The 72,089-nt window shown below is 40.8% G+C and overlaps 1 protein-coding gene and 1 long non-coding RNA gene across 6 annotated transcripts; one reads left to right on the top strand and one right to left on the bottom strand.

Moving 5' to 3' along the window:
- Nucleotides 1-33,751: 33,751 nt before the first annotated feature.
- LOC128870203 (uncharacterized) lies at nucleotides 33,752-34,549 on the bottom strand. Its single transcript, XM_054112798.1, has one exon. It carries the CDS (start codon nucleotides 34,547-34,549, stop codon nucleotides 33,752-33,754), a length of 798 nt encoding a protein of 265 aa, XP_053968773.1.
- A 3,410-nt stretch (nucleotides 34,550-37,959) lies between these two features.
- On the top strand, nucleotides 37,960-46,523 carry LOC128869425 (uncharacterized). 5 transcript variants are annotated; one of them, XR_008455271.1, is made up of 3 exons: nucleotides 37,960-38,396; nucleotides 42,737-44,640; nucleotides 45,849-46,523. It is a non-coding gene; the product is annotated as an uncharacterized LOC128869425 (long non-coding RNA). The 5 variants fall into 5 exon arrangements; XR_008455273.1 differs by lacking the exon at nucleotides 45,849-46,523 and having other exon boundaries at nucleotides 37,960-38,098; nucleotides 38,306-38,396; nucleotides 42,737-44,733; XR_008455272.1 differs by lacking the exon at nucleotides 45,849-46,523 and having other exon boundaries at nucleotides 42,737-43,240; nucleotides 43,309-44,733.
- Nucleotides 46,524-72,089: the final 25,566 nt, after the last annotated feature.

Raw genomic sequence — 72,089 nt, 5'->3', positions numbered from 1 at the left:
AGAGTATTTCCATCCGCTCCGTGACTAGGGTCTCGAGATAGAGACCAAAACGTGGACCCTAGAATGTGTTTGTACAATATGGATATCAAATGAAAGCTGTTGATAAGTGCTTTAATACGGGGTTATTTTCATACCTATTGATGACTAGGGTCTCGAAATATATGCCAAAACGTGGACCCGCCGTGTCTTTGAACCGAATTAAACCAAACTTACACACATTGTTAAGTAGGTATTGAAGATGATTTCCGTATAGTTTGAATACCTATTGGTAGATAGGGTCTCAAGATATAGGTCAAAACGTGGACCCGGGTAACCTTCGGACGTGTATGTACAATATGGGTATCAAATGAAAGCTGTTGGTGGATGCTGATAAGTGCTTTAATACGGGGTAATTTTCATACCTATTGATGACTAGGGTCTCGAAATATATGCCAAAACGTGGACCCGCCGTGTCTTTGAACCGAATTAAACCAAACTTACACACATTGTTAAGTAGGTATTGAAGATGATTTCCGTATAGTTTGAATACCTATTGGTAGATAGGGTCTGAAGATATAGGTCAAAACGTGGACCCGGGTAACCTTCGGACGTGTATGTACCATATGGGTATCAAATGAAAGCTGTTGGTAAATGCTTTAGTACAGAGTATTTTTCATGCCGCTCCGTGACTGGGGTCTCGAGATATAGGTCAAAACGTGGACCCGGGTAACCTTTGGTTGTGTATGTACAATATGGGTATCAAATGAAAGCTGTTGATAAGTGCTTTAATACGGGGTAATTTGTTATGTTATGTTATGTTATGTAATGTTATGTTATGTTATGTTATGTTATGTTATGTTATGTTATGTTATGTTATGTTATGTTATGTTATGTTATGTTATGTTATGTTATGTTATGTTATGTTATGTTATGTTATGTTATGTTATGTTATGTTATGTTATGTTATGTTATGTTATGTTATGTTATGTTATGTTATGTTAAATTATATTATGTTATGTTAATGTTAACTCATTCTCTATATCCATACAAAATATCTATCAAACAAATAAAATTAAAATTTTCTTTTGAAAAATGCAACCATTCAATCAGTATTTTCTTATGACGTTATCACGTTAAACTATCGTCAGTAAACCGACTTTACAGACAACCTCTTTTTTAAAAAGGGTCGGAGATAATGCACCGCTTTATTGGATTCCAGATTCAGACTAAAAGTTTATTTTCACAATTCTATTAATTATAATAAGTTTTACAATCTTAATGCAAGTATTGCATTTTTATTCTTTGGATAAATTTACAATCTTAATGCAAGTATTGCATTTTTTATTCTTTGGAAAGAATTGCTCAATTAGTGCCTGCAGGTCATTGTTCTGTTATTTGCATTTCCGGCACGACTTGTTTGTGTTATTAAATTAACAATTAAGTAAAAGTAGCAAAAGCAAAGGAAAAAGAGAAAATAAATGTAGCGCGTGTTAACTCCTCCGCATTTAAAAACGAACGTCCTCGTGCGTCTGAGTAGGATAATCTTGAGGATATAGTTCGGGTTGTTGGAAATTTTTAACTGTTACCTCTTGTAATGGGGCCCTTTCGAAACATTCGGAGACGTATTTGGCCCCTCGCTTTGGGCCTTTCGTTGAAGTTAGTTTTAGTACCCCGATTGCCATTAGAGTTAAAGTTATACCAGATATCCCAAAATTAACTATTGATGTTGTTAACCCTTTATTTTTTAAACTCTCGATATAGTTTATGTTTTTTAGGTGAAGTTCTTTCATCATTTCCAGGCTTAGCAATTCTTCTTCGGCCGTAAGTGTTGCATTTGGTTGTAGAACTGCAGGAAGGGGTTTTCCGCTAAAGATTTCTTTAGACAGAAATGTTTGGTTGTTTATTATAATGGTGGAGTTATGGTACTGGATTGCGAATGATCCAGTTAAGTTAATCTTCTTTTTGTCGATGTGAACGGTGTCGTTAAATCGATTTAAAAGTATTATTCCTGGGAGGACTTCTAGGACTGTGGGAATGTGTTGGTTGTTAATTGTAATGCAGTTAGGCGATCGGCTTTTGAGTAGATGAGGAATGCATGTGGAGTTACTGATGTTTACAATATTTTCCTTTGTACAAATTTTAATTTGATTATGTTCTTTACAGTTGCTTTTCTTTCCTTAGATTTTATTTTGACATCTTATAATTTTTTCAAATGGTATTTTATATAATCTATTACCTTTCTTTATTGCTTTTATTAATAGGGATTCGCATAAATTGTTGTCAGTTATTGGGATTTCAATTAAGTACACAATCTTAGAATTACTAGAGGCTATCTTAACGTTACTGAATTCAAATGCCTCTTCTATATTAGTGAAGGGAATATTATTTTTCTCAATAATTTCTTTTATTAGTTTCATTTCAACGTTAGAAAATATATATGAATTTACAATGCCAACTTTGGCCCAATGTATTGCATAATTGATATTTATGATTTCATCTTTTATTAATTGTAGCTTAAATTTAATGTTTACGGCCATATCATGCTGAACATCTTTCTTATCTTTTAATATTTTAAATATTTTATTTGACACTTCCGTTATATTATTTATTCTTCCGCTCATTGCTCTATTTATTATTAATTGGTTATTGTTATTTTCAAGTAAGTTGTTTATATGATTTTCTAATAGGACTATGAATAAGTTCGTGCGGTTTTTTTCGAAATTTGAAACTTTATTGACGTAAAATGGTTACAAATTTAATATTCAAAATATTGTCCATCGCTTACTACTACTTTTTCCCATCTTTCTGGCAATTCACGGATTCCCTTTGTGAAAAATTCGGTCGGTTTTGCCGCAATCCACGAATCGATCCATTTTTTGACTTCATCGTAATTACGGAAGTGCTGGTCAGCCAGGCCATGTTGCATCGATCGGAAGAGATAGTAATCGGATGGCGCAAGGTCTGGACTATACGGCGGGTGGGGTAGGACATCCCATTTGAGCGTTTCTAAGTATGTTTTGACCACTTGTGCAACATGTGGCCGAGCATTGTCATGTTGCAAAATAACTTTGTCGTGTCTATCGGCGTATTGCGGCCGTTTTTCTCGCAGTGCTCGGCTCAAACGCATCAATTGTCGTCGGTAGACATCCCCCGTAATCGTTTCATTCGGTTTCAGTAGCTCATAATACACAACACCCAGCTGGTCCCACCAGATACACAGCATAACCTTCAGGCCATGAATATTCTGCGCCGACGTCGATGTTGAAGCATGGCCAGGGTATCCATACGTTGCCCGACGTTTTGGATTGTCGTAATGGACCCACTTTTCATCGCCAGTCACAATTCGATGCAAAAAACCCTTTCTTTTGTGCCGTTGAAGCAGTTGTTCGCATGCCATAAAACGGCGTTCAACGTCTCTTGGCTTCAATTCATACGGCACCCAATGGCCTACCTTTCGGATCATTCCCATGGCTTTTAAACGTTTGGAAATGGTTGATTGATCAACTCCCAAAGTTTTTGCAACCTCTTCTTGCGTTTGAGCCGGATCTTGATCGAGCAATTCCTCCAATTCGGTATCCATGAACTTTGGCGGCGCACCCTCGCGTTCTTCGTCTTCCAAGCCAAAATCACCACTTTTAAAGCGTGCAAACCACTTCTGGCACGTTCGCTCAGATAGAGCATGCTCACCATAAACTTCCACCAAGATACGATGACTTTCGGCTGCTTTTTTCTTCATATTAAAATAATGAAGAAGAATTCCCCGCAAAAACACATTATTTGGCACGAAATTCGACATTTTCAAGTGTGGTAAAAATATTGTTGTTTACGCTTCAAATAAAAAACTTATACTGACGTTTGTGCCTTACGACAGTAGCTCTCCAATGAATGTTTGGAAATGTGGATCGATGGAATAATAATCAAGTTACGCCATCTGTTGTAAAACCGCACGAACTTATTCATAGTCCTATTAGCATAACGAGATCTTCGTGATCCGGCTCCCTGTGAGCCATTTCCAGGCGGTACCAATTGCGTTTATGGATCTCTTGTTTACCTTTGGCTTTAGTCTACTTAGGAAACTTTGTATTTCGGACATTTCATGGAGCAAGAAGGGGAGTAAGGAATTGTCGGAAGTTATTTTGTGTCTTATCGTGGAGTTGAGTTCGTTCAAAGTCCTTTGGTATTCGTCTGTGTCTATTGTATGTATAACTTTGTAGGTCCCATTTTGGATTTTGGTCCATCCTGTATTAAAGGTTGCTAGTTGTGAATTTGTATAATCGAGGATATGGAACTCGCCTGTGGCGAGTGGTATTATTAATCTGAAAGCAAAAGATGAGTTAAGTTCTAATATTACTCTTGTGTACGGTTCGGTCTTTTTCTGTTATAACTACACTAGATTTGTCTTCCTTTACTATTTCCTTTTTGTATCTGTTAGTAAGTTTTGAGCCTAGTCTTTTATTTATTCGCACGTAAATAATGTCACCTGGCAAATATGTTTTCATTGGGGTCCTCTTCCGATTGTGCACTTCTAAGTCCTTTGCTTGTTTTTTCCTAAGTGGTTCGATATTTTCCTGCCGGGCCTTCTCGTACTGGTCAGGATTTGTAGAGACCCTGCGTCCAAAAAATATTTCTATCGCTTTCTTCCCTGTTGTCGAGTGGACTGTGCAATTCTACTCGTATACCGATCTGTCCAAAATTTCTAGGAATGTTCTATGGATTCGTTCCGCCTTTAAGCAGCGCGCAATTTCTGAGAGGGTTGAGTGGAATCGTTCCACCTGCCCGTTTACTGTGCTTGCGTAAGGAGGTCTCTTGTAGATTTGTATTCCAAGTTGATCCTCCAACATAAAACATAAGGAGGCTGAGTTTTATGCTTTTTCGTTGTCTACTACTATCATTTTTGGTACGCCGAATGCAAAAATTATCTGTCTCAGAGGTTCCCTAATATCTTCCGAAGCTCTGCTTTTTATTACTCTAGCTTGGGCATATTTGGAAAATTTGTCGACTGCAGTAAGAACTAGATTTTTCTCTGTGTTATAAATGTCAATATGCACTATTTCACCGGGATATTTCGGAATGGGAGTTCCAAGCAGCTGTGGCTTATTTGGATGCCGGTCATATTTAATCTCCTTGCAAAATTTTGCATTGTCTGACTAGAATTCCTATTTTAGCACTCATTTTTAGAAAGTAAAATTTTTGTAATAGTTGGGATTTATTTTCCTGTGCATTCCTATGGGCGCGTCTGTGTTCTTCTAGAATTTCTAGTTCCGGTCTGGCTTCGTCTGTAAGGTCCTCGACTTTGGTTTGGGTAAAACGTATTCTGAATTTAGAAAAATGAAGGGGGTATAATCGTTGGATTCTTCCCATGATTGGCTCTGAGGTAAAAAGTCCGTTTATTACTGGGAGATTTAAATAACGTTTAAGTATTGAAATAAGATTTTGTTCATCGTAATCTTGTCGATTAAAAATGTGTCTATGGTATGTGGGGAAGGGTATTTTGAATTGGTAACTATTTTCATCGCCATTTAGGGGCCAAATTTGGTTCCTGAATGCATTTATAGGTCCTTCTTCTGCTGGGATAAGATTGTGCGCCGAACTTTCGTCACTATGTTGCGTTCCTGTCAATGAATTGATTTGTGATACTTGTGGCGGTCTTGAGAGTGCGTCGGCCACAATATTGGTTTTCCTGGTTTATAGATTAGCTCGTAGTCATACTCTTCTAATGTAGCCTTCCAACTTTTCATCTTACTGTTGTGGTTTCTGTTGCTTAGGGCGAAAGTGAGTGGCTGATGGTCCGTAACGATTTTAACCTTCGCGGAACCGTAAAGGTAGTTTCTCGGGGAATTCAGCGCCCATACTATCGCTAGCATTTCTCTTTAGTTTGCTGCGTAATGCTCTTCGGCTTTAGAAAGAGCTCTCGAGATGAAAGTTATTGGCTTGTCGTTTTGCGATATTACGGCTCCAATTGCGTAATTGGATTCATCTGTTGTTAACACAAATTCTTTAGAGTAGTCGGGGGTATGCAAGCATTATGTCTTTACCAATGAGCGATCGTTTAAGTTTCTCGAAGGAATCTAAGGCGTCTTTGTTCAAGATTACCATGACTTTCTTTGATTGATTATTGGACACTCGTCCGCCTTCCCCCTTAAGAGGACTGTAAGGGGTTTCGAGAGCTTCGCGTAGTCTTTGATGAAGCGGCGATAATACCCTGAAAATCCTAGAAATGATCGGAGTTCTTTTAGAGTTTTAGGTATTGGAAACTTTGCTATTGCGTCAGTATTTTGTGGATTTGTTTTGAAGCCTTTTTTGGATATTATAAAACCTAAAAATTCCACTTCTGTTTTTAGGAATTGACATTTGTCAAGTTGTACTTTTAGATTTGCTTTTTCTAACATATCGAAGATTTGTTGGATGTCATTAAAGTGGGTTTGCTGATCTTTACTAAATATTATTGTATGATGTCGTCCATGTAGACGTAACATCTCTTTCCTATGTGGTTCCTTAAGATGTCGTCACGAGCTCTTTGAAAAATTGAAGGAGCGTTCTTTAGACCGAAAGGTAGCCGGGTAAACTCGTATTTTCCGTGATTTACCGAAAAAGCTGTCTTCTCTATATCCGATTTCCTTAGAGAAATCTGCGGAAGCCGCTCTTTAAATCGAATACTGAGAAGTATTTATTTCTTCCTAGGTGTGCTAGTACTCCATTTATTTCGGGTATAGGATATCTGTCCGATATGGTTACTAGGTTCAATTTCCGATAGTCAATTACCATGCGATATTTCTTCTCTCCTGATGTGTCTGGTTTTTTTGGTACTATCCATACAGGTGAATTGTATGGAGACCTTGAAGGTCTTATTATATCATTTTGTAGCAAGTAGACATTTGTTTCTCTACTTCCACTTTCAGTGACATAGGGTACGGATAAAATTTGGTGTATATTGGTGTGTCCGTGGACGTCCTTATGCTTCCTTGTACTTTCGTAGTGTATGTCAGTCTTTCTTCGGGTTCGGTAAAAAGTTTGGGAAAATTCTTCGCAATTGCGTTAAGTGTGGTCTTCTGTCTGTCATTTAGGTGGTCAGTCCGTATGTCTATTGTGTTAATCGATTGTATGGTTTGCTGTTTTATTTTAATCCTGACTCTATCTTGTATTGTCATATAATTGTATTTTGTGTGGATTACTCCCGAAAGTTGCTTGAGGCTGTCATTGCCTAAGATGCCGTGGAATGACTTTAAGGAGGGTAACAAAAAAAATTTAATTTTTAGATCGTTTTTTCCGAATAAACTAACGTTGGTGTGGTGCGTAATTTTTATTTTTCCAGCTATAGTGTTAGCAAAAAAGGGTTGGTCATTTGGGAGAGAATTGGGTACAATAGAGGGTTGCATATAATTGTTGTTTGAGCCCGTATCGATCAATATTTTTAAAATTCCTCCTTCCTTCGTTTTACATTCAAAATATGGAAGTGAGGAGTTTGCTAATCTAAAAAATAGATGTCCGAAAAATCCTCTGCAGCATTGTCGTCTGTACTGTACTGTTCGAGAGATTCTCGCTCGTTGTAATTGTCTTGTCTAATTTCGTCGTGTTGGTTTGTATATTCCAAATCTTGTCGGTATGCGACACTATTGCATTGATCCGCTTCTATGTTAAAGTTTCGTTGTCTTTTTTCCATATCTTGCTGGGGAGGTGGCGGTCTTTTCCCGTGAAATGCCAGGTTTTGTGGTGGCCTATTAATGTAATTGACCCTTCTCGCCTGCATGCTCTGGTCGATAGCCATTGGTTCAGGTCTTGGCATAGGCTTTGGGGCAAAAGGTCTAGGTGGAGGCGGGTGTCGAGGTTGAGAATTGAAGGTTTGTTGTTGTGGAAAAAATTCTGGGGTCTTTGCCAGTGCCCTTGTTGTTGAGGTGGGATATAGGAGGGTAGGAGTGGTTGTCTCTGCATTGGTTGATTCCAATGAGTAAGGTGTGGGTAAAACGGTTTCGGTACGGCGTGGGGCTGTGGGGGGAAATTCCTTCGTAGATTTACAGGTGGTTTCCTATTGGCGATATTTGCTCGGTAGGTTTGATTCTCCAATTTGAGGCATAATTGCAGAGCCTCTGGAAGGTCTGTTGGTTCTCTTATCCCTAGGAGTCTCGGAAGGTCACCATTGAGACCTCTAACGTAGGTATCCAACGCTTTGTTTCTATACGTGTCTACAAGAAGTTTCCGAGGTTCTGATCCGGCTTCTAAACAAGACATTTTGTTCAGGATCAGAGAGAGGTTTGAATAAACCTTCTGATAATATTCGTGTATGGTTAGATTTCCCTGAGTCAGTGAGGCCATTTGGGACTCTAAAGTACCTAGGTCTCGTTTGTCGCCGTAATGCGTTGTGAGACAACGTGAAATCGCGGTCCAATTTAAGGGTGTGTTGTAGGATTCCAGCACAATGTCTGCTTGGTCTGTAATTTTGTTTCGTATGATGTTTAAGATACCAAAGTATTTGTCAGCCTCGCATTGGCTATTACAGTTGTAGAACTCTATCTACACTTTTCTTCCAGGATCTGAATTCACCTATGTCCCCTGCAAATTCTCGCAAAGAACGCACAACATCAGGAATTTTGTCGAGTTCACTGATACCTTGGGGTCCTATGTTAACAGGTTCGTCTACCGCGATAACGTTCCTAACTGCTAACCTGTCGTCTAATATTCTATTGACCACTTCTGTTATTTGCCTAACTATGCCCCTATTTTCTTCATTTTGGAGATTTGCATTCGGAAGGGATTTGACCTAGAACCGGTGGTCTTATTAGATTACTTAGATTACTCATCTTCGCAACTGGACGCGATTATTTACGCCTTATAATTCGGGATAATTTAGATAACGGAAATGTCAAAATTATTTTTCTCAAATTTGTTCAAATTTATTTTTCCTCAAATTATTTCCGATTATTTTCGGTTTAAGACTTGGATTTAAATTTTGCCTTGATCCAGAATTTGATTTCTTTATCTTATTCCTAATTTTTTCAAATTATTTTTAATACACTTTATTTTTGTTGATTATATATTTTCTCTTATTCTTGGTTTGAACCTTATCTAATTTACAAATTAGAACTTTGGTTTTGTCTTAATGTGACTTATTTACACGTTTTTCGTACCTATGCGAATTTCCGTGTTTCAAAAATTAGTTAAAGTATTTTGGATACATAACTCACTTCTTATTTAATTTCTCTAGTTATTAATTTTATTATTTTAATTTACTTAAAAAGGTTTAATGTCACTTAATGTACTTAGGTAATTACGATGACTTACAATAAGAGTAGCATTGAACTACTCTTCCCTCGCTGGCTGCACGGATGAGTTCCTTTTTGGTCGGCTAAACCTACTGCGGCTCCTGCTGCAACACTTCAATGCGAGGTGGTCTCCGGACGGACACTAGAGAGCCTGAGTCTTCTTGGAATCCTGTATGACCAGTCGGTAAATAGGATCGGTGCCGTTGGGAAAACAATTTTAGTTTCTTCCTTTCACAGACACTGTTTTGTGATAGCGCGAATCGCTGACACTACGTTGGGGAATTTTTCCCTTTTCACTTTATCACGACTGGTCCCTGCTCGGGCGCCAGTTTTTAATTCGAAAATCGAATTTTGTTTTTTGAAAAGGGTTGGAGCTAATGCACCGCTTTATTGGATTCCAGATTAAGACTAAAAGTTTATTTTCACAATTCTATTAATTATAATAAGTTTTACAATCTTAATGCAAGTACTGCATTTTTATTCTTTGGATAAATTTACAATCTTAATGCAAGTATTGCATTTTTTATTCTTTGGAAAAATTTACAATCTTAATGCAAGTATTGCATTTTTTATTCTTTGGAAAGAATTGCTCAATTAGTGCCTGCAGGTCATTGTTCTGTTATTTGCATTTCCGGCACGCTTTAGAAATAAATTGCTTACCTAATGTCTACGACTTGTTTGTGTTATTAAATTAACAATTAAGTAAAAGTAGCAAAAGCAAAGGAAAAAGAGAAAATAAATTAACTTATATAAATAATATACATATGCCCTATGCCAATACATATAAACATGCATATATAAAATGTCGCGCAATTTGCAAACAAAAAGAACAAATCTATGTATATGTAAAGATGCATACAAGTCATATGGACATATCAAATGTACGAATCTATTCCGTACGCAAGCAAATGTAAGCTAATGTACATTGATTGAACTGCAAGCGAGAACGCGGAACGAACGACAAAGAGCACAATCGGCCCCCGCGTTCGGCAACGTTCGACATCTGGCGTTCTCCTACTTGAGTGAGCATACATAAATATGTATGTATATGCGCATATGTATATAAATTCACATATTTGTATTTGCATATGCCTTCTTCCTGTGTGCATGGTAATGAACCATTTCTCTGTTGAGAATAGGATGATGATAGGAAAAATAGGAAATGAAAGGGAGTGTTTCGAATGTAATGCGTCTTGAAAAAGATAAATCGATGATGGTGCCTCTTAGTGTTGTTGACTTATTAACGTCTGATGCACAATCTTTAATGAATTTGATAAATGTTTCGTCATTTTTCAAGTTTGTGTAAATGTAACTTGACCTATTCCATTGCGATTCCATTTACCTCCTTCTCTATATCCATACAAAATATCTATCAAACAAATAAAATTAAAATTTTGTTTGGAAAATTGCAACCATTACATCAGTATTTTCTTATCACGTTGTCTCGTTAAACTATCGTCAGTAAACCGACTTTACAGACAACCTCTTTTTTATAATAATAGAAGTAATAAAAGTTTTGTTTTCGAATACTTTTGTTGAGAAAAATACTTTTCACGAGATTTAAAAACATTAAGTAGCCGAAGCCGAATATTAGTGCGTGGCTACTATTCGGAATCCAAAGATAACGTAGGTTCGAATCTCATTAAAACACCAAAATTAAGAAAAAAAGTTTTCTAATAGCGGTCGCCTCTCGGCAGGCAATGGCGAACCCCCAAGTGTATTTCTGCCATGAAAAAGCTTCTCATAAAAATATCTGCTGTTCGGAGTCGGCTTGAAACTGTAGGTCCCTCCATTTGTAGAACAACATCAATACGCACGCCACAAATAGGAGGAGCTCAGCCAAACACCCAAAAAGGGTGTAAGCGCCAATTATATAGGGCCCGTCATCTATCGTTACGGATTTGAACTAGGTATTATTTGAAGAATGGTAACACTTAGCTGTCATCTGATTGAACAGAAAATTAGTTTTATTCTTCCGCTGAACGAAAATGGTTGTGTATACGCTCAAAGAAAGCTGGGAAATATTGCGACATTACTTTGAAAATCATGGTAATGTTGCAGAATGTGTACGAAAATTACGTACGGCAATGGGAAGAAGAAAAGCACCGAATGAAGCGTATGTGCGTTACTTTGCGAAAAAAGTAAGAGAAACTGGGTTGCTTATTGACAAACCAACGCGTGACCGACCAAAAACCGTGCGTACACCCGACCAGTGTTATGCCAACAAACCAGCAACAATTGATGCACTGAAGACCAACATACGCGATGTCATAGCTGAAATACAGCCGCATACAATCGAAAAAGTGTTGAAAAATTAGACCGATCGTATGGGATGGTGCATAGCTAGCCGAGGCAGCCATATGAATGAAGTTGTGTTCCATCATTAACCGGAAGAATTGTACTTCAAAATAAAAAAAAAACAGTTTGGAAAAATGTTGGGTAGTTTCCTTTTTATAGCATTTTTCATTCCGTAAAGTTATATGGCGGACCCTATATAAGTAATAAATTTTAATTTAATTGCAAATACAAAATGACCGTACATCTCAAATGAACGGGATTCCTCCCGAAATTGGTGTTTAGTGACCAATTTTTAAAGTTATTAATCAATTAAGTTGACTAAGTACTATCTTAACTTACCATTAATATCTTAATTTATACATTTTACTATGAAAAAATTGAGTGTTTATAACTTATTATAAACAAAACATCATCATAATTATTTATTTCTTTCGAAATGAGGAGCTGCCTATACGTTGTTGCGAGCACTATCGATTCACGCATAGTGGATTTTTGTTTCCAAGAATTAATCAGCTAAACATCAACCGCCTTTGATTCCAACAAGATGGCGAAACTTTCCATACAATACGCTTAATAATCGATTTATTGTACTAATCGAATGAACCATATAGTTCATATCCTTGTCATGTCGGTCTCCTTGCCGCGGGGATGAGGCTTAAGTGGCGAGTTAACCCCATTCTATGGAGATTAACTTACCACGAACTAAGAGGGCAGCTCCATATAGGAATTGGGTATCCACTCAACCGCGGAACGGCGGAATTGGTGGCCACCCAAGTACTATGTGGAGAGTACCGTACCGACAACCTGGCAGGAGGTATAAAATGCATTTCCTTACAATGTGGAGGCTCAACAAGGATCTTTCTGCACGAGGTAACCCACTTCTGGGAAATCCTCCCGTCGAGCAATCGACGGCTCGGGCATCGGATGTGCAGGCCCGAACCTCACACTCCCCTATGACCGGAACTGACACCCAGGGTTCCGGAGGAAGCGAACTACTAGTGGTGAAACATGGCACATTGGCTATGCCAATGGAGAGCCGAGTGAGTGTGAGTGATACACCGCCGTCGAAACGATCTGAAGCAACTGAACAAGTTGTGGAGGATGTGGAGATGGCGGACAATCTCTCAGTAGACTCAGACGGATCTCTGGTACCGAGTAAGTCTTTGACAACGGTTAAACCTGGTGCGAATCAGGTAAGTACCGGTAAAAAGACCGAAGTTATTGGAGATTCGAACGCAGGTGTTGGTCTAACCGCAAGGCAGATCAAACGAAGGAGACAGAAGGCGAGGCAAGCCGAAGCACTAGCTAAGGCAAGGACTCAAGCTCCGTCAACTTCGACACCTGTAACGGAAACGGGAAAGCGTGGCAGAACAGAGGATTCCTCTGTAGCGCTGCGCTCTTCCGGAAACGAAACGGGGTCTGTGCCAACGACCGGGAAGAGGAGAAAGGCAAAGAAGAGGAAAGTCGAGAGACGGAATTCGGAAATGCCTGCATCCTCGACCCAATCCAAGGCAGACAAACCTTTGCCTGACAAGGCAGAGGCTAAGGGACCTCAAATGTCGAATGACACTCTTCCGTCAACGTCTGGCGAATCATTCGCGAGAATGGCAGCAAAGGCAATGACGGTGGAGATACATACCGACAAACAAGATGGTCTACTGTCCAAAGGGCAACAAGACTATCTTGACAGCTATCTTTGGAAAGCTATCGGTGAGTCGAAAGACGCGCCGACGTTCGAGGGGAAAAGCGTGGTAGACGGCATCGTAAAGGTGCACTGTTCCAATGCTTTTTCCCGAGAATGGCTAGAAAAAGTTATAGCAAAGATTCCAGCCTGCGAAAACAGCAAGTTTATTCTTGTTGAGAGTAGCAAAGAAAGGCTGGTACGAGCGAGTGTCTGGATTCCGGGTCCTTCCTGTAATTCAGCAGAACTCCTCAAACGCATCCGTGTTCAGAATAAGGATCTTGACACGACTCTCTGGAGAGTATACTCGTGCACCAGGCAGAAATCCGCTACCACTTCGGAGGCGGGTTCCCACCTGGTACTGGGTATCGATCTTGGGTCCCTCAAGGTGCTTAAGTCGAAGTACGGTTGCCGTCCTCACCTACATCTGGGGCGGATCCAGTTCCGCGTCCAGGATAAGGTGGAGGACAAAGCGTAAATATACTCAGTCTCATGACCGAAGTAATATTTACACAGATTAATCTGCAGCATAGCAAAGCGTCTACGGCTCTCTTGTGCCGTAGGCATGCAAAACTGCAAACAAACCCACACATAATACTTATACAAGAACCATGGGTATGTCACAAGCGTATCTGTGGTCTAAGTGCTATGTCGTGGGGACAAATACTTCATTGTGAAGGGAATGTGAGACCGCGAGCATGTATTATCATGCCGAGGTTGATCGAACACACGATGTTAAAAGAGCTATGCTCTGGAGATATCGTTTCTGCAAAAATAAAGTACTGGAAAAGTGGGAACAGTGTCGAAGCTATCATAGTTTCGGCCTACCTACCCTATGACTCTGTACAGCCACCTCCTTCGAGGGAGCTAAGAGAAGTGGTCAAGTACGCAGAATCCAATAATCTGGGGCTAATAGTGGGCTGTGACGCAAATTCACAGAACATTGTGTGGGGAAGCAGCAAATGCAACCCCAGAGGTCTCAAGTTACTGGATTTTATCCTGTCATCCGATTTGGTCATCCAAAACACTGGTAACAAACCAACTTTTGTGACCAGAAGGAGACAAGAGGTGATTAATTTAACACTTACCAATAGGTCAGTTGGAAATCAAATCAACCGATGGCGAGTTTTGGAAGAGGACTCTCTTTCTGATCATCGTCTTATCGAATTCCGACTGGGAATTGACACAATATCAATACCTTCCGGTAGGAATCCTCGAAATGTGGACTGGGACAGGTATGGTGAGCTTGTAACAGAGCGATTACCAAACCTGAAAAAACTCAAATCAGCAGAAATGATTGAAGATGCTACTAAGAAATTAGAAGGTACTTTAATCAACTGCTTTGAGGAACTGTGTCCACTCAGGCAAAGCAGACAGGGGAAAGCGGTTCCTTGGTGGAACCCTGAACTGTCGAAGCTTCGTGTACGGTCCAGGAAACTTCTCAATAAGGCCTTGAAGACCAAAACAGAAGAGGACTGGGCCAATCATCGACTTACACAGAGAGAATATAAGAAAAAAGTACGGCAAGCCAAACTTGAATCCTATAGAAATTTCTGCAGTAACGTCGAAGAAATGAGGGAAACAGCGAGACTTTGTAAGGTCCTTCATTTAGACCGCTCAGTAAGGCTGGATTCCATTCGAAAACCTGATGGTTCATACACCATTTCCAAATCGGAAACGTTTAATGCTCTACTCGAAACCCATTTTCCGGGTAGTAGAACTCTCTCTGAAGCTGAGAGTGGCATGAACAATGACGGTGGCAACGGTGGAACCTCTAGGTATAGCTGGTATATTGCTAGTCGGATAGTGACAAGGGAATCGATAAGGTTTTCCTTATCTTCCTTTGACAACTTTAAGTCCCCTGGACCTGACGGAATATATCCAGTAATGCTTAAAAAAGGAGGAGACAGGCTGATTGAGGCCCTGAAAAGGATCTTCACAGCCTGTCTTGCATTTGGTTATATACCATCCCAATGGCGACGCGTAAGAGTAGTATTTATTCCAAAACCAGGAAAAGATGACTATTCCCTAGCAAAAAGTTTCAGACCAATCAGTTTGACATCGTTCATGTTGAAAAGTCTGGAACGAGTGGTGGAGAAACATATTCGAGTGGGGGTATTGCCGAGAAGTCCACTTAGTAGAAATCAACACGCTTACCAGAGTGGAAAATCATGTGAATCAGCCTTACACGATCTTGTTAGCAAGATTGAAGCTGGGCTGGAAGCTGACGAATACACAATGGGCGTGTTCGTGGACATTGAGGGGGCTTTTGATAATGCCACTTTCGGCTCGATATGTTCTTCTGCCGAACGACACGGAGTTAATCAAGCCATTATAAAATGGATATACTCCATGCTCTCTGAGAGGCTGTTAACCGCTGGTGGGAGCGACGACGAGCAAATCACAGTCAGGGCCAAGCAAGGATGTCCCCAAGGGGGTGTTCTTTCTCCGCTGCTGTGGTGCTTCGTCGTAGACTCCCTATTAGCGGAGATGCAGGAACTCGGCTTTCACGTCCAAGCATATGCGGACGACGTCTGTGCGCTAACATCGGATAAATCCTTAAGGAGGCTTTGCACGAAAGTGCAGAGTATCCTTGACAAAATCGATGATTGGTGCATGAGACAAGGTCTTTCCGTTAATCCGAACAAAACAACCATAGTCTTGTTTACGAGAAAACGGAAATTGGATGGACTCAGTCTTCCAACACTGAAAGGTGTGACACTTGGTCTTTCCAACGAAGTTAAATATCTAGGAGTAATCTTGGATAAGAAGCTGACCTGGGAGACACACGTTTCACTGAAGGTGAATCGTGCATTGAAGATTTTTCAGCAATGCCGTAGAGCCTTTGGCAAAACTTGGGGTCTGAAACCTGCTGTGGTCCTATGGATATACACGGCACTTATCAGACCAATCATCACTTACGCTTCTGTGGTCTGGTGGCGACGGAGCATGGTTAAGTCCACAATCCGGGAACTATACAGGCTGCAAAGAAGTGTATGTTTATGCATCACGGGTGCCATGAGTACAACCTCTGGTGATGCCCTAAATGCTATGCTTAATTTGCTCCCCCTGGATCTTAAGATACAACAGGAAGCAATAAAAGCAATGTGTAGACTCCATAAATATGGTTTCTGGCACGAAGATGGAACTTCGGGACACAGAGAAATCTTTAAGTTGCTGTCGGAGCAGTATCCACTGTTTTTGGCACCTAAAGATGACCTGATACCCACAGTTTCGTTCGGAAGGAAATTTGATGTCAGATTTCCATTGCGTGAGCAATGGAGCAATCCAGAATGCATGCAGGGAGGTTTGACGGATATTTTCTTTACCGATGGGTCCAAGACTGAAATAGGGTCTGGAGCCGGATGGTACTTAAACGATAGTAATAAGTATCACTATGCTATGGGGGGAATGGCAACTGTTTTTCAAACAGAAGTTTTTGCCATCCTAAAAGTAGCCGAATGGATAATCGAGAGGAGATGGAGCGGGAAACAGATTGGAGTCTTCAGTGACAGTCAGGCTGCATTGAAGGCCCTGGAGAACGCGAAGCAAACCTCGAAGATTGTTCAAGAATGTAAGAAGAAGCTTAATTCTGTCGCAAGACAAAACAGGCTTGTACTTATATGGGTTCCGGGACACTCCGGTGTTCAAGGAAACGAAATTGCCGACGAATTGGCCAACCGTGGATCAGCGGTGCCCCCACAGGGGCCAGAGCCAATAATCGGAATCAGTCCCGCAGGAATCAAGAATTGGATCAACGATTATGTAGGCAATCTACATAAAGAGCGATGGTCCGGTCTAGAACGCTGCAGAACTGCAAAGTGTTTTGTGACAAGTCCGAACAGAAAACTGTCAAACTTTCTACTAAAACTTAGAAGGAAAGACATTCGGTTGATGGTCGGCATCATTACAGGACACAACCCATGGGGTCAGCATATGACCACCATTGGAATCATCGAGGACCCGGTATGCCTGTCCTGCTTGGAGGAGGCGGATAGCACTGAGCACTTTCTCTGTGAGTGTCCTGCCTTTGCTAGAGCGCGACTACGGGTATTGGGTTCCGATGTCATGGGAATGAGTAATATTCGTTCTCTAAAACTGGAGGATATTTACAGATTCGCCAAAGAATCTGGAAAATTCTCACAGGACTAACTATCTCTATCTCTGTCTCTATTCTTTCCTATCTCTTTCTCTGATACTTTTCTCCCTCCCTCCTTAACTATCTACCCCCTTTCCAGAGCTTTAAATACAATGGGCTTTTTAGCCTGAGTGTTTTAGGAGCCACCAAATCTCATGGTGCTCCTTGGCTCGACCTCTTCAAATTCAATTCAATTCATATCCGCGGCGAAATATGCCGGATATAATATTCAAAAAAATAAATATCATGAAATTATCTACCAGATTGGGGTGTAAGGCAGATCGCCTCCGCGTGGTGTACCCTGGGTAGTGGTAAATGATCTGCGGCCTCAATGTCCCTCCTTCTTAGGAAACCTGAACGGTGACGATCGTAAAAGGAATAGGAGTTATACCTACACATATACATACACGTACTTTCTTGCCACGGCGTCTTCCGCATAAAAACGCAAATAAACTGCATTTGGAAACTTTATATTAATTTGTGCTTTCTCAATTTAACACCGAAGTGCCGTGTGTTTGTTAGTTTTTAGTTTAAATCTCACAAATCACAAAACTACCAAGCCATTCATGGAATTTTCACAAACACGAAATTTTTCCTACTTTTATTTATTTTGTCGTTTGTTGGGTATCGCGAACTGAGCAAAAAAAAAACAATTGAGTACACCAAATCAAAGGAGCAACTGCCAAAATACTGTAAATGTGTAGAAGCACACCCTGCTAACTACAGAGGTTGCATAATAGCTAAAGAATTATAAAAAATTCGCGACAAGAAAATCCGATAGCGGAAATTTAATACTGCAGCTTAGAGCGCAACTAAAGGAATAAAAAAGTCCACCCGCACTATGCGCACATATTTTAAGTGAAAATTCTTAATTTCTGGATTAAATTTAAATATTTTAATGAGGATTGAAATGATTTTTTTATAAAATTACATACAATAATAGTGGATAATATTATTATTCAGTTATTTCTGAAATTTGTACATTAATCGGTGCTTCAATAGCCAGTACATTTTGTATTGATGGTGCAATAGCAGCAGTGGATACAAACGGTTTGTGGTAACTGAAATAGGATATATGTATATGTTCTTGACTCAATTATGTCGATGTAGCGAGAAAATACGGCATCTATCGTTGTTCTTGATTTGGTTGTTGAAATATAGCGGTCATTACTTATTTGTAAATTCAGGTGATGTTCTAAAAATTCTATTGATTTAATGGAAGAGTACGATGCAAAATTTACATTGAAATCTCCAGTTAATATGAGAGGTTTCAGATCGTCGCGTTTAGGAAGAAGTTTACAACCATTACGAGTGTATCTTAATAACACACACCCACAACACCTATAATTACTATGTTTTGTCCATTTATCGCACGGCACACAGAAATACAAATATCACCGACATCTTCTGCTATAGGTGCATTTAATGTTGACTTTACAGCGGATGCTTTCCATTTCAATTCAACCGGGCTATTCGGGTCATGTTCTTCGATTTCGATGTAACTTAAATATGTTGCTCTCTGGTCAAAATAATGAGACACGTATTTTTTTGTTCGCCCGAAAAAAATTTTTTTCAAGAGTTATCGGCAATTTTGTTTTTCGCCTCAAACTCGATTTTTTTTAATTATATAAGAAAAAATTTTTTTTAAATGCCCATAACTTAGTCAAAAATGAACCGATTTTAATAATTCTGGGTTCAAAATGATCGTAATTACTTGCACAAGCGACTTCATGTAGAAACAATTGCAAAAAAGTAGTTGAAAATTTTTTATTTAGCAAAAAAGAAAAAAAATTTAAATTTTTTCAAAATTCAATATTTCAAAAAGTGTATTTTTTTTTTTTTTATAACTTTTTCCAAATCAAAAAAACATCTCAAACTTTAATTGAGCTGCATGCCTAGTAGCTAAAATGAGTTGTTTTTGAGTAATGAATTTTTGAGTAACCACCCTGTTTCGCACTTTTTGTTTTTTGCAAAATAAAAAATTTTCAACTACCTTTTTGCAACTATTTCAACATGAAATCACTTGTGTAGGTAATGACGATCATTTTGAACCCAAAATTATTAAAATCGGTTAATTTTTGACTAAGTTATGGGCATTTAAAAAAAATTGTTTCTTATATAATTAAAAAAAATCGAGTTTGAGGCGAAAAACAAAATTGCCGATAACTCTTGAAAAAAATTTTTTTCGGGCGAACAAAAAAATACGTGTCTCATTATTTTGACCAGAGAGCAACATATTTGAGTTACATCGAAATCGAAGAACATGTCCCGAATAGCCCTTTTGAATTGAAATGGAAAGAATCTATATAAGAAAATTTTTTTTAATTGCTCATAACTTAGTCAAAAATAAGCCGATTTGAATGATTCTGGGTTCAAAATAATCGTAATTACGTACACAAGCGACTTCATTTAGAAATAGTTGCAAAAAAGTAGTTGAAAATTTTTTATTTTGCAAAAAACAAAAAGTGCGAAACAAGGTGTTTACTCAAAAATTCATTACTCAAAAACAACTCATTTTAGCTACTAGGCATGCAGCTCAATTAAAGTTTGAGATGTTTTTTTGATTTGGAAAAAGTTATAAAAAAAAAAAAAATACACTTTTTGAAATATTGAATTTTGAAAAAATTTAAATTTTTTTTCTTTTTTGCTAAATAAAAAATTTTCAACTACTTTTTTGCAATTGTTTCTACATGAAGTCGCTTGTGCAAGTAATTACGATCATTTTGAACCCAGAATTATTAAAATCGGTTCATTTTTGACTAAGTTATGGGCATTTAAAAAAAATTTTTTCTTATATAATTAAAAAAAATCGAGTTTGAGGCGAAAAACAAAATTGCCGATAACTCTTGAAAAAAAATTTTTTCGGGCGAACAAAAAAATACGTGTCTCATTATTTCGACCAGAGAGCAACATATTTAAGTTACATCGAAATCGAAGAACATCACCCGAATAGCCCGGTTGAATTGAAATGGAAAGCATCAGCGGTAAATCGTAAGTGTGGTGTGAGGAAATTCACGGTATCATTTTTGTTGTGGTAGCTAGCGGCTCCTCCTGTTCGAACATTACTTTTTTTTACACTGGATGATGCAGTTAAAAATCGGTAAACTGATTTCCTCGTCTTCACGCAAACAAGTCTCATGAAAAACTACCTCACTGCATTTTTCCATAACTGGATTCAATAGGTCAGTAGCATTAGCACGTAGTCTTTGACAATTAAAAGAGTTTATCGACAATTCTTCTCTTTGTTGTATAAATTAAATCATTTGTTGATCCAGAGTTTCCAAACAATTCATCGACAGTCTTCGAAATTCTGCTTGCAATGATTTCCATGTTGTTGATGGTCTCCGGCCATGGTAGAATTTCAAATCATCACTGCGTGTAATTATAAACAATCCATCAATGGAAGTAACGCGTGACAGTGCGACATACACTAGCGTTGTGACTGCTTTTTACCGTATTCATAGACTATTTCAGAATATGCACCCCCCTGAGATTTGTGTGTGGTACTGGCACATGAGGGGTGTAAGGCAGATCGCCTCCGCGTGGTGCCCGCTGTATAGCGCCAAATGATCTACGGCCTTTCTAACAATTTGAACGGTGATGACCCCTGCATTCGTCTTTTTACTAATCTTACTTTTTTTTACGATTTGGAATCTTTCTGACCACTGTGCTGGTGGTTGCGGCATTCTTCCACCTGCGCATGTTAGGGTGATACTTAACATAAATGGCTGGTGGGCCAATGCCGTGACCGCCCTCGTCCCGTTAAAACCTTGGCAGGCCTTTGTGTACGTTCCAAACCTGTTGCCATTGGGTTGGCGGTGTAGGTGCGGTTGAGATGACTCCCGTCTTTGCGTCCGGCCTGGTTCTGAACGCATTCCTCATGAGGGCATGCGTCAACCCTCGCATGGCCTCCCTGCCGGGGCAAGACAAACATGGGACCTCTAAGGGACGACTACGCTTTACGGGCTTTTGGGTAGCGGTTTCGAGTGGGGACCCACTTAAAATAAAACATGAATGCCAATACTAATACAACAAGCACAACAACAAAACAAACACCAAAACTTCAGGCGGTAGCGGGAACTCGGAGCCGAGTCCTAAAACCATCTCTCGTAGGACAGGAGGGGCGAAATCATCTCCTCGCAAATTCTCGCGGGGTACAACCCCGAGGGCTGAAGCTCTTAGCGGCAGCAAAATATCGGAATCGACTAATAGGGTAGAACACAAGGGGAACCCTGAGGGGACCGCTTATGGTAGGTAGGGGACTGCAGGCGGAACTGTCTGCGTTTTCTAATTTAGCGGCACTGGATGGGGTGGCCTGTACCAGTAAGGGGTCCTCCCTCAGTCTTCCGGGGGCTTCGGGGACCTCTGTTAAGCTTAAACGGCAGGCAGGGCAAAGCAAACGGTCCTTCTCCGACCTTCGTCTTGCTTCCAAAATCCTAGAACGCTACGGCGACCAAAATGTTTCTCAGCTATCTGAGAAATATTCTCAGACGCTTGAGTGGGCCAGGAAGGTTCTGCGTGGGGCAAAAGAAGGCAGAGGAAAGGGAGTGGGTGCGCCACAAGTATATTCAGGGGTAAAGAGGCACCGATCCCAGGAGAAGGATGTCTCCCTCGAAAAGAGACGGAGGACTGATGCCGGTCTGCCCAAATCATTTAGTGAAGTCGCTAATCAGGTAATCTACATCATGGACAGCGGTAGGGAGGACGGCGCCATTTCCGGGGAGATTAGTGTCCGCCATTTCCGCCGTCTTCATGATGGTGGTAAGGGAAAACCCTGGACACCGGCGTCATTGTAGGGACGGACGCAAACTCCCACCACACCTATTGGGGAAGTACCAACATAAATGCAAGAGGTTAGTTACTTCTTGTTTTTATTTTAAACGAAGATTTGTTTATTTGCCACAGGGTTAAGTACCCCACTTTCATTACTGCCACCAGGGAAGCGGTGCTGGACCTTACTCTGGCCTCCTCCTCAGTGTTAAACCGAATTTGCGATTGTAGGGTGCTTATCACCAACTCCTTCTCTGATCACAGGTATCTTCAATTTTCTCTCACTGAAACCCGTCCAAAAAGACCCTCCTACAGGAATCTGAGGAGAACTGACTCGGATACATACGGCAGAACTCTGCTGAACCTTCTCCCCGAAGCTCCAAGGGAAAATTTAGATCTCTCGGAGGAAGCGATCGATAATCTGGTGGAGACCTTCACTTCAGCTTGTAATAAGGCTCTCGAAAGCTCCTGTACCCTTAGAACACTCCTTAAGAAAGAGAAACCGCTTTGGTGGCTGAGCTTAGGACTTCGTGCAGATGTCGCTTTAATAGGGCTTAAAGAATTAAGTCTCCCTCAGGATGGGAACTGTATAAAGCAGGGCTGGGAATCTATAAGTCCGAAATTAGGAAGGCCAAGAAGGACTCTTGGAGAAACTTTTGTGGAAGCGTGGAGGGATATCATGAGTCTTCAAGATTAAGGCGAATACTTACGAGAAGCTCGGCTCCCGTGGGATACCTGAGGGATGAATCGGTACGTTGGGCGATAAGCGGCGAGAGATCACTAAAACTGCTTCTCGACGTTCATTTTCCTGCAGCTTGGGAAGCACACCAATCTTTCTTCAGAACCGGGGTTGGCTGCTGGATGAGCACCGCTTGGCTTGGGCCACTGGCTCCTTCGGTCCCTTCAAGTCTCCTGGTTCTGATGGCATCATACCTGTCTAACCGCAGAAATCTGTGGAGGTGTCATGCCGCTGGCTGAGCCCTATCTACGCGAGCTGCATAGCCAGGGGCTATACACCGGGACTTTGGAGGGCTGTGAGGGTTGAGTTCATACCCAAGACTAACAAGAGCTCACATGTCTCCCTTCAAGATTTTAGGCCAATCAGCCTCTCAACTTTCTTGCTGAAAACCCTTGAGAGGCTGATTGACCTATACGTAAGAAGCGAAATTCCTCGGGGGCGTTGGTCCCACTCCCAATATACCTACTGTAAAGGCAGATCAGTGGAATCTGGCCTGCACACAATTATTAAGGATATTTAGGAGTCCCTGTATCAGAAAGAACTCGCAGTTGACGCCTTCTTCGACAATGAGGGGGCTTTTGATAACGTTCTCCCGGAGGCAATCACTAAATCTCTGGGCAGGCTGGGGGTTGGAGCCGACATTTCCAGGTTCATCCACAGAATGCTTAGTGACAGAACAGTCGTGGCAGAGTGGTACGGCGTATCTCTCCGCCGGCAGGTGAGCAGGGGCACGCCGCAAGACGGTGTTCTCGCACCATTTCTCTGGATCATTGTTATCAATGACTTACTGGAGGAGCTGTAGGGTGGCATTTATTGTTAGAGGAAAGTTTATAGATATCTATATAGATATCAGGAATATCGGAACGAAGTTGTTCGATGGGCAGCAGACTGCGGCTTATCGGTGAATCCTCTTAACCCTCTAGTACCCAAGACCGCCTGTAGACGGCCTAAGTTTATTTCACGCTTATTCCCTTTTAAAATACCATTTCGTTACTTTTTAAACTCTTTCTAATTCCGGGAAGTCCCAAAATTATTGCTGGGGCATTTGCAGCAGCGTCTTGTTTTTTAATCAGCCGTCATAGTCATTTGAAGTCGGAAAATAGTGAAAAGCGGTCAAATTAATTAACCTGTTCACGGATGGCTCGAAGCTGGACGGTAGGGTTGGAGGAGGAGTATTCTGCAAAGAACTCCCCATCAAACTTAAATTCAGGCTACCGGATCACTGCAGTGTGTTCCAAGCAGAGGTGGCCGCAATTAAAGAAGCAACTGACTGGCTACTTACTTGCGTAATAACTGTTAAGAAGGTAAATATTTACTCCGAAAGCCAAGCGGCAATTAGGACCCTAAGCTCTATGATGGTGCATTCGAAACTGGTCAGGGAATGCCTTGTCTCACTTCCGATTGCATCAGAATTCTTCGATATAAAGATAATTTGGGTACCTGGTCACAGTGACATTACTGGAAACTGCGAAGCCGACGAGCTGGCTAGACAAGGGACCTGTGACGTTGTGTGCCCGCGAAAGGAGAGGATCGGGATCCCCTTGACAACCTGCGCTCTACTCCTGGAAGGATGGGCTTTGAACCAACTCAGCGAGCGCTGGGCAAGTACACGAACGTGTAAGGTCGAGAAGTCCTTCTGGCCACGTTTGGATAGGAGGCGTTTGAGGATATTCTGAGGATGACAAAATCTCATCTCTCAAATTTCGTGGGCATCCTCACGAGTCCTTTTTGCATCAGCTGTATGGAGGATGAGGTGGAATCATCTCACCAACTGCTTTTTAGCTGCCCAGCTTTCGCGAGACTAAGATTCAAGCATCTTGGTTCTCACTTCGTTTCTGCGCCTGCTGATATAGCAGGTATTGAAAACAAAAATCTGATGAACTTCATCAGCAACATAAAGAGGTTAACACAACCGCAGACTAATCACCGGTCGTAGTCCACAAACACTCAGACTTCCCCACCCCTTTCCCTTTCGTCCTCTTTTTTTCTTCACCTCTTTTCCCCCTCTTGCAATGGTCTCACAAAGGATGAACCAAATTTCTTCGTCCAAGTGGGCCCACTCTCTGGGCAACCATCACTACCTAACCTAACCTAACTGGCACATGCCCAAACTATAAGAAAATGTGTACGTTTTGCATTTATAGTTATTGTGATTTAATGGTATTGTAGCTGATCTATGTGCACTGCATTTCCTTTGAAGTTTTTGTCCTGTTTTCGGAGTATCAGGAAAGTCAAGCCATACAAAACTCACATCTCCAGCGTTGTCATAATCTATATGCACTAGTTTACCAACGGCGCCATTTGCTAAGCCATCGGCTACATTAATGTTCGTCGTAATCATGTATAATAGTACACATTTTTCACAAAAATAGTCTGATATGGCAATCCATCTGTTTCGATGAGAGACATTTTGTGGAGTATTTGTCGGACAAATAAAGCGTTTTTCAGTAAGAGCGCTTCAACTTTTGAACTTTTTTGAATAAAACACAAACGGTTTGACTTTTTTAACTAATTTTTTTTTAATTATCGAGTCTGAACACATACATTTAAGTATGAAGTTCGATTTCTTTGCATGACCACCGCGTGCACGTTTTACGAAGTCCAATCGTTGAACCCAATTTTCGACCACTCTTTTGCATAAATCGGCCGAAATTCCAGCAATTTCGCGTTCAATATTGGCTCTGAGCTCACAAATCGTCGCCGGCTTGTTACTGTAGACCAATGACTTCACATAACCTCAAAGAAAATAGTCTACAGGCGTCAAATCACACGAGCGCGGCGGCCATTCGACCGGTCCATGTCTGGAAATAATGCGCTCATCGAACTTACTCTTCAACAAATCAATTGTAGCGTGTGATGTGTGGCTTGTGGCCCCGTCCTGTTGAAACCACATGTCGTCTAAGTCCATACCATTCAATTGCGGCCAAAAATAATCGTTTATCATGTCGCGGTATCGATTTCCATTCACAGTAACGTGGCGATCGTTCTCGTCAACGAAAAAATATGGGCCTATTACGCCGCCGGCATGTAAACCGCACCAAACAGTGATTTTTTCGGGATGCAACGGTGCCTCATGAATCACGTGTGGATTGCTTTCTGCCCAGTAACGCATATTTTGCTTGTTGACAAAGCCATTGAGCCGAAAGTAAGCTTCATCACTGAAGATGATTTTTTGGAAAAAATGCTCTTAAAGTAGCAGCAACAGAACAATTAATTTCATAAAAAATTTGCACGATTTGCAATCGTTGCTCAAGTGTGTAGCGATCCATGATGAAATGTATACTAATGAAGTTTACAAATGACAAGCAAAAAATAAAAAATGTTGAGTCGTTCGCCCTCCCTATCGGAAAATTTGAAGCGCACCTATTGAAAAACGCCTTACCTGTTGTTCATTTGTATGGCATCCCGTATAAATGTCTGTTGCAGTGGAAACTATTTTTTCTTGAGCAGAAATTGAAAAGCTGTTATTAATGGTACGTGGATTCTTTGGTTTACTTGTTTTTAAGTCGGAGTAGCTCTTACTGGAGGCAGTTGTCGTAAGTGTCCTATCAAGATCATGTCCAATCCCCCAAAGTTTGTTTTATATTACCAGTTATTTGCTTCAGGCGTGCATCAATACTTCCCAGTAATTCCGCACTGATCATGCTCACTTCATCAATGATTGAAACTTTGACGTATTTGAATAAAGCTCGACATTGATAAACGTCTTCAGTATGCAATTGATGAAGATTGGACAAAGAAATTTTCAGAGCTGTATGTACTGTAGAGCCATCAATTGCTGCTGCTGCTTTTCCAGTGGAAGCAGAAGTAATGTAAGCATTGCAGATCACATCGTCGATCGACATCAGATTTTCTCTTTTCTCTGCGATTCGCCCAAGTCTGTTCAATGTAGCCAGAGTAATGTCTGCATTCATATCAGCACGTGGATCATTATATAACTGTTGAAATGGATTATATCAGGACATCGATCCGCAGCAACCTCTAAATCAGTCGGGTTTTCTAATTAATCTTCACGACATAAAGCTTGACAAATTTCCATTGTTTTTTGTATATCTCAATTTGATTCAAATTCTTTGTGACGATTAAGAATTAAATCTTCATTATCATTGTAGATCTGGACGAGTTTCACCACTTCAGTTTCTTCATTACGAAATTGAATGGGTAACGTAACCATCTCTCTTTTATACTCTTGCAAATCTTTGGCCATGTCATAGTTTCTGTAACGGATAATCCGAAGAATTTTTCTCTCATTGAACGTGCTATCTGGATAAATTGTTTAATTTGCAACAAATTGTGACAAGCTAATAGCTTCTAAATCAGGACGTCTCTTTTCATATTTGTCAAACCAATTTTCTTTCCAGATGTTTGTGGAATCGTCTTCAATATCCATTTCGTTTAATTATTGATTAATTTTCCGTACACTTTGTCGTTCAATAGGTCATGTTGTTAGTATATAAATTACGGCAGTGGAGCTTTTAGACATTGGCTCTCGCAAAAGATACCAGGCAGCCTCTTGACTAGTCATTTCAACATTGTTAAGATCGTTGATGCCAATATTACGTGTTGTATCGACAATATCGAATTCAGGATGTTCGTCCATAATTTGAATGATTAAACGTTGTAGATTGCTCATTACCCCTATCAGTCTTATTCACATAGTCAGCTACAAAAGCTGCACGTGAATATTCGTCAGTGATAAATTGAATATCCATATTCGATTTTAAAATGTGGAACAAGAATGGATTAAATGGATTATTGCATTTTTCATGAGGTTGCCGTTTGATGAAGACTCTGTCGTTTGATTCCTGCACGAAGTACGTTTTGATAGTAATCATCTGAAGGTATATTGTTGGCTGCATAAAAATGGTACTCATAATTCTCCAAATTATCATGGATACTTTTGTAATGTTTGTAATATGCTTGAAAACCAGCTTCTTTTTTAAACATCGGCGTCGGAATACTTGTATTTCCACATGGCATAAATGGTGCTTCAAATCAACATTGTTGAGGTCTGTTGGAAACGATTTTCTTGTAACACGTAAACGTAGCATAAGCGCTTCTGAAGTTTAATGTTTGTTGATGCTTCACTTGATGAAACGGATATAAGTTGATCAACTAATGCAACTGCTTCAGTTTTATTATCACGTAACGCATCAGACGAAGCATTTGCCAGCCAGAACAAAATATGAGCATGGGGGCTACCACGATGCTGGAATTCAATCCCTTTAAAATAAATCACAACATAGTATTTTCCAAAAGGACTGAATTTTTTGGATGCGAGGATTCTTATTAACACATTCACTAATTTGTTGAAGTAAACTACACATGTAACTGCATCTTCATTAACTAGTGATATTTTTTCAATGTAGTTTAATTCAGCGGCAGTCTGATCAGAAAGTTCCCTTCCATATTTTAACTTATATAAGCACCGAAGCAAATCTGTCGAGCCAATTTCATTTGCGCTCAGAGTGAGAAAAATTGTAGGTTTTCCCAAGTGTCTGATCATTGCAAAAAGATCTTTTTTTCGATTGGACCAATACCATGCAGAATTGGGAATAGATCGTAGAAATGCGAGATTTTGTTCAATACAATTGTTAACGTACTCTTCATCTTCAATTTGCTGCCGGGTATGTGTTTAAATGCCACTGTGAGGGAATCGCGCACACGAAGACGCATAATTTTCATCGCCATATATAGGGTAGGCCATGTAAAATTTGCTTTTTGAATCGGCTATAAAAAAAAACTAATCAATATTTTTCGCAAACTTTTTATTTTATTTTGAAAATTGAACATTGTCATTTATGAATGAAAAATAATATCGTTCAAATGACAGCCACGACTGGCTTTACAGTACGCCATTCGATCAACTCAATTTTTAGGCACATTTTCGATTGTTTGGGCTCCAATTTCATGAATGGCAACTTCGATTTCGTGTTTTAAAGCATCAATCGTCTCTGAATGGTTCGCATAGCATTTGTCCTTAACGGCTCTCCACAAAAAATAGTCCAACGGGCTTAAATCACAGCTCCGAGGCGGCCAATTGATATCGGAATTTCGGCTGATTATTCGGTTTTCAAAAACGGTAGCCAAAAGTTCGAGTGTAACTTTGGCAGTGTGACAAGTTGCACCGTCCTGTTGAAACCAAATGTCGTCCATGTTATCCTCTTCAATTTTTGGAAACAATTCGTTGAGCATGTCACGGTAACGCTGGCCTTTACTGTAACCGCGGCTCCTCGCTCATTTTCGAAAAAAATGGATGATGCCGCCAGACCAAAAGCCGAACCAAACATTGGCTCGTTGTGGATGCAATCGCTTCTCTACAGTAACGTGTGGATTTTCTGAGCCCCAAATCCGACAATTTTTCATATTGACGTAGCCACCGATGTGAAAATCAGAAAAGAAGAAGAAGACTCACCCCTTTGGAAATAGGTTTTCAATATTTCCCAATTTTGTTCAAGCGTATAGCGTCCCATTTCGTAAATGTCAAACCTTTAAGTAAATTATGAACACATTTGACATGTCATTTGTGTTACCATTCTCAAAAAAATAGGTGGTTCAAAAAGCAAACGCTATATGGCCCACCCTGTATAATAAATGGTATGGTAGATCACTGGAAATGACAGTTCTTCGGGATGCTCATCGAATAGTAGACAATTTGGAAGATTTTGCTCACCTGGTGCAATGAGAAGATACTGATCTTCATTCCACAGAAGTGTTTGTTGTTGAGCAGTAAGAGATTCATCCCTAGGAATATGTTCACTTACATCTTCGAGACGTATTAGAGGCGTAATTTGTTCCACACAAACTGGCACATTTATAATTTGTTCATAGATACCATATTGACCTTTAACATGACGCAATCTCCTGATCTGCATAAAGGGAATACGAGGCGATATCAATCTCTCTGATATTATAACGAACGGTAGTAGGTAATCCAGAATGTCAGGAAATTAAAATCCATTATATACTGCCTCCTCCATAAATATATTTGGCAAAATAGTGTGTAAAACTTCCTGGTGTGCCTCTACTGGTTGTTTTAAATCTGCTTTGAGCCATTATCTATCGCAAATTGTATAAACATAGCCAAATGGATTATTTTTAAATTTATTCATAAATTCCTGGTGAGCTTTATAATTTTGAAGATAAGCACTATATGTGTCTCGCTCATTTACATCAATGGGAACATGTGGTAGTGTTGATTCTTGTCTAACGGCCGAAGTGGCGGGAGGATCACACTCTATTTCCAATGTTTGAGATTGTAACACTTCAACAAAATCAACTTGTATATCACTCACATTCGAAGACACATTCACAATAACTGGAGAAACAACTTGTCTTTGGACGACATTAGTATTGGCATCTTCTAGCCTCTTTTTTCGCTGTCTATATTCACGACACTGATCGGATGGTTTGGACTTTGCGATGAATCGGACTGATGCACGTCGGCTTGAACGATAAATATTCTTCCCTCAGTATTTTCAAAGGAACTTGAGCCTGCTCAGCTTGGCCACTCGTTTGTGATAAATATTGATGCAATATGTTACCATCGGTTCTTGGTTGTGGATTGTCTGGATTGTCTATGGGTAATTCACTTGACCCAAAGAAATTTGTCGATGATGATAGTGGCGACTGCATTTCTCAAAACCTTCTGTCGAGCCCTACATTTTAGATTGCGTTGTGCTGCTATTTGCGCTGGCGGTTTTCTTGTTTCAACAATTTTTTCCTTGCTTTGTATTCTCGTGCACTTTCAGCAGGCATTTTTGGCATATTGAAGTCTATAAAAAATAGTAATACCAAATTGGAAATCAACAATATTTTTTTTATGGTCATCCAATAAAATAATATAACTATTATATTGAATTATTCTTACAAATACTGAAATTAGTGATGTCAAATCGGGTTTAGTAAGGCACAGCAGTTTTTCCTCAAAAGTACCTGTGAACTGTGTGAGATAGATCTTTCATAATCACAATATACTGATATTTAATTCTTCTTATAGATACTAAATTTCACATATTTATAAAAAACTAGCATCACCCAGTGGGCTTCGCACCACCATACATAAAATGTTTTTTTTATATCGCAAGAAATTTTTCATATTAAGTTTTCTTTATAGAACTCGTAAAATGTTTAAACAGTTGAATTAGTTGATTTTTTTCATTCAACATACTTTCTAAAGATGTCACAATAGCCTTTTCTGTACTTTTTTAAAATTTGATTGTGGTGGTCACCTATATACAGGTAAGGTGAAAGAGCCGATAAAAACTTGTAATTAAACTTTGATTCTTTAATTTCCATTTCAATTTTTTACGCTAAATAAATTATGCTAAAATAAATAAAGTTAAAAATGTTTTTCCAGTTCCTTGAATGCTCCAGTTTTTATTATATTTTCGCCCAAAATTAATATTAACATAATACACTTACAACCACAACAGTACAACAGAAACGCTCATAAGCGGCTGTGTATTTGTTATTGTTTTTCCCATACAGGCATTTCGTATGAGAGGAAACCATTACTCACATAAAATATCATAACTCAGGAACGGCTGCACCGATTTCAATCAAACTTCACACAAACCTCAAAGATAGAAAAGAACTCTAAAATTTTTGTGTCAATCGGTTTGGCGGTTCTTGAGTTATAAGATTACCAAGGAAACAACTTGAAATAACCCAGGACCAGCAGTGTGGTTAGGAATTTAAGCTGATATGAGGCTATCGATTTGATCCGGAGTTATTTTATGTACCAGCCAAATTAGTATATGTGCGTGCGGCAATCCCCTTTTCTGCCATTCGATGGAGTACATATGGCAACGCACCTCCCCAAATACATATAATTTCACAATTAAATCCATAATTGCTTTACATTTTTGCCGAAATGGATACTCATGTACTATAGAATCATCAGCAGCTTCCATTTGCTACCCATATTGTACAAACACATCCTAGGGTTACCCGGGTCCACGTTTTGGATTATATCTCGAGACCCTAGTCACGGAACAGTATGAAAAATACTCTATACTATAGAAATCATCAACAGCTCCCATTTGCTACCCATATTGTACGAACACATCCTTAAGTTATCGGGGTCCACATTTTGGGCGATATCTCGAGACCTAGTCACGGAGCGGCATCAAAAATACTCTATACTATAGAATCATCAGCAGCTTCCATTTGCTACCCATACTGTACAAACACATCCTAGGGTTACCCGGGTCCACGTTTTGGATTATATCTCGAGACCCTAGTCACGGAACGGTATGAAAAATACTCTATACTATAGAAATCATCAACAGCTCCCATTTGCTACCCATAATGTACGAACACATCCTTAAGTTTTCGGGGTCCACATTTTGGGCGATATCTCGAGACGCTAGTCACGGAGCGGCATCAAAAATACTCTATACTATAGAATCATCAACAGCTTCCATTTGCTACCCATATTGTACAAACACATCCTAGGGTTACCCGGGTCCACGTTTTGGATTATATCTCGAGATCCTAGTCACGGAACGGTATAAAAAATACTCTATACTATAGAAATCATCAACAGCTCCCATTTGCTACCCATATTGTACGAACACATCCTTAAGTTATCGGGGTCCACATTTTGGGCGATATCTCGAGACCTAGTCACGGAGCGGCATCAAAAATACTCTATACTATAGAATCATCAGCAGCTTCCATTTGCTACCCATACTGTACAAACACATCCTAGGGTTACCCGGGTCCACGTTTTGGATTATATCTCGAGACCCTAGTCACGGAACGGTATGAAAAATACTCTATACTATAGAAATCATCAACAGCTCCCATTTGCTACCCATAATGTACGAACACATCCTTAAGTTTTCGGGGTCCACATTTTGGGCGATATCTCGAGACGCTAGTCACGGAGCGGCATCAAAAATACTCTATACTATAGAATCATCAACAGCTTCCATTTGCTACCCATATTGTACAAACACATCCTAGGGTTACCCGGGTTCACGTTTTGGCCTATTTCTCGAGACCCTGGTATCCGATTCTTAAAATTTTAAAACACAAACCATCTACTGAATAGTCCAAACAAAGCCTAAAAATTTGGTTTGGATAGGTGAGCCCGTTCTTGAGTTATAAGATTACCAAGGAAATGTAACTTCTTTTTATATATATAGATTATCAAAACATACCTGTTCTAACTGGAACTTAATTTGCAAATTTTAACTTACTTTCACTGAATATATATTTAAATACTAGCCTAAACCCGCGGCTCCTCTCGCGTTGTAGTAAAATGAGGCGGATAGACCAAGTTAAAAATTGTAATATATTTAGTAGCCCAACTTGTATGTATTAATGAAGAATATTGTAGTTTTTCATTTAATAACGATAACAAAATGTGTAATCCGTGATAAAGGTTTTATTGACATTCATACTGTTCAAAATTAACAAATTTCCTACAGTAAAATATAAACAGCAGCTCACAGCATGTCTGTAACACTGTAAGTACTTTTTTGGAACAAAAAATTGCACTTTTTAATTCATTTGAGGGCATTTGCGTAAACAACGTTGTTCTTCGTATTATTGGGGGCATAGAGAGATAGATTTCTTGGGTTACCGACTCTTGAGTAAGCAACATATAATTGGTCGTGTGAAAAACAAGAGGGATCTAAGTGGATTCCTGCGACGATCAATAATTGTCCTTGTGCCTTATTAATGGTCATTGCAAAAGCAAGACGAACTGGAAACTTAAGTCGCTGAAACTCGAAAGGCATATCTGGAGGGAACAACGGGATGCGAGGAATGAAGACATTTTCACCTGCCGATTGTCCAGACAAAATCGTTGCGTCTATGATATTTGGGTGTAAATTTTTGACAATAAGTCAAGTCCCATTGCATAACTTGGATCGTCTTCAGTTACGCATCATCATTATTGGAGATCCTCTTTTTAAATGTAATTGATGAGATGGCATTCCCGATGGTTCCAGCGAATTCAGAAACTCAATTGGGTAATTAACAGCTTGATCTTCATCAACAACCGTGTCAATAGACTTGGAGGTTTTTACAGCTCCCGGTAACTTGTTTTGAATCGCTATATTAAGGTTAGTTGCTTGATCGTTTCGTGGCGCTAGGATCGCTCTTTCTCGAAGCCATTCCTGATTTTTAAAATTGACCTCAATGTCGTGGAAGACACTGTTAACGATGTCTGCTGCAGATGTAGCTAAACGACAAAAGTTGTCCGGAAATGTCTCTGAGTAATTGCCGGGTGTATTCATGAATCTACCCTCTCCAATTTGCAAAAGCTGGTTTGAGAATTCTCGTGAGGCCTCATCACCGTGTAGTCGAACGCGCATATTAGTTGAAAGTGTAAATTTTTTAACGTGCCTCCACAAATATGAAGACTTGAGACACGCATTCAGTTCGTCCGCTGCTATACCTCTTTCAATGACAGGAAGAGTTTGACGAAAATCTCCAGCCAGCAGCAAAAGCGCTTCTCCCATTGTTGTGTCTTTACCTCTTAGATTCTGTAAAGTCCTGTTCAAAGCCTCCAAAGCCTTTTTATGTGCCATCGTGCATTCATCCCATATTATGATCTTACACGTTTGCTGAACAGTCGCTTGTCCAGAGTTTTTTTGATATTGCAAATCGGAGTGTCGCTGACCGAAAGATTTAGCGGTAATTTTAAAGCAGAGTGAGCCGCTCTTCCTCATGCCAAAAGAGTTGCTGCAATTCCTGATGATGCGACTGCAAGTGCAATATTTCCTGTTTCCTCCCTTCTGCAAGTATAAGGTTACTCAAAAATGTTTTACCAGTTCCTCCTGGCGCGTCTAAGAAGAAAGTACCGCCTTCCCCATTAGACATCTTTGTAATGATTTGGTCATACGCTTTTTTGGTCATCATTCAAAAGTGGTTTATTAGTTTCCACAAATTGTGATAATTCATTGTGATTGTAATTCGTCTCTCGTGCAATATCAGTATCTGCAATATTAATGTCAGCTCTTGGGGGTGATGTGAGACCCAATTGTGCGAGGGGTTTGTTAATAATCGCCAAACATGTATCTTCGATGTTTATTAAAGTTTTGTTGTAAACAATATCGGACGGCTGTAAGTCTTGATTGTTTGCTGACCTTCGCATTTGTAACAGAAAATCTTCCCCAAGAGAATCGCAATGCTTAGGGTCTGATGGAGCGCAGGTTGTCAAAATGATTGCAGATAGATGACGCATTTGACTGGGCATAGATATAACAGATGCTTCTGACAGTGCTGTATCCCAGTGCTGGTCATCTTCCAGAAGTCCAAGTTTTTGGCACGCTTGCCGATATATCGGGAAAATGTTACCTTCGACTGTAGGCAAGTTTTCGAATGATGTTGGTCCCCTTACTACGTGCAGTAGCATCCTCAAATAGAAACATTCAGCATTGTTAGGGTGTACTGTGTACACTCTGCCCAAAGCATCGCACTTCTGCGCCTTGTTTTTTTTGTTTGAAAAAATTGTTTACTTGATGCATGCCATGTATAGTATTGTGGTACTTCTGGATAAAATAATGTTTTAGCGAATGGATCATCTGTGCATAAAAAAGTTGTGAGGGTCGTATTTTGGGGATCAGCTGCTAGCTGTGCCGCGTTCTGGGCCGTAAATGTAACTCGCTGACCGTTCTGTTGGTGCACAGCTAGGTGAACAACAGTTGGATGGCGCTCGTCAATTGGAAAGGCTAGAATCCTCCAAACTGCCTCATTGCTGGAAATGTATCGTCCCATTTAGAATTGTGTTATTTCATCAAGTTCGTTGATGGCTCCAAAAATTGCCATGCCATATCGCTGCCTTTGTTAACGTATTAGCATATGTATTTAATCGACCTTACAGAGTTGCAATACTCAACATTTATGTGCGCTTGGAACATCTTTGAAAGCAGAGGAGTGTATGGTACAACCCAACTGTTGCCTATTTGCACTTCTGCTTGTAGAATCTTAACAACTGCAACGTGGCCACCGTCTTCCTATCGTCTTCTTCTATACGTTGGGTAGCCATCCTGGCCAGTTTGAGTTTCAAGTGTGCAATGTCCATCTTTCACACATGGTGAAGTAGGATTGAGTGATCCGCATAGACCATGAATCATTCTTGTGGTGATTATTTGAAATAGAAGAAGGTCGGTTTCCTTGTCTGGTATTTCTGCTGAAATGATCTCGTCTATTTGTTCTGAATGGATTTTTTCTTTGAGCCATGTTAATATATGTGCATGAGGCAGTCCTCGTTTCTGTCACTCAATTGAATACATGTAGCAACGAACTTCACCGTATATTTTTAATTTGACTATTGCATCCATTAATTTAGTAAGCTTCTGCTTGAATATTCTAGCGGTTAAACCATGTCTGTCTGCAGCAGTTTGTCCCGGAAGCAAAAGCGATTAGATTTCAGCCCATTTTGGATTGCAAGTAAAAGTGATGAATAAATCGGGCGTCTATAATTTCGAACATATGTCAGAGCGTCCTTCGTATATTCATGCATATGTCTGGGGCTGCCTGTGAAGGACGAAGGTAAAATTACCATTTGCCCAATATCTTCTACATTTCGTTCGTTTGATATTGCGTCTTGAAGGTGGATGTACTCTTCAGCTCGACGTTTTTTCTGATTTAATCTTAGAAATAAAAGACGCTCACTTTCGATTTTGGCATGTCAACAAAAATTGTTGAAATAATCGTCCGCATCGTGGAAGATAATCTTGTCCTTCTCGTATCATTTTTATGCGTAAAAATTCATTGTTGAAATTTTTTTTATTGGTTGGCGCTTTAGTGAGAGGGTTAATTTGCATTACATTGAAATGATATCCATCCCGACCGTCCCAAAATAGCAACAAATATTGAATAGCGTCGTAAGATCTGAGTGTTTCAGATATGCGCTGCAACTCGTCAGTCCGCTTGTGCAAAGCGATATCTCTTTTGTCAAATTCATTGCCGACAATACTAATGGCAACTTCGTTCGACGTAGGAGCGTTAAAACGTCGCTCGTGTTCACCTGATGGCGTTCTCTCTGCTTTGATGATAATTTTATATTCATCAGTTGGCATTATGTCGAGAGAGTTTTTGAACATTAGTATCGAATTATTCCTTTCGTGTAGCATATGTTGTAACTCACCAACAACTCCCCGATCAACACCCGGGACGATGTTACATCGTTGATCTATCTGCGCGTCACTATTACCAGTAGAATATATTTGAAGAAATGGTGGATCTTTATCAGCATCAGGTAACAGCGATCCTGCTGTATGATAAACCTGACCCTGAATTTTGAATGTAGGCATGTAGCCTGCTTCTGCAACGACTTTCGTTGCGCCAAAGGATGTCATCTGGGAGCAAGAGTTGTACTTCCGTATGTTCTGTAGGAAAAGTTTTGATTCGACAGTTGTTCCGCATGTCAAACGGTTAAGTGGCTTAGGTGGCTATCGTAGTGATGCCAAAGAAACTTTACCGCTGCAGCAACACATTCCTGCCGCTTCATTTTTAAATTTTCGTGCATGACAGTGAGAGCAAATGACGTCCATGTTACCAGTACTTGTTTTTGAGTGTGAATGATAGTCGACTGCAGTATCGTAATTGAACGCTTCATCTTGAATATCGAAATTCAAACCCCTCCGAGATCTAAGTCTTGCTGTACGGTCACGTTCCACTCGCGCATGGCGCCATTGTATATTTTCATCATCTCGTATTTCCTATATTCACTCCCTTTCCTGACTTAACCTATTTTCACGTTGTTCTTCTGTTTCAGCATTCTGAAATGTCCTCCTTCTTTCGTCGTTCGAAAGTCTTTGCTCACGCTGTTGTTCGGTTTCGTTTGTTCTCAATTCTCTCATTTGTTGTGATTTTTTAGTATATCTTGTCAGTGACGTTTTCCTTTTTAGAGGCATATTATGTAATATGTGATATCCAAAATATATATTAATAATACAAAACTTGCTATATAGAATACAAATATAGAATTCCAATGGCGAAATAGAAATGTCAATGACAGTTAGGCAAAAAAATGTTTGTATCATATAGTAAATAAGTAATATTTTTTATTCTAAACAAACACATCCCTGCATTGTCCTCATATATTCTGAAAAGCGAAAGAAGGGCAATGCAGGAATAAACAACCGCACCAACATCGCTTTTACCCTTTAGTTATATTTTTAACTACAAGTGAAAGGACGCGTCACAGCAACATCAACCCAATAATATACAAAAGTCTTCAAACGCCAGAAACAAATCATCAACAACAACAGGTTAATATAAATAATATTGTTCGAAAATTTGTACCCAATTTTTTCCCATATACATTTGTACACATACACCCTAGTACATAAAATAAAAAATTTATAAAGAATTCAAATTAACCCATTTTTTCTTATTTCGGAATCGGCCACATATCGTCGACATACCCCGACATTTTGGTCCTTCGAGCCGGATACAAAAAAAAAACCCCCTAACAGTTGCAGAAGCTATATACTTAAAAGCAGAAGCTAACAACAACCTGTAATACACAACCCACTGAACCTTACATCAAAATCCACACGGAAAACTGTAAGTACGACCAAAGTTTTTGAAGTGCTCAATCTCATAAGTGCAAATCACAATTTTTCAAAAAAACAAAAAGGATGTGATCAAGTTGACTAGAATCGCTAGTTATTTGCTATATGTACATACATATGTATATACATATGTATATTCTGCTTAGCACTTTTTGTACATACATACATATTTGCCGAAATAGAGCAATATAACATAGCAGTTGATCTGCCGGCGAAGATTTTTGCACTTTTATACTGTAAAAAATATATACATATATTACATGTATACGAATATATACATACCCGCAATTATAGGTATAATATTAATGTAAAGCAATCAACTCCGTCTAATAAGTTGTTTGTGCCAATATAAACGGTTAACCCATTTACCATATACTCACAAAAAACCAAAACAAAAAAAAAAAACCAGCAAGAAATCGAAACAGTGACCCAATAGGGAAAAATTTGCAAAACCCTGCAGGGAAATTTCGCAACTTATAATAAGTTGCCTTTAGTGTATACTCTATATACAAATAAAAGTGGTATTACCATTCACTATTAGCCCTCGACCCTAAAAGAAATATAGGGTATCCACCGCAAAAAAAACATAAAAAAAAAATTTCTTTTGCGAAAATTGGAATTCATTATCTCCCTTGAACTTAAGTTCCACGAACTCAATTCGATATATTCGGTTGTAAACCTAACCCCCTTTTTAAAATAATATGGAGGACTTCAAATTATCAACTTCTGATTTGATCGAATTCGTGGAAGATCAAATCGAAAGATCCAGACCCCACCAGAAGACGAGTCAGTTTATACTTTAGAAATCAAAAGAGTTGAACTTGATTCTCTCTTTGATAAATTGAAGAAAGCGTACGACATTTTTCGCAGAGCCTCTAATAACGCCGACGAAACCATCGACTTAAACAAAATAAAGGACAGATATAAAAAATGCTATCAAATGTATCTAAACTGTTTAGCTTCAATAAATAAGATTTTTTTTTTTTTTATTCATTTTTATTGTAACTAGTTAACAAAAATAAACTAACGAACAATTTTCTTCAGTTTTTGTATAATACAATTAATATGATGGTGCTTTGCACAAAACTTGCAAAGGAGTTGATTACTGCACGAGGTGGTGCGGCTTTTTGCGTTTCAGCCTTACAAACCATTTATGCTGGTTAGTGAGGGCTGAGGCTTCGCTGTTGACATGATGAGATATCCTATTTATATGAGATAGGGCATGTTTTTTAATTACGACTGCAACTGGTTCTATGCCGAGATCGCGTTCGAGATCGCTAATGCGTGCATACCAGGGCGCGTTAGTAGCGCATCGCAAAATTTTATTCTGGAACCTTTGGATTTGAAGTATGTTGCTGGAGCTTGAGCATCCCCATAGTTGTGTCCCATACGTCCAAATTGGTTTTAGCATTTGCTTGTAGAGAAGTACTTTATTGTACATGGATAATGCGGATCTTTTACCCATAAGCCAATACATGTTTCTGAATTTAATATCGAGTTCTCTTTTCTTCTTTACGTGAGAACTCCATCTCAGTTTGGTGTCAAGAGTCATACCCAGGCTTTTAGCCGTGTTATGATACGGGACTTGCACTCCATTTATATATAGTGGAAAATATCTTATTTTATTGTACGTAAAATCAATATGAACGGATTTGGTTTCATTTAGTTTTATACGCCAAGTAACTGTCCACTCATAGATTCTGTTTAAATGTTTTTGAAGATTTGCAGTTGACTCAATTTGTGTATTTCCAACTGACAAGATAAATAAATAAGAATGTGGACATTCTAAAGAACCCGAACCCTAGCCAAACAATTAAGGAGAGACGTTCAGAGGTCCCGATGATGGAGCTTGCACCTACAGTCCATCTACCCCCATGCGACACGGACATATTTTACGGAGATTATGTCACATCGCCTGCATTAAGAGACATGTTCACAGCCCTTTATATCCAGAACCCAAGGATAAGTAATGTGGAAAGACTCTTCCACTTAAACCAAAAGACCCGAAGCGAAGCACGAGAATATAACAATAAGCTGGGACCCGATCTTAATATACCTTTGTAGTTCAAAACTACCTAAGCAAACCCTAGAAGCCTTTGAAGACACCCTCGAAGATAACTCCACAATACCCTCTTGGGCGACTTTCGATAGTTTTCTGACCCATAAATATAATACTTTGGAATCAGAAGGGAATTTTAAAGCTTCAGTTTCAAAAACCCACCCATCCAACCCCAATGCAATGAAGAAATGCGATGAAAAACGATACAACACCTCTCATGCCAACGTATACAAAAACCCGATAACAGAGCAGTCAAAACCGTAAAAAAAATTCCAAATCTTACTTCACAAAAAACACTCGAAATTGACACTTGAATAATATGCAAAACACAACATTCCTTACGTGAATGCTATAAATTCCTTGCAATGAATGTAGAAACGCGTATATCTACTATCAAAAAGTACGGGTATTGTTACAACTGCTTAGCCATGTCGCATTGTTTCAAGGACTGCAAAAGTAAATACTCCTGCAGGAAATGCAATAGGAAACATAATACGAGTACCCTGCTACATAGAGACTCAGTCGCTCGAACCCATTTGCCTTACGCAAATGGGCCTCAAATTACCCAGAAATATTAATAGATCTTCCTCAGGAACACAAACTAGACAAGGAGTCACTGAATTTATCCGAGTTTGACAACACCAAAACCCTACGTATTCGATGAAACTCTAAAAAAGATTCATTTTTCTTTCTCGTCAACCCAATCGAGATTGAACCCAACTACATCAAACGCGAAGTTTTATCAGCTATAGCAAAATTATTTGACCCCGCCGGATGGCTCAGTCCAGTAATAATAACGGCAAAAATAATTATGCAACAAATATGGCTTGATAAATCCGACTGGGACGAAAGTCTTAAACCACTCACACTTCATAGATGGATCAGTTTCGTAAAGGACCACGAAAAAGCAAATAACATTGAAAGGCCCAGATGGACTCATTTCTCGTTATCAGCAACCAACGAATTTCATGGATTTTCCGATGCCTCCGAGAAAGCTTATGCCGCAACCTTTTATATTCGAGTCACTATCGAAACCGAAGTATGGACCACCCTGTAAGTTTCGAAAACAAGAGTTGCCCCAATCAAAAGCATATCGCTGCCAAGGTTAGAACTCTGTATAGCCGTTCTACTAGCTAATCTTGTAGACACTACACTACCCCAATTAAGCTTAGAGCAATATAGAAGCTATTTTTGGACGGACTCAACCATAGTTTTATCGTGGCTAAGCAAACCGCCATGTTCTTGGGGCACATTCTTGTCTCACCGAGTCACTACCATTATAGAAAAGGTTGGAGTCAATAACTGGCGCCATGTCGAAAGCCATGACAATCCCGCAGATTTGGCAAGTCGAGGGTGTACACCCATGGAACTTCTGAACTGCGAACTCTGGTGGCATGGACCTAAATGGTTAGACTCGAACAAGAACAGTGGCCAAAAACTCAAAAACCCTTTACCACAACAATGGAAATTAAACCCGTAAAGGCATTTGCAATAACGACCCAAGAGGATATACTAGAATTATTCTCTTCACTACCCAAAGCTATTAGAGTAGTTTCGTATTTTTTCAGATTCTTCTTAAATGCCTCACGCAGGAGACGTGAATGCCAATATTTGAGCCAAGAAATAACTCCAAGTGAATTTAAAGCAACGCGAATAAAACTGATTATTATAACCCAAAAAAATCATTTCCCAGAAGAATATGATGCTTTGACCCGAAAAAACCAGATACCCAAGAAAAGTTCATTACTGACACTTAACTCATCAATGGACTCGAACAAAATATTGCGGATTGACGGACGATTAAGCAATTCCGGCGCACTATCTTATAACGAGAGACATCCGATCTTATTACCCTATAGCAGCCAAATGGCAAAGTTATTGACCCCATTTACCCACTCAATTACCCTACACGGCGGAAATCAACTAGTTCTGCGACTCAAGCGAACACAGTTTTAGATACCAAAAATAGGGACCATCATAAAATCGGTGATCCATAATTGCAAAACTTGTATATTACACAAGAAGACACAAAATACACAAATAATGGCGGCACTTCCAGCTGAGAGGACAACCCTACCCCGTCCATTTGCCGTCACAGGAATAGATTTCGCAGGACCTTATGAGATCAAAAATTACACTGGAAGAGCATGCCTAATAACTAAAGGATACCTTTGTATATTTGTATTCTTCAAAACTAAGACCATACATCTCGAACCTGTCAGCAATCTTACGACACAAGCATTCATGGCCGCATTTGCACGTTTCTTTTCCAGGCGCGGATGTCCTTCCGACCTCTACTCGGACAACGGAACAAACTTCGTAGGCGCTGCCAAAGTATTACTCAAAGATCGCCGAGAATTTCTCAAAACTCTACAAACCCAAGTAATAGCCAGTTATGAACACCAAAACATCAATTGGCACTTTAATCCCCCAGGAGCTCCACACATGGGTGGACTATGGGAGGCAGGTGTAAAAAATTTCAAAACCCATTTAAAAAAAGTATCCCAAACTCAAAAATTTACCTTCGAGGAACTAGCTACTCTATTATCCCGCATAGAAAGTTGCTTGAACTCTCGTCCTTTAAGTCCCTCAAATGATGACCCAACAAATTTAGAACCCTTAACCCCAGGACACTTTTTAATAGGTACGCCACTATTAACACCCGCCGAACTCAACTTAGAAGATACAAAATTACGAATGGAAATTGGGCCGAATAAAAAAGGTGTACTTCGGTTCAGATAATAGGACCCGAGTGGTTGACATTCGTACCACCCAAGGTACAATCACGCGTCCCATAACAAAATTAGTTATATTACCGAATAATTAAAAAGTTTCCTTTTCATAGGATCAGGGCCCCCCAAACTCCAGAAGGAAAAGCACTTCATCGATCAACACCATTCGCCGAGACAGCCCAACGTTGAGCATCCGCTCCCTCAGCACGACCCGCAGTATGTCACCACTCTCGGACGAAAATACTCTAAGAGCTTTAGCAATTCGCTCCCGACGATTCCGTGCGACTCTTTCTCCCATCCAAGAAGAGAAAGATAGTCACATCCACCGCACAGCACGTCCCACCATATCTAGCATTACCCGACATAAATACAATGCACACCAACACGTTGCATGTGGGATATGCAAGAAAGAAGACTGGTGACATGCTCAAAGTACATAGCCATGAACATCGAGCAAAAGTTTTAAGCAGTAACGAAACATAAATATTGCATTAATTGCTTGTCCAGATTGCACCGGACAAAGGATTAAACGAGTGAGAAGAGGTGTTCCACATGCAATGGAAAGCATCATTGCACCCTGCTCCACCCAAGATTATATACTCATGTCGCGAAAACGAAGGGAGACCGAAAGGTCGAAACCCATCCCTTTACCTCAAATACAGGACCCCCCTCATTACTGGCCAAGCAGACCCTAATACCAACGGCATTCATCCGCATAAAACACGATGAAAAATAGCATAAGGTCAAAGCCATGATAAATCCGACCCAAAGATTAAGCACCATCAGCTCAGAATTAGTGAGAAGATTGAGGTTGCCGATAACATATTTGAATGAATATCGTATCTGCTATCTCAAAATCGGATCGCTAACCGACGAGCAGTTGCGACTTGAAGCTCACGTCTTAATCTCGAAAGATTTACCCACACGACCCTATGAGCAGGACATAAGTGACGAGATTCGAAAACGTTTCGACCACTTAGTCCTCGCTGACCCTTCTTTCAACAGAAAAGACCGCGTAATGATAACACTTGGAGCGGATATATATCCACGTATCATAAAATCCGGCATATTCCACCCTTGTCGCCCAAAACACTGCGATTGGATGGACTTTAACTGGAACCATAAACTAGACCCTAAGTACAACTAAACACCTCAGCAATTACACAATTATTATGCCAGTTATTTTACACCAAATTAACCCATTTTTATTCGCAGATACTGCAAGGCGGCCGGGATGTTTATTCTAAACAAACACATCCCTGCATTGTCCTCTTATATTCTGAAAAGCGAAAGAAGGACAATGCAGGAATAAACAACCGCACCAACATCGCTTTTACCCTTTAGTTATATTTTTAACTACAAGTGAAAGGACGCGTCACAGCAACATCAACCCAATAATATACAAAAGTCTTCAAACGCCAGAAACAAATCATCAACAACAACAGGTTAATATAAATAATATTGTTCGAAAATTTGTACCCAATTTTTACCCATATACATTTGTACACATACACCCTAGTACATAAAATAAAAAATTTATAAAGAATTCAAATTAACCCATTTTTTCTTATTTCGGAATCGGCCACATATCGTCGACATACCCCGACAAATATACTTACCAAAGCAATCTCTATCGTAATGTATGACGACAAAATTCAAAATGCAGTTGACAGTCGACATACGATCACGGATCGATCACGATAGGATAAACGTCTAAAGTAAATTTACCATACGTCATCTCGACTTCGCCGACGATCATTTTCCGACCGCTGTCGCCAACGTCAAATAGTGCTTCATTGGTCGACACTTGTGAAATGTTATTGCAAAATTAACAATGAATTTGTGAATAAAAATATGCCTGTTGACTTCCGCGGGGAAAACTACATAACCATGCGCATTTTTGCATTATTCCGTCGTGTAGTTTAGGCGGTATTGAGTAACAGAGTACAGACATTCCCATTTATGTTCTCAATTCACTTATTTGTTGTGATTTTTTAGTATAGGTTAGTTATTGCAAAATTAACAATGAATTTGTGAATAAAAATATGCCTATTGACTTCCGCGGGGAAAACTACATAACCATGCGTATTTTGAGTAACAGGCGGTATTGAGTAACAGAGTACAGACATACGCATTTATATATATAGATTAAATATTATTTAATAATAATTTTGATGAACACGTGCGCATGCATGTATACGGATGTCACCATATGATATAGGCCGTAGTCTGCAGTATATGGCATAGCATGACAAATTTGATGAAGATTGAATTTTAGACAAGACTTCATAGAGCATACAAGTGTTTTGGTATATTGATATATGTGTATGTATATCAATATATACATACCTGTATGTATATTATGTTAGTTATGTTTGTGCAAAAGTTCAATTGCATATTCAGTTCTTATAGTGTTACATGCACATATGTATGTGCATACACACTGCAGGAACCATGACCTACCTCCCGCGCATCGCCTTATCATATTTACATTTGAATATACATTTATTTGTTCCTTTGCCAAACGACATTTTTACCGGGAATAATATATGTATGCATTTTATAAAGGGTGGTTGTTGGCCGATGTTGAATGTGAACCACAACTAAACGTCAAGTTTTTTTCTGCATTTCATTTGACATTTTTCAATTTCAGACTAACTCAATTTGAACCATGGAAAGATACACAATCGAGCAACGCGTTAAAGGTATTCAGGCTTATTATGAAAACGGGCGATCAAATCAAAATGCATATCGCGCACTTCGTAATTTGTTCGGTCAATTTAATCGTCCAAATATGCGTACAATCGAAAAATTGTGCAAAAGTTTGAGCAAACCGGGTCTGTAGGAGATGTGAAACCACCATTGCATGCTCGTACAGCTCGTACTTCAGAAAATATTGCTACTGTTCGCGATAGAGTGGTTAAGAGCCGTCCATCTCAACCCGACGTCGTGCCCAACAATTGCACCTCTCACGCCCGTGGTTGATGAACATTATGCATAAAGACTTGCATTTACACGCTTACAAGGTGCAATTGACTCAAGAATTAAAGCCTCTTGACCATTTCAAGCGTCGTCAATGGTCAGAATGGTGGCAGGAAATGGCAACAGTGAATGACCAATTTTCGAAGAAACTCATCCTCAGTGATGAGGAACATTTTCACCTTAGTGGATTCGTCAATAAGCAGAACTGCCGCATTGGGGCGAATGATAATCCAAGAGTAATTGCCGAAAAACCAATGCTACCACAAAGAGTGACTGTTTGGTGCGGTACATAGAACCTCAATTATGCCTCAGCGTCATCGAAAATTTGGACCAATATTATCATAATAAAGAGAAATGACAATAATTTCCTAAAAAAATTGTGTTTTGTTCAAAATCAGCCCTTGAAACTAACCACTCTTTAGATAGTATAAAACCTTCAAATTTAAAATAAATAAAAGAAAACTTCAAAGATACGTATTTGCATATATAATATATGGGATAACTAAGTTCTCTTGTATCTTTAATAAATATAGTGTTGCACGCATGTGTATGTATGCACTGAAGCAACATGACCAACCTCACAAGCACCGCATTATCATAATATTTCATGCAATATGTAATTAGGGAGTAAATATCCGAATGATCGAATTCCTGCCTAACAAATGCTAAAACAATTCTCTTCTGCATATGCATCTACACACATATTTGCATGTGCGTATGCATACTTAATGCCCTAGTCTATGTACGTACATATTTGTATTTTGAACTTCCAGCAAAGCAATGCTTATTAGTATACACAAACAAATGCATGTACTACATACAACCGCACACACAGGGCACTCACTTTATTCCTCTAAATACGTATGTCGTCCAAAGCTAGAACTCTATGCCTAGCGACTACAAGAACAAAATGCATTAATAGGCGCAGCCGTAGCGCCCATCATTCTAGTTGCCATAGTGCTGAACAGTATGAAATAGTCGCGCGGCGCCGAACAGTTTCAACTATTGTACTGTACAACAAAAACTCATCATAAAAAAATTCTTTGATAAATTCGAGCTCATAGTTCTAAGAGCAAAGTACTTTAATTCATGAAACGAGCCGCTCATATGCCAAATTTCTCGACCATTCGAAAATAGTCAATATTGGAGTATTTCGCGTAGAATTATTTGGCAATATTTGGTAAATCTTGAATTTTTGTCAAGTCAAGTGCCCGCGGCTCCGTACATACAAATGTATGCATCAATATATGAATATAAATATGTCTTCTAAATGCTCGACAACCGCAGCTGCTTTGCGTAAAGTGCGCACATGAGCATACACTAACTTGCAGAAAACAACATAAGTATACATACACACATCATATACATATATAGGTATAATCACATTTGTACATTTGTTAGCCTCGCTTCTGATTTTTTTCTTTGCATTGTACTTCCATCCTACCTTGGTTCCTAAACCTTGACGTTGGTGGTTGCGCTTACTTACATCTAAGGAGTGCTGGACGGTACCATCAGTTTGCCACCCATGCTGGAGAGGTCGCCCCTGAGGTGTCAGACTAATATGTGTACATGAATTGGAATGATAGTTACCAAACATCCCGCCCCCAATCCAGGATAGCACGTGTCCAACGTTTGCTGTCTGAGATAACATACTGTATTTTAGCGTTGCGCCTCACTGATATCTACCCACCTCAGTGATCAGTAGGCTTACTGTGCTACGGGGGACCATAACACACCGGACGTTCTTCCCACCACACTCATATGATTCAACTGTAGGCCAAACAGATATAAAAAAAATTGTAAAACGTACTGCTTCACGAACCGCTTCTCATCATACCGATCTTGAGAAGCTACATCTCCAGGATGGTCGGGTACTAACTACTAAATGGCAAGCAGCAGTACTAGCAGAGAGCAAAGATACCAAAACACCAAATAACTCAGACTTATGGAAGGAAAACTCCAGGCAACTGGGCTGCTTCAACATCCAAGCGGATTATCCAAAAGCCATGCTCGAGTACTGGACAGACTTCTCTAGAAGCTCCCACCTTCGAAGAGATCAAAACATGAGTGGTCTGAGTGGCGCAGGCACCAAATGGGATGCGCCGAAAAAGGTGCTGGGCCACGCCAACTTCGGAGACGAGGAAGCGCGGCGCTGCTGAAATCAGCCCAGATGAAAGCAACTGTGACAAAAAAGGGAGGAAACAACCTGCGGGGAAGGATGAAGAATCTGAAGCTCCGAATACAATAAATTCTACACTGAAATCTGCGTACCAAATCTGTAAACCAACTTAAGCTCCAGGAAACCTGGTTTCAGTAACGCCACCATCGTTAGGGGTTTAGACTAGCTATTCTACCCGAATCTTTCCCTACACAAATACTTTTACGGGAAGGGCTGAGGAACTCCTCATAGAGGAGATATATCAGGGATGAAAATTCAAGCTTAAGTTCGAAGGTATACACTTCCGTCCAGGTTTTATACCAGTCCATTATGCAACCAATGAAGCTGCCTACTAGTTGCACAACTACTACAACCTACTAACTGCATAGAGAGTAGGGGACTCGGAATGAACCCCGATACAACTGAACTAATTCTCTTTACAAGTCTGCGTGATAGCCATAAACTCAAAAGGCAATTTGTACGAAACTGCTGAGAAGGAAAACATGGTAGGAAAACACGTGACCGTCACACACAAGTCGTAACAAAAACCACAATAAATATTTTCCTGGAATTCCTATGGTAACTTGCAAATTAAGGATAAAAAATAATATTCTCCGACGGCCAATAGGTCATGGAGAGAAAAAATACGTGTGTTACAACCAGGCTAATTTGACCGCAAATAGATAAGAAAAGATCAGGAGAATTCGAGAGAATATCTCGAAGGTCGTGGCTTGTGTCACCGGTTATTGGCTGTTAAGTAGGCGATCTTCTAGGCTAGGAAACAGCAGAACACTACCTCTGTATGTGTCCAGACTTAGCTAGGAGCAGAGCGAGGCTGTTAGGAAAATTCTCTTTTGACTCTCATACGGAACTATCCGGTGTTGGGATAAAATCTATCCTACGCTTCATAAGAGAATTTAACTGCTTCCATGAAAAGTAAACAGTAAGGTTCTCGTGTTACACAGTGGTACTCCAACGGACCTACATGGTCTAAGTGCGTTCTTAACAGAGCTGATTACCGTGAATTCTGTATAAGTTAGATTAGGTTAGGTTGATATGGTTGCCCAGGAAATGGGCACACTTGGACGAAGAAAGGTTCGTCCTTTGTGATGCCATTAAGGAGGTGTGAGGCGGGAGAGAAAGACCGATGGGATACAGGGAGAGGGCGGGGAGAGGTGGTGCTGAGATGGTTAGGAGCGTGCAGATTGCAGATTGCGAACGATGACTATGTTTGCGTCGACCGCTTTATGCTGCTGATGAAATTCATCAGATTTTTAATGTCAGCGTCAGCTATATCAGCAGGCTTGGCAAAGAAGTAGGAGCCAAGATGCCTAGATCTTAGCCTCGCCAGAGCAGGGCAGCTAAGAAGAAGGTGCTGAAATGATTCCACCTCATCCTCCATATATCCAGCGCAAAAAGGACTTCAAGTCTCACAGCATGCATTCCTCGCGCATTTTGTCCTGTTAGAGAACCCACGAGAGTAGAGAGCTGATATTTTGTCAGCCTCAGAAGCTCGCCCGAGCGCCTCCGGTCCAGACGTGGCAAGAAGGATTTCGCGACCTTACACGTTTGTGTATTTGCCCAGCGCTCGCTGAGTTGGTGCGATGCCCATCTTTCCAGGAGCAGACCGCAGGTAGTTAGGGGGATCCCAATTCTCTCCCTTCGCGGGGAAATCACCTTACGTGTCCCTTGTCTGCCCAGCTCATCCGCCTCACAATTTCCCGCAATGTCGCTGTGACCAGGAACCCAGATGAGGCTGATGTCAAAGAATTCGGACGCAGTCGAAAGTGAGGTCAAGCATTCATTCACCAAGTCCGAATGCACCGTCATAGGCCCGAGGGCCCTTATTGCCGCTTGGCTGTTGGAGTAAATATTTACTTTCTTGACCGTTAATACGCATTTGAGCAGCCAATCAGCTGCCTCCTTGATTGCGGCTACCTCTGCCTGGAACACACTGCAGTGGTCCGGTAGACTGAATTAGAGTCTGATGGGGAGCTCCTCGCAAACGACTCCTCCGCCAACCTTTCCTTCCAACTTCGATCCATCCGTGAACAAGTTCACCAGACCCTGCCCCCAAGTGTAGCCCTCCGTCCACTCTTCCCTTGACGGAATATAAGTGGCGAAGGTTCCGGTTGGACTAAACGAGGGTATACACTGATCCGTTGACAGAGGGATGAGCTCGAAGTTTCTGAGGATGCTTGAGTGCCCTCAGTCTGATTGCGGTACGCGAAGCGGCATTTCTGCCTGCGATGTCTACGAGTACCACATTTAACATTGCGTTGAGCGCTAGAGTAGGAGTCGTTCGAAGCGCCCCACTGATTCCAATGAGTGCCGACCTCTGAACTCTCTCCTGCTTCTTCATCAATACCGTCTTCTCTAGTGAGTTCCACCAGACTATGACTCCATATAACAAGAGAGGCTTTACAATAGTATTATATAGCCAAAAAACAACTCTAGCCGAGATTCCCCATCTTTTACCAATTGCGTCCTTCCATCCATACAAGGCGATTGTTGCCTTCATCATTCTTTCCTCAATATTGGGCTTCCATGTAAGCTTGCTGTCAAGGATAATACCTAGGTACTTTACCTTGTCAGAAAGCATCAGAGGAGCGCCCCCTAGTGAGGGAAGTTGAGCCTGGGTATTTTATGTTTCCTCGTGAATAAGACGAGCTCCGTCTTAAGAAGATTCACCGACGGGCTGCAATCCGTTGCCCATCTAACAACTACGTTAAGATATCCCTGCATCAGGTTGTACAGAGTATCCACAAATGCTCCTGTAACGATTAATGCGAAGTCCTCCGCGTAAGCAAACACCCTGCAGCCCCCTTTCACCAACTCCTCCAGCAAGTCATTTACGACAACAACCCAGAGGAAAGGCGAGAGAACACCACCTTGCGGAGTGCCCCTACTCACCTGCCGGTGAATGGAGATGCCACCCCATTCTGCCGCGACAGTTCTGTCGCTGAGCATTTTATAGATAAATCTGATCAGATCGGTTTCGACCCCCAGTTTACCCAGAGACCTGGTGATTGCCTCCAGTAGGTAGTTGTTAAAAGCCCCCTCGATGTCGAGGAAGGCGCCCACCGCAAGCTCCTTCTGAGAAAGAGACTCCTCAATCTCTTTCACAATTGTGTGCAGGGCAGATTCCACCGATCTGCCCTTGCAACAGGCATGTTGGGTATGCTACAACCGACCCCGAGGAATTTCGCTTCTTATGTGCAGGTAAATCAGTCTCTCAAGGGTTTTTAGCAAAAAAGATGAGAGACTGATTGGCCTGAAGTCCTTAGGGGAGACATGTGAGCACTTGTCTGCCTTGGGTATAAAGACAGCCCTCACGGCCCTCCATGACCTCGGTATATAGCCCCTAGCTACGCAGCTCGCATAGATAGGGCTCAACCAACGGCATGATACCTCCACTGATTTTTGCAGTTGTGCAGGAATGATGCCGTCAGCACCAGGCGACTTGAAGGGTCTAAAGGAGTCAATGGCCCAAGACAGGCGGTGCTTATCGAGCAACCAGCCCCGGTCTCGAGAGCATGTTGAACTGCTTTCCAGGCTGGTGCTGCTAGGTGCTGGGCTCGTCGGAAAATGGGCGTCGAGAAGTAACTTTAGTGACTCCTCGCTGCTCATCCCCCAACGTCCCAATTCGTCTCTTAAGTACCCCAAGGGAGCGGAGCTCTTCGTGAGTACTCGTCTAAATGTGGAAGACTCATGGCAGCCCTCTACGCTCTCGCAGAAGCTTCTCCAAGAGTCACTCTAAGCTTTGCTAATTTCGGACTTATATATTCCTAGCCCTGCCTTATAAAGCTCCCATCCCGAGGGAGATCTTATTCTTTTAGCCCTATTAAAAATGCGTCTACATGAGGCCCTAAGCTCAGAGAGCTCCGCTGTCCACCAAGGTGGCTTTTCCTTCCTGGGAAAAGCTTTTGTTGGACAAGAGGTTTCCAGGGCATTGTTGCAAGCTGAGGTGAAAGTCTCCACCAGTTCGGCGATCGCTTCTTCCGAAAGATCTTGATTTCCTCCCGGTGCTTTGGGGAGTAGGTTCTGTAAATTTCTGTTGTATGCATCCCAGTCCGTCCCCATCAGGCTCCTGTAGGGGGATCTTATTGGACGGGTTTCAGCGAGAGAGAACTGAATGTACCTATGGTCCGAGAAGGAGTGAGCACTTAGCACCTTCCAATCGGCGATTCGGTTTATCAGTAAAGAAGAAGCCAGAGTGAGGTCAAGTACCTGCTCTCTGGCTGCGGTAATGAAATTGGGGTCCTTACCCCTCTTACAAATAAACAAGTCCCCGTTTAGAATATAATCAAAAAGTGACTCACCTCTTGCATTGATGTTTGAACATCCCCAGCAGGTGTGATGGGAGTTCGCGTCAGTGCCTATAATAACGCCGATTTTCCTGCGTTTTGCTTCGGCCAGGGTTTTCCTTAGCATCACCGGAGGTGGTTCCACCTCGTCGTCATGTGCCATGTAGACCGACATCAGCCATAGTTTCCCAGAAGGGCCCTCTAGGCTCAAGGGTACCAATGTCTTCATTGCTGAAATTAGATAAAATAAATGCGTTAAGTTCCTTTCTGATGAGTATACAGGATCTTGGTCTACCTGTCCCGCTATACGTCACCAGATTGTAGCTTTTCGTCCTGAGCCCAGAAATGCCGTTGCTGCTCAGCCACGGTTCCATGGATCTTCATTGCTGAAATTAGATAAAATAAATGCGTTAAGTTCCTTTCTGATGAGTATACAGGATCTTGGTTTACCTGTCCCGCTATACGTCACCAGATTGTAGCTTTTCGTCCTGAGCCCAGAAATGCCGTTGCTGCTCAGCCACGGTTCCTGGATCAGGACTATGTCAGCTCCACCTTACTCAAGGTGGATTAGTAAGTTGGCGGACGCCGCCTTAGAGTGTTGAAGATTTATCTGAAGAATAATCACCCTCCAGGATCCTCTCCATCACCCCAAGGACGGCGTCCTCACTTTCCTAGGCCAAAAGCCTCTCCTCCTCCGCCCTGTCGAAGAACGACCCGATGCTTATGAGCGAACGTCATCAACATTGTCACCCTCCGACATGACGGATTGCTCTTCCATGTACACAGGAGCTTCCTCCACTGTGGGCATTACGTCTCCAACACGTCCAGATGTGCAAGGGCATCTCCTCTGGCATCCCTCACTACCCTCAAACTGCGGAGATGGCGGACGCTACCCTCTTCCATCCCTCCCTAGAGATAGCGCCGTCTTCCTTACCGCTGTCCATTACTCCAAGAATGATCGAGCCCTCCTGTTTAGCGACTTCGTTAAATGATTTTGGTGGGCCACCACCAATCCTGAGCTTCTTTTCTTGCGGGATATCCTCTTTCTGGGCGCATTGCCTTTTAGCTCCCGAGTCCGATTGTAGCGCATTCGCTTCTTTCCCTTTCCACTGCCCTCCTCTGCTCCCATCTATCGCCCCTACTTTAGGAATTGCAGACGGTTCCGTCTGTACTCCGCTACCTATCAAAGGTGGATTCCCACCCTTTACCTTCCGATTAATACTGAAAGTCGGTTCCGACTTTCCCTCGGTGTCTCCGTTGGCTACAACCTTACGCATCGATTCCGATGCGTTACCCCCACTAGAGACTGCCCCCCGGGGCAAAAATTTTCGAGGAGGCGATTTCGCTCCGCCTGTCTTGAGGGAGATGGTTTTCGGTCTCGGTTCCGAGCTCCCGCCACCTGCTCAAGCTTTTTTAGGGTTTATTGTTTTGTTAGTTGTGTTGTTGTTTGTTGTTGTTGTTTTATTGTTCATTATTGTATTGAGTGGGTCCCCACTCGAAGCTGCTATCCTAACCCTTAGTGTGTAGTCGTCCTTAAAGGGTCCCATGGTTGTCTGCGCCGTAGCAGGGAGGCCATGCGAGGGTGGACGCATGTCCTTATGGGGCATGCGTTCAGAGCCAGACCGGGCACAAAGACGGAAATCGTCTCAACCGCACCTACAACGCCAACCCAATGGCTACGGGTTTGGAACGTACTCCGAGGCCTGCCAAGGTTTAAGCGGGACGGGGGCAGTCACGTCATTAGCCCACCAGCCATTTCTGCTGAGTTTCACCTCAGCATACTCAGGTGGCAGAATGCCGCGACTACCAGCACAGGGGTCAGAAAAAAAAAGTCTAAAAAGTGAGAGAAAGAATTAGAAATAAGTCCAAATCCGAAAGCGGGGGGTCGTCATCGTTCAGAAAGGCCATTGAGGCCGCAGATCATTTAGCGCTACCCAGGGCGCACCACGCGGAGGCGATCTGCTCTACACTCCCCCCCCCGGGGGACAAAACAAGTAGGGGCGAAACGGCGTCGGAGTCGACGCTCAAAGCGTAATCTGGGTGGGGCTCTGGAGGGAAGTCGGAATCGACTTCGAGCACCATCCCAGGGGGGTGAGCGGGAACCCGCTTAACGTAGATAGACGGTCGCTTGCGGAACTGCCTGCGACCCGTAGTGAGGTAGGACTGGAGGGGATGGCCAGTACCCGTAAGGGGTTTTCCCCAAGCTTTCGGGGGGTTTCTGGGACTTCTTTTCAGGGGTCCCTTGCTAGGCCTAAACGGCAGTCAGGACAGAGCAGGAAAGCCTTCTCTGACCAACGCATAGCCGCTTAAACCCTGGAACGCTACGGCGGCCAAAATGCTTCGCAGGTACCTGAGAAGTATTTAAGGACGCTTGAGTGGGCCAAGATGGTTCTTAGTGGGGCAGAGAAAGGCCGAGTGGAAAGGGTGGGTGCGGTAGCACCGCCAGTAGAATCGGCAGTGAAGCGGCAACGCTCTTAAGAGGAGGAAATTCTCCAGCCGAAGAAACCGGGGACTGGGGGCGGTCCGCCGAAATCTTTTAGCGAAGTCGCTAAACAGGCGGGATCCATCACTCTGGGGGTGGTCGACAACAGCAGGGAAGATGGTGGGGAGGTCTGGAAGGGAGCCAAGCTGGAAGCTGTGGACAAAAAGGACCTACCTCTTCGTCCGCGCCCGGGTCTGGCTTCCCTCAGAGCCCTCTGCTCCAGAGGATATGGAGGAAGTCCTCCGTTACTGTAACCCCAAACTTCCCACGCACAACTGGAAGGTAGTCAAGGTGGAGAAGTCCGAAGGATATTTTCGGCAAGCGCTGACTCTGCTAAATGGAGAGTCCCTCGGGCCTCTCGCTGAAACTAAAGGGATCATCACTGGCTGAACAAGCGACGCCTGGCTTGGGTGATTGACTCTTTCAAGCCCTTCAAGTCACCTGGGCCCGATGGCATTATACCGGCTCAACTGCAGAAATCTGCTGAGGTATTTTGTCATTGGCTTCTTCCTATCTGTGCGAGCTGCATAGAAAGGGGCTACATACCCAGATCTTGGAGGGCTGTGAGAGTAACTTTCATACCCAAGGCAGGTAAGATCTCACATGTATTCCCTAAGGATTTCAGACCAATCAGTCTCTCCTCGTTCCTGCTAAAAACCCTGGAGAGGCTGATTGATCTGCACATAAGGAGTGAAACTCCTCGGGGGCGTTTATCATACGCTCAACATGCTTACTGTAAAGGCAGATCGGTAGAGTCTGCTTTGCATACAATTGTTAAGGACATCGAGGTGTCCCTCCACCTGAAGAAGTTCACTGTAGGTGCCTTCCTCGACATTGAGGGGGCTTTTAATGATGTGCTCCCGGAGGCAATCACCAGGTCGCTAGGTAAGCTAGGAGTCGGAACCGAACTCATAAGGCTTATCCACACGATGCTTAGCGATAGAACGGTCGTGGCAGAATGGGGTGACACCTCTCTCCGCCGGCAAGTGAACAGAGGCACTCCGCAAGGCGGTGTTCTCTCGCCACTACTCTGGATTGCTGTACTTAACGGTCTGCTGGAGGAGCTGGAGGGGAGGGGCTGTAAGGTGATTGCCTACGCGGATGACGTGGCACTTATTGTCAGAGGCAAGTTTCTAGATACTCTGATGGAACTGATGCAGGGTTATCTGAATCTAGTTATAAATTGGACCGCAAATTGCGGCCTATCGATAAATCCTCTGAAGACGGGGCTCGTCTTATTTACGAGGAAATAAAAAATACTAAGAGTGTTTCTCCCCTCAATATCGGGCGCTCCGTTGGTGCTCTCTGACAAGGTGAAGTACCTGGGACTCATCCTTGACAGAGGTCTTACGTGGAAGCCAAACATTGAGGAGAGAATCAGAAAGACAACAGTCGCCTTGTATGGGTGCAGGGGCGCTATCGGCCAAAGGGGCGCTAAAGTCACTTTTTGGCTTTATAACACGATTATAAAACCAATCTTGCTACACGGAGTCCTTGTCTGGTGGAACTCGCTAGAAAGGATGGTATCAGTTAAGAAGCTGGAGAGGATACAAAGGTCTGCCCTCATTGGAATCAGTGGGGCGCTCCGTACCACTCCTACTCTAGCGCTTAACGCTATGCTGAATGTGGCGCCCGTGGACATTGTAGGAAAAACTACCGCTGCACGCACCGCAATAAGATTAAGGTGTTCGGGCCATAGGCTAGACTTAAGTTACGGACACTCTAGCATTCTTAAAAACTTTGAGTTCATCCCTATCTTGCTGGACCACTGTACACCCACGCTGGGTCCGAGCGGACCTTTTTCTACTCACATTCCCTCAAGGGATGAGTGGCCGGGTTGCAACATTTGCAAACATGTTCACGGATGGGTCGAAGTTGGAGGGAAGGGTTGGTGGGGGAGTATTCTGTAAAGAGCCTCCCATCAAACTTAAATTTAGGCTCCCGGGCCACAGTAGTGTTTTCCAAGCGGAGGTATCCGCAATTAAGGAAGCTGTGGACTGGTTGCTTAATTCGGTAATTACCGTTAAGGAAGTAAATATTTACTCCGGTAGCCAATCGGCAATTAGGGCCTTGGGCTCGCTGTTTGTGCGTTCGAGATTGGTCGGGGAATGTCTTGCTTCTCTCTCGATTGCATCCGAATACTTCATCATCAGGCTCATTTGGGTTCCCGGGCACAGCGGCATAGAGGGAAACTGCTGTGCTGATGAGCTGGCTAGGCAGGGAACTTTGGAGACGGTTTCGTCGCGAAATGAGAGAATTGGGGTTCCCCTGAGAACCTGTGGTCTGCTCCTGGAAAGATGGGCGTCGAGTCAATTCAGCGAGCGCTGAGCTAGTGCGCAAACGTGCAAGGTCGCGAGATCCTTCTGGCCACAGGTAGATCAGGGACGTTCAAGAGAACTCCCAATGGTAATAAAACCCCAGCTCTCTTTGTGGCATCCTTACCGGACATTGTCCGTTAGGTGTTCACGCCGTAAGACTTGGGATTGCCTCAAGTCTGTTCTGCAGAAACTGTCTGGGGGACGAGGTGGAATCATCTCAACACCTTCTTCTCAGCTGCCCTGCTCTCGTCTGGCAAAGACTTAGACATCTGAGCCCTCACTTTTTCGCTACGCCTGCGGATATAGCCGGCGTAAATATCATAAATTTGGTGAGGTTCATCAGTAGCTTGATACGGCTAACTACGCGCAAATCAGCCCCCGTCGGCGTCGTCGTAAAATGTATGGTCATCATCGTCTCTAATCCCAAGGCACCTTCTTCCTTCCGATCTCCTTTCTCCTCTCCCATGTATGGCACCACAACGGACGAATTTCTGAATATTTGTCCAAGTGAGCCCTTAGCTAGGGCAGCCATTTAAGCTAACCTAGTATCCACATATGCATGTACATACAACCGCACACGCAGGCCACTCACTTTATTCCTCTAAATGCGTATGTCGTCCAAAGCTATAATTCTATGCTAGCAGCTACAAGAACAAAATGCATTTATAGGCGCAGGCGTAGGGGCCATGATTCTAATTTCCATGGCGCTGAATAGTTTCAAATATTGTACAACACAACAAACACCAATTCATTGATAAGTTCGAGCTCACATTTCTATGAGGAAAGTACTTTCATTCCTAAAACGAGCGACCCATATGACAATTTTTCTCAACGATGACAAAAATTTACTTCTAATATTTCTTAAAATGTTTGTTGAATCGCGAATTTTTACCATGTCGAATTGTCGCGGCTCCATATACATATAATATATGTTTGCACCCAAATCTTTACATATAAAAATGAATGTTTGTCTATATGGCATCGATGAACTCAAAAACTACTGGACCGATTATTATAAAAATTGATATTATACGTATTTTTCCACGGAGAAAGTTTGTAGAATATGCCTATTGATGACACTCGTCACCAGGTGGCACTGCAGGGTAGCAATTTCTGCCCCGTTCAACCAATTGTCATGAAAATCAGTATGCTCATATATTTTTACACAGAGGAAACGAATATGACATGCTCATAGCATTGCGTTTGACAGAATTATGCGCGCATTAACAGAACAAAGCGGCGGGCTGTTTTTCATAGATGCGCCCTTATTTCAATAAATTTGGCACCATACATTCACAAAATAATATTGCACAGGCTATTGCATCATCTGTAATTGCGGCAACTCTTTTGGGTGGTCGCCGAACAGCGCATTCAGCATTGAAACTGCCGTTGAATTTGCAAAACACTGAGGCACTTACATGCAACATCAGCAAACACTCTGGAATGAGAAAAGTACTCCAAACGAGTCAAATTATCATATGGGACGAATATACAATGTCTCACAAGAAAGCATTGGAAGCGATTGATCGTACACGGCGAGATTTGAGAGGAAACAGACAGATCTTCAGTGGCGCACTCATATTGTCTGGTGATTTTCGACAAACACTGCCCATTATACCACGTTCAACACCCGCTGATGAACTTAATGAATGTCTTCAATCATCCGTTCTATGGCTTCATTTACAGAAATTGACTTTGAAAACTAACATGCGAGTACAAATACAACGAGATGCATATGCTGGAAATTTTGCTAAACAATTACTGGATATTGGAAGTGGGCGAATAGAAATTGATAAATCTACACAATGCATCACCCTGCCAGCAAACTTCTGTAAGATCACAGAACGCATCGACGAATTGGTGCAAAAAGTTTTACCAAACATTGCACAAAACTACAAAAACCATCAGTGGCTCAGTACGCGTGCTATGGTATATTAGCAGCCAAAAACATCTATGTCCATACCATCAACTTCCCCATTCAGCGTGGAATACCCAGTGAAACGACAACATATAAGTCCATCGAATTTGCTTGATTTGCCAGGCATGCCGCCGCACGTTCTTACATAGAAAATTGGTGTACCCATCACTCTTCTTCGAAGCATAAATCCACCCAGACTTTGCAACGGAACCAGACTCTCAGTCAAGAAAATGATGAACAATGTTATCGAGGCAACAATTTTGACAGGAAAATTCAAAGGTGAAGATGTACTCTTGCCACGTACTCCAATGATCCCGACAGATATGCCATTCGAATTTAAACGTTTACAGTTCCCGATGCGACTCGCTTTCGCACCGACTATTAACAAAGCACAAGGACGATCGTTACAAGTGTGTGAATTAAATTTGGAGAATCCATGCTTCTCACATGGACAGCTCTATGGGGCTTGCTCACGTGTCGGAAAACCTTCCGATCTATTCGTCTACGCACCAGATGGAAAAACAAGAAATATTGTAAGTATATCCCACAGCACTTCAATAAACATCGAATTGAAACTAAACTTTGTAATGTCACAATTTTTTCGAAATAAATAAAATCAATAAAATTGTTTAGAATGAATTGAATATTTGTGTACTGATTTTTCTTTAAATTTATTTTTCTTACATTTGTTTTAGTTGTTGGCGCAGCAACGCGCGCCCGGTACAGCTAGTATGTATATAAATATGTCTTTTAAATGCTCGACGACTGCTGTTTGTCTAGTGCGCGAGTTAATAGTATACACTCACTGTATCAATGATAACGTATCACATTCTATAAAAATTAAGTAGTTAACAGAAATAACAATGAGGCGATAAGTTAATCCTTGACAACGTATCACATTCATTGTTATGAAGTCATCACAAAGAAACTAAGCCTAAAGCGACAACAATAATTTAAGTAGTAAGCAGAAATAACAATGAGGCGTTAAGTTAATCCTTGATAACGTATCACATTCATTGTTATGAAGTCATTATAAATAGATCTATTCTTTAAGAAATCGACAGTCGGGATACAACCGCTGTGTAGAATATAACTCAATGTATACTTTTGATACGAATAGAAAATATATTTTTATTAATACATTAAAGGTACATATTTAATTAGGGGTCTCAACCGGGATTCCTTTCAAAAAATTAAGCACCCTGAGTAAAAATAAGTGTTAAGTACTTAAATCCCGATACAAAGGATAGTGCAAAAAAATCTTTGATAAAAAGGATATAATTTAAAGGAATAAAAAACTCTATAAAAATTAATTCCACAGGTTTTGAAAAAGTAAACCATAGATGAACAAATTCCAATCTGGACAAGAAAAGGAACAAGAGAGTTTCTGTTTTCGATCTCCAGAGGTTATTGAAACCAAATATGCAGCAACTAGGACAGCTAGCCACTGAAATTCGGCAGTCAAGGAATCCTAGGGGAGTTCACATTGAGCAATATCAACCAGTACAACCTAGAATAACACAAGCTTCGCAAATAAGCATCCTAGTATTTAAAGAAATATCGCCATTTGATGGAAATTCAGATGAGTATGGTCCATGGAGAAGTGTTTGTAAATTCCAAAGAATATTATGATCTGCTTTGTTTAATATATATATATATATATACAATTGGCGCGTACACCCTTTTTGGGTGTTTGGCGAGCTCCTCCTCCTATTTGTGGTGTGCGTCTTGATGTTGTTCCACAAATGGAGGGACCTACAGTTTCAAGCCGACTCCGAAAGGCAGATATTTTTTATGAGGAGTTTTTCCATGGCAGAAATACACTCGGAGGTTTGCCATTGCCTGCCGAGGGGCGACCGCTATTAGAAAATTTGTTTTCTTAACTTTGGTGTTTCACCGAAATTCGAGCCTACGTTCTCTCTGTGAATTTCGAATGGTAGTCACGCACCAACCCGTCCGGCTACGGCGGCCGCCGTTGTTTAATACGATATACAAAAATAAAAGGATCTGAGTTATGTTTATTAAAAAATCGTAACACTCCATTAAATCTCAAAGCAATATTGAATCGACTCGACTACAATTATGCAGATTCCAAGAGTTACATTAGCATAATGGAAGAAATGAAAAAATGCAGACAAGGAAGAACATCCTTATCCGAATTTCACAGCAGAATTAGTCAACTAATGAATCAAGCTTTAACTAAGTGTGAGATTGATTATCCAAATAGCTATGAAGGTCTTAAGGAAAATACTAAAGAAATTGCGAGAATATGCTTAAAAACGCATTACGAGACAAATTCATCCAACATACCCTCTACCAGTACAGATCTACAGACAGCCCTAGAAACAGCATATGCTATTGCCACAGACATCGAATATCAGAAACAAAATAATGAAGCAGAAGCACCAATGTATAACCAACGTGTAGAAAGAAGAGAATATAATACATGTAAACCAGCAGTCCAATACGCCAGAAGAAACGTAGGAGGCGGTTCACTAGAACCTGTGGATGTGGATAGATCTTATAGGAATTACAGATATGAAAATACTAATCACAGCAACTACAACAATCTCCAAAGAAGTACCTATAATCAACAACAAAATTATAGAAATAATTTTGATCGACAAAGAGCAGGATTACAACCAATGAACTTCCAGAGAGGAGAATCAACCAAGAGGGATTACCAACCCTCATCGACGTACTTCAATCCTAATAAAATTCAAAGGATAAATCACGGACAATAATGACCAGGACTCATTAGAGGTAAACTTAGATGATAAAGAATATGAGTTACAAGGAACTTTTTTAGAAGAATAAATAACTTGCCGTGTCTTCAAGTTATTTTAAATAAAATTAAATGCAATGTTTTAATAGACACAGGTGCAACACAAAATTATATAAATATAGAAATAAGAGAAGGAAAAAGATTTTTCCTTAAGCCGTTTGGAAATAGAACTCTGAATGGTTCGAATTAAATAAAAAGTGCAAAAAAGATTTTATTGATAGGATATGAATTATTATTCTATGAAATAAAAGGATTAGAAGAGTTTGGTATGATTTTAGGAGAGGAGTCCTTAAGAACAATGAAAGCTAGAATAGATTTCTCTGAATATAAATTAACATATGTTGATAAACCAAAGAAATCAATAAACCAAATTATTGATACAATCGACAATTTAAAATATAAAAAAGCAATTCAAAAAATAATGAAAATTAAAGAAGAAACTAATCCAGTACCTCCATTCACTACAATGATTCAAGCTACAATTAGGACAACAACAGAAGATCCTATTAAACTAAACAATGTCCTTCCTTATCCATATGCAGATAATGATTTTATAAATAAAGAAATTGATAAAATGCTAAAAGAAAAAATTATAGAACCAAGTAAGAGTCCGTATAATTCACCCATATGGACGGTACCCTAGAAAGGACAAGATGAATTAGGAAGACCAAAAAGAAGAATGGCAATAGATTTTCAAAAATGAAATAATGAAACGATAACTGATAGATATCCAATTCCTGATGTAAATATGACAATTCAAAATTTAGGAAATGCTAAAGTATTCACTACGTTAGATTTAGAATCGGCTTTCCACCAGATTAAAATAAAGGATGGTGATAGAGAAAAAACAGCATCCAGTGTAAATGGAGCATAATATGAATTTTTAAGAGTACCATTCGGATTAAAAAATGCACCTTCAACATTCCAACGACGCGTTGACGATATCCCTTATCCCTATATAGGAAAATTCGCATATGTTTATATTGATGATGTACTCATATTTTCCCCCACACCCGAGGAACACATAAAGCATATCCGCATTATAATCACTGAAGAAATTCTAATATGAAAATATCAAATGCAAAGTCTCATTTCTTTAAGAAAAGTATAGAATATTTGTATTTATTTCCCATAATAAAATATGAAAGAGTAACAGTGGACCCTTAAAAAATTGAAACTATAAAAAATTACCCTAATCCTACAAATTTGAAAGAACTTCGATCTTTTCTAGGAATAGCAGATCATTATAGGAAATTTATTAGAATTTGCGCTCAAATCACGGAAAACGGATCTGTTAATAAAAATAAAAGTGAAAAAAACAGCCATCAAATTAGAAGAAACGCTCTTAAAGCGATTGAAGTAGTAAAAGAAACTCTACAAGAACAGGTATAATTATTTCAACCAGATTTTAATATACGACTTAACTACAGATGCAAGCAATTTTGCAATAGGAGCAGTCCTGTCCCGACAGCAGGAATATTATTCTTAAGAGAAAAACCGATGTTAGAAGAATTTCGCGAAAAATAATATGATACAAGAGAAATAAATGAGAAATATGATTAGCCTAATATAGTAGAAATGAGTAAAGCGCAAGCAAAAATATGCGTGATATGTAAAACCTATAAATACGACATACGCCCAAATAAAATACTATACCTTTTGGAAAAGCACCAATACCAAATAAAGTAGAAACTCATTTACATTTGAAAATAAATCCGATTGCAATGCGACTCTGTAGCACATACACATTAACATGTGTGTATACAAATTCATATTGTAATGTGATTTCCTATGTTCAGAATTGAAGTCAGTTACTAAAATAAAGCGAAGTGAACAGGTTATGGGCCCAGCCACGAGGGTCTCGCGCTTTGAGTAATCGGGATATCAGTGAATTAGAAGTTGTTCGAGAATCTGCAACTTGAGTGAATTGTGTGCGGTCACCATGGGGTCCATGTACCAAATTGAAAAATTAGATGAAGGCAACTATGACTCCTGGAGCATCCAAATGCGCAGCGTGTTGGTGCATGCAGAGATATGGATGGTGATGGACGGAGAGCGACCAGTAGCAGAAGCGGCGAGCTGGAATGCACTCGACAAAAAGGCATTGGCAATGATCACATTGAGCGTGAAGCCATCGCAGTTGTGCTACTTGAAGAACTGTGCGACAGCGGCGAGCGCATGGAAGAAGCTCAAGGATGTGCATCAACCCAGTGGGCCAGTAAGGAAGGTGTGCCTGTATAAGCAGTTGCTTGGTTTGCGGATGATGGACGTTATGTGCAGCTACATCAATAAGTTTTGCTCAGCGGTGGACATGCTCTCGGAGCTAGACATTAAACTCAGCGAGGAGCCAGCAGTTATAATGTTGCTTTCAAGCTTGCCTAAGCACTATGAGAATTTTGTGATAGCCATGGAAACACGCGACAGTTTGTCTTCGCTAGAAGTGCTAAAAATAAAATTATTGGAAGAAGGTGAGCGCAGGGGCACCGAATCCAAGGCGGTAAATTGCAGCGAGCAACAGGCATTCCATGCAAATACAAAGGCGTTACGGAAAAAGAGAGGGGAAAAGAAAGATGTCGAATGCTACAGGTGAGGGCAGCGCGGTCATTATAGAAATCAGTGCAAAAATAAAATCAAAGAAGAATCAACAAAAATGCAACAACAACAACATCGATCATTTACAGTTTTAGCAGCGGCAGATGTAAGTAAGTTAGAAGGTTCGAGTTGGTGTCTAGGTAGCGGGGCGACAGCGCACATGAGTTGCGCGCGTAGTCTTTTTACGAATTATGTTTTCCAAGAAGAGAATGTGGTGTTGGCTGATAATAACGTTATACGTGCAGTAGGCAGAGGCGACGTTATTTTTCGAACTGAATTCTGTGAACTCAAATTACAGTTTGCATGTACCTCAAATTAAGGGGAATCTCGTGTCGGTTAGTCGAGCCGTCGAACATGGGTGTACAGTTAACTTCAACAACGAGTGCGCGGTTGTAAGTCAGCAAGGCCAGCCAATTTTGAGAGCTGTGAAGAAAAACAAACTGTTTGTAATCGAAAGTAATGGTGACGTATGCTTTAGCACAGTACAGTGCAGTGCGGCAATGTGGCATTTTCGATATGGCCATTTGAATTATGGCAGCCTCATGAAGCTCACCAAAAATATGATGGTGCTTGGCATAGATAACGTAGATTTTTCAGACAAGTCACAGTGTAGGACGTGTATGAATTGTTAAATACACACTCAACCATTTTCAACAGCGTCAGAAAATCGAGCAACGCAACTACTGGAATTAGTGTATACTGATGTTTGTGGTCCGTTTGAGAAGCGTTCTCTTGGTGGGTCAGCTTATTTTTTAACTTTCATCGACGACATGTCTCGTCGCATATTTACATTTTTTCTCAAGTCAAAGGACGAGGTCTTTGAACAATTTGTTTCATTTAAAAATATGGTAGAGCGTCAGACTGGACGAAAAATTAAAGTGATACGTAGCGATAACGGACGAGAATACGTCAATAAACGTTTTGACGATTTTTTGAAGCAGCATGGCATAACGCGTCAACTAACTGTGCCGTATAGCCCCCAACAGAATGGCGTAGCAGAACGAGCAAATCGCACTCTTGTTGAGATGGCGAGAAGTTTGCTAGTGCATTCTAATATGCCCGAGTTTCTGTGGACAGAGGCAGTACAGACAGCGGTTTATATTAGAAACAGATCGCCAACTACAGCCTTAGTTGGTATGACACCGTTCGAAGCGTGGAGTGGCAGAAAGCCCAATGTGCAGAATATGCGTATATTCGGGTCAGTGGCTGTTTGGACAAGACGCATCACAGCAAATTTCAGGCGAAAGGAAAAGAGTACCGTCTGGTAGGTAATTCGTTAGTATCAAAAGCGTACAGGCTCTACGATAAAGAAAAACACCAAATCGTAGAAAAACGTGATGTTTTGTTTGATCAACCTCTACACGCAGCCCAAAATGATGACCAGATTGTATTCAATTTTCCAGCAGAAAATTCAACAGCTGATACACTAGGCCATGATAGAGTGAAGCTACTTCCATGTAGTGATGACGATGATCAGCAGGCAGATTCGTTCAGTGATAGTATGGGTAGTGATGAATACGCCGCCGCAGAAGAGTCAGAACTGGTACACAAGCAAGGCGTGAAGATCGGACCCGGCAGACCGAAATTAATTCGAACTGGTATGCCAGGACGTCCAAAGAAAGATTACAATGTCATCCACGCAGTACAAGCTAAAGAGATACAGTTGCCGCAAACATTTGGTAAAGCATGTGGCAGTAAGCACGGTTCATATTGGCAGGCAGCCATGAACGCAGAATATGAGGCACTGGTGGCGAATGGTACGTGGACGCTGACAGACTTACCCAAAGGCCAGAAGGCGATTGGCTGTAAATGGGTTTACACAGTCAAGAGAAACGAAGTTGGTGATGTTAAAAGCCATAAAGCACGTTTGGTAGCTAAAGGGTGCTCGCAAAAGTTCGGCGTGAACTATGGTGAAACATTCTCACCGGTGTGTCGATATGAAACAATACGCTTAATTCTTGCGCTTTCTGTTGAACTGAAACTGCACCTGCATCAAATGGACGTTTGTACAGCATATCTTAATAGCGAGTTAAAAGATGTAGTCTATATGAATCAGCCGGAGGGGTATGCAGACAAGACCTGTCCCGGAAAAGTATTGAGGTTGAACAAGGCGATTTATGGTTTAAAACAAGCAGGAAGGCAGTGGAACTTCAAGCTGAATGCAGCGCTGGTTGAAATTGGGTTCACTCAGTGCCAAAACGAGCCATGCTTGTATAAGCAGGACATGAAAGGTAGTCTTTGTTTAATTCTAATTTATGTAGATGATTTGCAGATGATGGCACGCTATAGCCAGAAGAAGACGGATTTGATACAAATCAAGTCAATGATTTCAACAAAGTTTGAATGCGTCGACAAGGGTCAATTGCAGATGTTCTTGGGTGTGCAGATACAGCGCGATGGCGATTTAGGCGACATATCGATGAACCAATCACTTTATATCAAAGATATGCTACAGCGTCACAGCATGCAGCAATGTAGGGTCGCAGCAACGCCATTAGATGCAGGGTGTCAAGTAGCATGTGACGGCGAAAGATGCGAGGTAGAAGATCCAACGGCATATCAATCAGCGATCGGCGAGTTAATGTGGCTAGCTTTGACTTCCAGACCAGATATTTATCATAAATAGTCATCATGATAAATAGTCAAAATACTGTTTCCTGAGACAAATACAAACAAAAAAAGATATATATAGACAACTAGACGAAATACTCTCACAAATTTGCCCAAACGCTAAAACATTAGTCAGCGATAACGAAGCTTGCTATACTATTTACATAGTATTCAAACGAAAATGCTATTATGCTGAAAATAGTGAATGACGTAAACGCAGTCCCCTGTCAGCTGTTACGATCAAACTAATGAGAACCCCATGTTAATGAAAAATTCCTTCCTTCCATATCGTAGTATCGTAGATTTTATTTCACGATGTTTGAAAATTCCCGCAAAACCCTGCCAGCTAATTGCTCTCACACCACATACAACCAAACACATACACGCACAAACCGATGTATTGTGTAAATATCCCTACAAGACAGCTGACTATCATATAAGCACTCACATTATCATCATCACTATCCTCATCCAACTAAACATTTTTGTTCTAGCCATGGGAAAGTTCTGATAGTTTCCCCTTGTCGGTGTGATATTCTATCTCTCTTTTACCAATAACAATTTCTTATAACTGAAAAATATATCAGCCCTGCTCTAAAGGCATACTAAACTCATCAGCACAAATGGCCCAAACTCCTCATTGTTGTCATCACAATCTCATCAGCACAAATGGCCTAAACTCCTCATTGTTGTCATCATACACTCATCAGCACAAATGGCATAAACTCCTCATTGTTGTCATCACAAACTCATCAGCACAAATGGCCTAAATTCCTCATTGTTGTCATCACAAACTCATCAGCACAAACGAAATTACATTTATATTCTAGCCACTAATTATATTCATTTATTGTTTAAAAACTAAGTATTTTAAAATTTATATTATATATTTACATATTTAAATTTATTGTAATAATAATATATATTTTTTTTCATTTCTTGTTTACAAACTAAGAATTTTCAAATTTTATATTACATATTTACATACGCAAAGATTTAAAGTTTTTCTATTAATATATTTTTTTTGGTTACATCTATTGTGGCTTAAACTAAAATATTTTCTAATAGTGCCTTGTATATCTTCTTTTGTTTTTGTTAGTTGGTAGTTGTTGTTAATTGTTAGCAACTCGTAGGTACTCTTCTTTTTGCTATGTACTTACCAAATATAAGTTCAATCGCCTTAGGTCTAAGAAGTGGAATCTTTCCTGCTCTTCCTTCCAAGTTAAAGCTGTACATGGCGTCATCTGTGAATAGATAACGCACAACCCCATCAACCGTTCCTTTCGTGCCTTTTGATCTTGCCAGAAGCCCAATCTACACATGGAAGAAAAAGAGTTATTTTCAAATTATACTAGCATTCATTTTATTAGACTATGTGACAAAAAAAAAAAAAGAAAATACTTTTATGGAGACCTACCACAACTTGTAGGTATAGTAAAACTAAGAAAAATGGTATAGGAGAAATTTCCAATACACCCCCAAAATTTCATTTTATGGTCATAAAACCGTTTTTCAGTAGGTTGAGGTGAAGAATCACTCCTAACTTCGCCAATTTCCATCCGATTTCGAATTTGTTTTTTTAGTTCGAATGAACAAAATCAAACCTTTTGGACAGTGTGTTGACAATTTTTCTGAAATGACAAATGACGAGACGGTAGACGGAAGTATTTGGAATTTTTTTCATTTTTTTTATTTTTTCTCTATTATTTCCAATTTGACATAATTTGTACGATATTATCCGATATTGAGGATTTTTTTTAGTACACTACTGTTATTGAAAATTTAATTTTGCGTCGAATGAGCTATATTTGACTGTAATTGAATTAAAATTAATAGAGTTGCGTGAGTTTTAAGATTTTTTTTTTACTAATTTGGTATGTATAACTTACGCTAAATGGGAATAAGGACGTGTTTTGATGCGTTATTATAGATACGTATTTATATAAAAGTATAATATCACTGTCGCACAGTGTTATGTTAGCATTGCGTCGGCGTAAGCTTTATTTATCAGCTTGGCTTCTCTTGCTTCACCTGCACTTGCTCCACCGATGATACGAGAATCATAGCAGCAAGTTCCATGGACTCCTCGCTTTCCGCGTCCCCGGTGATGCGACTGACAGACTGTTGAACCCTAGCTGTCAGCACTTTGCATTCGCGCAACAGCTTACTTTGCGCTTGCACCTCACCACGTTCCGGCCTCTAAAAAGGGAAATTTCGATGTTACAAACATGTTGTATACGCCTAATCTCCTTGCATGATTTCCTATGAGACAATGTCCTGTGAGGGCCCCTACTAAGGTCCTGATTTGAAGTCTACTCAGTTTTATAATACTCTTGGACAGACGTAGATTAAGCCTTGGCCATGTTTGCCTAGCAATTTCGCAGGTGTTAGCGCTAATCCATCTCTGATTTGCAGAGTTGATTAGTGCGTCCTTAATGAGAAGCTTACAAGTTGCGAGAGGTATCTCCATAAAATTACTTATGTCTGGCATACAGGTACCTTCTCTTGCAAGTTGGTCTGCCCTACAGTTCCCTGGTATATCTCTGTGGCCTGGGACGCAGCATAATATTATACGATATTGTTTGGCCATCTCATTTAGAGCTTGGCGACAACGTAAGACACTCCTTGATGTTGTTTGGAATGCATCCAGGGCTCGTAGGGCAGCTTGGCTGTCTGATAGAATGCAGATATCCGTTGAAGATATTCTGTTTATCTTTAACCATTTTAAGGCTTCATGAATAGCGTTTATTTCCGCTTGAAAAACACTACAGTGATCCGGTAATTTAAAGGATTCACTAATAGAAAGCTCTTCGCAAAATAACCCTGATCCTACACCGGTGTCCATTTTGGATCCGTCCGTGTAGATCTTAACGGGTGTGTTGGGTGTTGGATCTTCTTCAAGCCATTCCAGTCTAGAAGGGATTTTCATTGGGAAATTCCTTTCGAAGCAAAGAATGGGAGGGTGATAATCACAGTCACTGGGTATATCCGTGTAGGAGTCTAAAATGGTTGAATGTCCATCTGTGACAGTTCTCCATTGTGAGCTCGCTTTGAGCCTTAAAGCGGAGCAGGCCGCTGAGTATTTGCAGAAGAGATCTAGGGGTGGCAGATGTAGCATGATGTCCAAAGCTATGGATGGCGTGGTTTTCACGGCGCCACATATTGCTAGTTCCGCTGATCTCTGCACCTTATTCAATAAATTAGAATACGTTTTTTTCTGCATAGCACACCACCAGACAACATTTCCATATAGAAGAATGGGTCTGACGACAGCAGTGTAAACCAATGAGCAACCTTAGGTTTAATTCCCCAGGTCTTACCTAAAGCTCTCTTACAGTCATAAAAAGCTAGGTTCGCTTTCCTGACTCTTTCTTAGAAGTTTGACTTCCAAGTCAGTTTCCTATCTATGTTTAGTCCCAAGTACTTGGTTTCTTCCGAAATCCCAAGAGCTTCCCCTTTGAGCGTAATTGGACTTAGCTGAGGGATTCTGTGTTTCCTAGTGAACAATATGAGCTGTGTTTTGTCTGGGTTGACTCCTAGATCACACTTTCCTGCCCACCTAGAAAGTATATCTAGAGCATTTTGTATTAGGTCTCTTAATGTAGATACAAATTTACCCGAGACAGCAATAACAACATCGTCGGCGTAAGCTATCACCTTACAGCCCACCGATTCCAGTATTAACAGAAGTTTATTTACAACTGCGTTCCATAAAAACGGTGAGAGGACTCCACCTTGCGGTGTACCTCTACTTACCAATCTCCTGAGCACCGATTCTCCTATTTCCGCTTCACTGATTCTGCTATTTAGCATTTTGCCAATGAAGCCTACCAAGCCCGGTTCTACCCTAAGATCAGTGAGTGCTGCAGTAATTGCCCCCCCTTCAATATTGTTAAAGGCCCCTTCAATATCAAGGAAAGCGGCTAAAGTAAATTCCTGTTTGTGCAGTGAACCCTCTGCCGTGTAAATAAGGTTATGTAGAGCTGTCTCTACCGATTTCCCTTTCGTGTAGGTATGTTCTGACGTAGAGATAAGATTTCTATCTATAGTTAGGCTTAAGTGAAATTCTATCAACCTCTCCAAAGTCTTCAATAGGAAGGAGGAGAGAGATATCGGTCTTAAGTCTTTTGGATGGGTATGTGAGTTTCTACCAGCTTTTGGAATGAAAACAATTTTGACTTGTCTCCACTTAAGAGGTATATGACCGTAGAGAAAGCAACCTTTGAAGATTGCTAGCAGCCCGTGTGCAAGATATCCGGCGGCCTTTTGCAGTTCCACCGGGTAAATGCCATCTGGGCCCGGTGATTTAAAAGGTTTGAAACTTCCAATCGCCCATAAGAGCCGATCCTCAGATATAGCATCTATTCTGACTTCACGACAGTGTGCTGTATCTTCCATGTCATGCCCAGTAATGTCTGAGCAGCCTGGAAAATGAGTGTCGAGTAAAAGTTCTAGAGAAAGTGGTTGTAGTGAAAGTACCATCACTTTTCTGTAGCAGTTCCCAATTTTGAGGGCTTCCCGCTAAAATCTTACGAAGTCTGGAGGCCTCAGTTGCCCCCTCAACCTCTTCACGAAAGGATTTCCAAGATTGCCTTTGGGCATTTCCGATTTCCTTCTTGTAGATTCTCAGAGCATCTTTATAGCCTTTCCAATCTTCATCGAGACGTGTTTTCTTTGCCTCATTAAAAGCGCTTCTGCTTGTCTTTTGAAGCTTGCTTAGCTCAACCGGCCACCACTTAGGC

Source organism: Anastrepha ludens, chromosome X, assembly GCF_028408465.1.
Source record: "Anastrepha ludens isolate Willacy chromosome X, idAnaLude1.1, whole genome shotgun sequence".
Classification (NCBI taxonomy): Eukaryota; Metazoa; Arthropoda; class Insecta; order Diptera; family Tephritidae; genus Anastrepha; species Anastrepha ludens.
The sequence above is the reverse complement of the archived record's forward strand: the minus strand, read 5'-3'. Positions and strand labels throughout refer to the sequence as shown.

What these genes read in the sequence shown, in the direction of transcription:
- LOC128870203 (XM_054112798.1), bottom strand. Translation starts at nt 34,549, where the DNA reads ATGAGGAAGAGCGGCTCACTCTGCTTTAAAATTACCGCTAAATCTTTC.